At 36.5% G+C, this 72,089-nt stretch overlaps 1 protein-coding gene across 2 annotated transcripts; it reads right to left on the bottom strand.

Annotated features, from left to right (window-relative positions):
* Positions 1–32,942: 32,942 nt before the first annotated feature.
* On the bottom strand, positions 32,943–48,640 carry Mmadhc (metabolism of cobalamin associated D). Of its 2 annotated transcripts, XM_042683496.1 has the most exons (8): positions 48,551–48,640; positions 48,255–48,311; positions 45,933–46,077; positions 42,718–42,935; positions 40,813–40,918; positions 39,855–39,985; positions 34,673–34,759; positions 32,943–33,690 (listed from the first exon to the last, which is right to left on the bottom strand). In XM_042683496.1, the coding sequence occupies exons 2-8, from the start codon at positions 48,261–48,263 to the stop codon at positions 33,496–33,498; spliced, it is 891 nt and encodes a 296-aa protein (XP_042539430.1). In that variant the 5' UTR covers positions 48,264–48,311; positions 48,551–48,640; the 3' UTR covers positions 32,943–33,495. The 2 variants fall into 2 exon arrangements, with proteins under 2 accessions (XP_042539430.1, XP_042539429.1); XM_042683495.1 differs by lacking the exon at positions 48,551–48,640 and having other exon boundaries at positions 48,255–48,383.
* Positions 48,641–72,089: the final 23,449 nt, after the last annotated feature.

Genomic DNA, 72,089 nt, shown 5'->3' on the forward strand with positions numbered 1-72,089 from the left:
CTCCACGTGCTGATTAACAGTCAGGACAATTCTTCTCTCTCCAGAAATTCGACTTCATACCTTGGCAGCCTGGTCTCTTTATTGGATTATGGGAATCATCTCTATTGGCTGACAGAGACCTGACTCTAAGAGAGAAGTCCATTTAATATCCAAGTGATACCATGTGGGAGTTAGAAATGACTACATAATACAATGGAAGTTAGCGAGGGCTCAGTCATGGGGCTTCCCTCAAACTAGCAAAGAGGCTATAAAATGAAGTCTAGGTGTGTGCCAGGAAAAGGAGGAAATGATTTCATGCTCTGAAATCATCCATAATAGCAAGCGGAACTCTCAACTTGTTGCTTAACAAAGATTTGGCTTATATCGGGGCAACTGTTCACAACCCTATTCTCATAAGCAGTTATCTTTGCCTTTGATAAACTCTTCAGATAGAAAAATGGAAGATAAGGGTTAAAAAAGTGAAAAGCTATTTCAAGAGAAAGTTCACTAGTGAGGAATCTGATTATCATGGTTCTGAGAAGGCTTATGAATTATTAGTAGGTTTAATATGTCAGAGCTCCCTTTTGCTCTCTCTGATCAGAGACAATCAATAAAGACTGAAAAAGTCATTGATGCAGAAAAACTTTTATTTGACACAATACTTAATAACAAATAAAAAACTGTTAAATAGAACAACTTATGAGTTAATTTGAACTTAGTAGACATGAGAGGGAGAAATTGTTCAGATGTTAGGTTTTAAACAACCACATGTTTCTAGGCTTTGCAATTGGATTTGAATAGGTCAAATTAATTTCAGTATGAACAGAGAAAGTAATTGCACTTGGGCAAAGTAGTCCCAAACAGTAGTAGCCTTAACTACTCCAAGTTTATTGAACGATTGAAATAACAACTGCTGATAATGCATAGTCATGAGCTATAATTGCAACAACAACAATCCTGACAAACAGTAGGCCATCATTAAAAGTATGGGGATAAAAGAGAGTATTATCTCATTTTCATATCAAAACTACTGGAATACATGGGAAATACGTTTCCCAACATTAAGAAAAACAATGCTATGTAACATTGTACAGCTAAGAATAAGTTAATAAGCTAGGAGAGAAAAATACAACTATATGAAAGCATGCTGCTGCAAAATATCAAATTATTTTAGTCATAAGAATAAATGTTCACTAAATGTTTATCAAATAAATACACCAATTAATCAGAATCCTATATCATACAGAGCATAGATTTATTCACCTATTGAGGGTGAGTTAGGATCAGATAGATGACATTTAATATACTTAGAATACAGGAATAAGTACTTTATACTAGCATAGTAAACCTAAGGAACATGTTTTTTCTTTAAAAAGCAGAATATGGCCCAGTACGTATGGCTCATGCTTATAATCCTAGCTACTCAAAGGAGGCTGAGAGCTTAGGATCTTAGCTCAAAGCCAGCCAGAGAGCTCATGAGACTCTTATCTCCAAATAACTACTAAAAAAGCCAAAAATGGTGCTAGGCACTGGCGGCTCACACCTGTAATGCTAGCTACTCAGGAGGCTGAGATCTGAGGATCCTGGGCACCAAAGTCTGTGAGACTCTTATCTCCAATAAATCACCAGAAAACCAGAAGTGGTACTGTGGCTCAAGTGTTAGAGAACTAACCTTGAGCTGAAGAGCTGAGGGACAGTGCCCAGGCCCAGAATTCAAGCCCCACGACCAACAAGTGGAACTATGACTTAAGTGGTAGAGAGGTAGCTTTGAGGAAAAAAAAAGATCAGGGACAGTACCCAGACATTGAGTTAAAGCCTGAGGATTAGCACACTTGTGTGCATGCGTGTGTGTGCGCGCAAACACACACAGATTCAGAATATGAGGAAATTAGTAGTACTGAGAGTATAGACAAATAAATCTATATACAACATATTATTAAAGGTAGGAAAGAAATGTTTGATAGTTATCTTTTGAGATTGTGGCTAAAAAACACATAGAGAAAGTCTTCAAACGATATCTTCCTACAATTTGTTTTTACAGAAACAAGCAGATAGAATAAATCCATTCAAGAAGATAAGCATGTGTTCTTCTCCCCAGTACCCCACGTCTTAGCCGTCCTCCTCAGAGGTGCTGTAGTGGATGACAGGCTATGTAGACAGCTGTCTATGATAATAGAGGAGTGAGACCGTCTAGCACAGCTCTAGGAATAGCCAACATGGAGTTTCTTCAGCTTGAAGGGCTGAGGTATTAATTAATGTCCAGTTAGGCTGTAAACATCCTAGCTATTGTGGGCTCCTATGTCTGCCTGGACTAGAGGGTTGAGGGGACAAAGAAACCAGAGATGGAGAGAAAAGAGGAGCAGGGAGCAACTAGAGCCATCTGTACTATAAAGTGAGAACTTCAGGGCAACGTGATCCCAATTCCTACAAGCAGAATATAGCATGCTAGGCACAGGACACTCTCACCCAGTGCTGAAGCATCACAGCCAGAGGAAGTCTGCTTGATATCCTGGCAAAGTCAGAGTTTGATCCTAGAATAAAGGAATCACCCAGGCCTACATGCACAGCTCTGGTGACATCCTTTGAAATCTGGTTTCCGTTCTGAGATCTCCTCTTTGATCTTTCAGTTGAAAAGTCGGGTCCTATGAAACACAAATCTCGGTGCTGGATATCTTGCTGCTAATCCAGTTCCTCTTCTGGACAGCTTGTTTCAGGACAAAGGCATCAGAAATGACTACCAGCAGGCTGACCCTCAGCCTTCCTGGCATAAGTGATGCTGTATCACTTGGGAATAAGTATTGCCTGCGTGTTGTGTCTTATGGAAAAATAAGAACAAGCCTTTCCTCTCCTGGCTCTAGGGTTTCTTTTTGTTTGTTCTTTGCCTTTCTCTCTAGATACCCGTCTCTTTTCCTTTCTCCCCCTTGTACCCTCCCTCTCTGTATTGCTCTTCCATCCAACATATTTTTCAACCTACAAAATATAGCAACATATTTATTACTCCTGGGTAACTCCACAGACAATCAAGAAAATGCATTTCAGCTTGATGAAGTGTCATGCACAATGAATGTATAGCAAAATAAATTACTCTGTAAATGAAGAAAAACATTTCACTAATGCAGAGCCCAGGAATATCTGAAGGTAACAATTTGCCTCAATTAGCAATTATTTTGGGGGGAAAAGCCCTCCATGAATCGGAACCTGCTATTTATAAATGGCTTCAGATTTGTAGAGGGCAATTATTCAGCCAGTAAATTTGTTAGAATGGAGGGCAGGTTGCCATTGCTGAAGGCTTGTTCATCCTTTACTACAGATAGTCTGTGCCCCTGTACCTGGTCTATGCCCTCTGGATTCTCACTATCCAGTTGCCTAATTTTGGTTTGCACTCAGCACACTGTTCTGGGACTGCCATTTCATGTATGTGCACATCTGACTAGACATAAAGCATCTTGAGAGTAGGAAAAACCTTAGCTATTTGAGCTCTTCGTCCTTGGAACCTGACACAGGTCCCTCACACAGTAGATTATTAGCACACGATTGTTGAATGACCAAATAACTGATACTGACTGAAAATTTTTGATTGATTTTTGGCAAGATCTAAATGTATGACTTCAAACCTTCTTTGATCTAAGGGATGCGGGCCAGGAGAACTTCCTACAAGCTGAGCTGTTATAATAGGCTGTTTCCTGATGGACTCTAAGACACCCTCACATAGGGTGTCTCAAAGTTACAATTCTTTACCATGTATTCATAAGCCATTGTTTTATGATTGGTTACCTCCTAGTCTTTGCTTTACACTTCCTTAATGATATCTCCTTTGGTTACCTATTTTTGCACTGTTCTATCCCAGAACAGGACTCCTGATTTCTCTTACTCTGTCTTCCATGTCTCTAGGTCTAATCGCTTTCTAAAACAACCTGTAATTCATTCATTCTGTTTAATATTTATTATTGATCTTCCTTTCTTGAATATAGGCTGCTCTATGCTCTTGGCACACAGCAGGCACTAGATGAATGTCTACTACTTTGTAGTACTGGCCAGGAGATATAAACTGCAGCCTAAGCAATTTTTTTTTTAAGTCTATGTCCTCTGGAAAGCAGAATTCCATTGAAATGTGGGAGTCAAGTGGAGGCCTTTAGGGGATCCACTTCTTACGAATCCACCTTTCTCTGTTTTATATATTAAAGTTTTATAGGGTATTTCTTTTGAGAAATCAATGTTTGAAACTCACTGGTGTACATTGCAAATATATCTTTCTGTATTTGAATAAGAAGTTACCTCACAGAATCTTATTATTGCCCAAGCCAGAATCTCATGTAAAAATAGAATGAGTTCTTAATTAATGTTTATCAAAGTCCACAACATATTTTCCAAGCTTTTCCTACTCCATTGGGTGGATCTAAGAAGCTGCCTATGGAAAGTGCAAGATCTCAGGCCTCACCTCAGGCCTATTGAGCCTAAATCTACATATTAATAAGATCCTCAATTGATTCTAAGCCATCTCTGTGGACTGTTTTTTTACCAGTGTCATTTGTCACTTTTTCTAGTGTGCTGGAAACAAATGGGAAGTAAGACTTCAACTATGCTGCCTACCTAAATGTAGAGTTAGTAACATGTAGAACTACTGAGAGAACAGCGAAGAAGAGGACATGAGCATTTGTGGACATCAAAACTTAAGATAATTAGACTTGAACCGCTGCCTGCATACCCAGGACTGGATTATGTAGCTGACGAACAGAGTGAGAACACAAGTAATTGAAATATACTATATTCCCTGAACTTGATTTCAGCCAATACTTTCAAGCTCTTCCTGTAATAAATCTTCTCCCATTGCTGCTAGCAAGAGGTAAAATGAATAGAATTAAGTTTCAGCTCCTTTCTCTGCAAGCTTGCCAAGTGGAAGGACTAACAAGGGATGGCATATCTCAAAAAAATGGGCTATAGAGAAAAGAAGAAAAAGAAGTAGAGGGACTGTACAATCCCAAAATACTAGTATCAAACTATGACTTCTAAGAACGTAAGGGCTCATAAATGGTCTATTAATTGGAAAGCACATACACCTCAAAAGTCAAACTTTGTTAATTGAATCTGGAAAAAAATTCAGTAAACAGCTAAACTTTTACCCACAGTATATTTTTAAGCTATATGAAATCAAACAGAAAATGCTTTAATCTTTCTTTCTTTCTTTTTTTTTGTTGGTCGTGGAGCCTGAACTCTGGGGCCTGGGTGCTGTCCCTCAGCTCTTCAGCTCAAGGCTAGCACTCTACCACTGGAGCCACAATACTACTTCAGGCTTTTTTTGCTTATGTGGTGCTGAGGAATCGAACCCAGGGCCTCATGCATGCAATGCAAGCACTCTACCACTGAGCCACCTTCCCAGTCCATCTTTAATCTTTCTTGAGCAAGTTTAAGACATCTTTGAATATTTCAGCCCCATTTTATCTTCCTGATAACTTGGGGCTGAGGTTCTTGCTGAATAATTTGTCATCTTCTGATGTGACTTTGATCATATCATTTAGCAGCACTGTAGGAGGATACTTATGTGGTTTAGCTTGGAGACTTTTCATTAAGAGATGCATAAAAAAGTCAACAACATTATCCACATCATTAGTTTATGCAACAAAAAGTGATTAAATACAGCTAGCTTTCAAATGCATGTAATGTAGATCTAGCTGAAAGTATAAATTTTTTTTGACTTGGTTAACTCCAGTATTTATTGTTAGTCCCCAAATCTGAACTCACTGACAAGACCTTAGCATCTGCTTCTGTCCTTCCCCTTTCCTCTTCTCTCCCTCCCTTCTCTATCTCAAATTCTCATCTTTCCTTTTTTTTTAATTGTGAGAATACCGTACAGAGAAGTTACAATTACATGGGCAAGATAACGAGTACCTTTCAATTTTTATTACATTTATGTTCTGCTTGGATTGAATTACCTTAAATAAGAGAAAATCATTACCTCACTGATAACCATCATCACAGAAATCATTATTGGATTATGACAATTTTGCAAAATAGTTTGACAACTGTTATAATTTACTTCACGGTTATTATTATACTTCTAATTGATATACCCCCATTTCCATCTCCAGCAAAGAGAAATTACAGCATAAATTTTTGACTGCTGGAGGTGATAGTTGGCACATGACAGAAGGAAAGATGAACTTTTTTATTTAAGAAATACATACATTTTTGTCCTACCAAAAGATTTAGTGGGTCAAACAGAAGTACCTTCTCTGCTTTTGGAAACCAGCAGAAATTTTAAGGATTTTCAGCTTATTTTCACTGTTTGGTCTTCTTTGAGTGGAAGTTGCAGGATGGGAGAAGGCAAAGGAATATGGGTTTGGAAACTCCATCTTGGAAACACCTTTTGAGTCAAAACTTATTATTAAAGATTTTTGGAAGCCCATCAAATTTCAGATCCCTTATCATCATCGAAGGCTTCTTAGAACATTTACAAACTGGTCAATAAAAATTGCCATTAGCCAAGTGCTGGTGGCTCATGCCTGTAATCCTAGCTACTCAGGAGTCTGAGATCTGAGGATTGAGGTTCAGAGCCAGCCCAGGCAACAAAGTCCATGGGACTCTTATCTCCAATAAACCACCAGAAAACCAGAAGTGGTGCTGTGGCTCAAGTGGTTGAGTGCTAGCCTTGAGCTGAAAAACTGAGGGACAGCGCCCAGGCCCAGAGTTCAAGCCCCAAGACCAACAACAACAAAAAAAGGCCATTAATTATGCCTCTTCTTTAGAAGGCTGGGTATAGATTTGAGTATGTATGATTAATTTTGCCTTGCAGTTACACTGAATTTTAATGACTAATCTTTATCTGTCTTTACTCTCATTAATCTCATAACATGATCCAAGCCATTTGACCTTGTTACTCATTCCTTTCCCATCAAAACACTTCTTCATTTTCATAACAACAGATTACTCCATTGTTCCATTTCTCTGACCAACTTCTCTTGTTTTCTCTCACTTCTTCCTTTCCCTCTCCTCTTTGTCCTTCTCCTATTCTTCATTCTTCTCCTCTCTCTTTCCTCTCTCCTTTTTAGTGTCTCATGCTTCTTCATATATGACAGTGGGATTGATGTCCTAAGAATTCATTATGCCATCAATCTTGTCAGCCTAGACTGTCTTTTTACATAGAGAAAATGCTTTATTCCTAAGCAGTCTTTTTCACTGCATCACTTCAACAACCAATGATAGCATGGAACCTTCTGAATGATCATCTTCATTTCAAATCTCTGCTGGGCAGTAGTCTTGTATGTATAACTTTGTTCTCAATAGCTCTGCTTTTATTCTGAAAGCCACATTCTCTGCTGACTACTCAGCAATGGATTCCTTTGCTATCCCCAAAGTACCATCATCCCTTTTTTTTAGAAAGCAGAAAGTGAGACATAACCCTGTACCTCCCTCACTATAGTCAACTCTCCCCATAGTTCTCATGTCCTCTGTAAAATTCATCTCAAATCTCTACAGATACATTGCTATTATCTAGCCCAAGTTAGTTTCTTTCACCAGAACTACTTTGGTTGAACTCCTCCAAATCATTCTCCACAGTATAGCCAAAAGTATACATATATTTGGTGCTGGTCCAGGGGCTTGAATTTAGGGCCTGTCTTTGAGCTCCTTTTGCTCAGGAATAGCTCTACCACTTGAGCCACAATGCCACTTTCCTGTCCAGGGATGGCTTTGAACTACGATTCTCAGAATTCAGCCTCATGACTAGGATTTCAGGCATGACCCACCAGAGTCTGGCCAAGATGATTAATTTTTAAAATGCAAATCTAATGATGACTTTCTCTGTTTAATAGCTTCAAGTATCCTTAACCCTACCTGAGGAGTTTATATGAACTCACTCATCTCTCATGGCTTATCACAATACCTCATTCTTTCTCCTGATTTACCTCTGGATTCTGTTACACTGGCCTTGAATTTTAGTTCATTACTACTTCCTATAACTGCTTTTTCTCCAGTAGTTTTTCTTTCTGGAATTCTATTATGTCCTTTGATGCTCTCCTATAAAATTTCACAAGATTTTATATTGACTTGACCTCTTCTGTTTCCATGTTTTATCCACAACAATGGTTCCAATAATTTATCTGGGCAGACACTACTCAAATCTGCCCATTTTTAAAGCTGAGACAAACATTTTCAATAGGTATTCCAATCTAAATGTCTAAAATGACTTTATAATGTCCATAAACTCTTCTTACTCCTAATTTGTCCTCCTGCTCTCTACTATACCATTATATTTTAAGTACTTTAACACCTTTTTTTCAAACATATCATTCAGTGTGTTTGAGCATATTCACAGAATCGTGATCTAATTTTATTTTATATTTATTGCCCCAAACCAATCTCTAAATCCATCAGCAGTCATTTCCTACTGCTCAATCCTCCAAATAGTTTCCTCTCTGGAAATTATTAATTGACTTTCTGCCTTTATGAATTTGCTGATTATAGACATTAAATAAATTTGTATAATATTTGGCCTTTTATGTCTGACTTTTTTTTTCCTCTCGGTTGTGAGGCTTGAACTCTGGGCTTGGGCACTGACCCTGAGCCCTTCAGCTCAACACCACTTCTGGTTTTCTGGTAGTTAATTGGAGATCAGAGTCTCATGGACTTTCCTGCCTGAGCTGGCTTTGAACCATGATCCTCAGATCCCAGCCTCCTGAGTAGCTAGGATTAAGGTGTGAGCCACCGGTGCCTGGCTTATGTCTGACTTCTTTCACAGTATTTTTTTCAGAGTTTATTCTCATTGTAGTATATGCAAACACATCATTCTTTTTAAAGCTGGCTAACATCTGTTCCATAAATATACAGTATTCTTCTCTACTCATTCATCAGTTTATGGGTATTTGTATTGTTTTCTCGTAGGAGTATTTGAGAATGAGGCTGCCTGAAAATATTCTGGTGCAGGTTTTTGTGTGAATATGTTTTCAATTCTTGTGAATATCCCTAAGAGTGAAATTGCTAGGTCTGGTAACTCTGTGTTTGACTTTGTGAGGATAAAAAGCTTTTCTCAATGAAAGAACATGCATCCTTTGACATTACTATCCCCATGGGAATTTCAGTTTCTATGTAAAACAATAAAGGAATAGTAAATTAGTTGTCCCTTCTCATTTATTCAATGGCTCTTTGATCTACCTCCCACTCTTTATCTAAACTGTAGCTTCACTACTTTTCTTCTGTGAGACTGAAAATTATTCAAAACTTCTTTCCTACCATATGAATTCTGCTATATTTATAACAGCCAAATTAAATTTTGATTTTTTAGCTCATGAGGTTAAATATCCCTCAACGAACTTCTCAGTACCATCCAAATTAAGCCAAACTTCTTGAACTGGAAACTTTTATAGTATAGCTATCATCTACTATTTTTGTCTTAACTCCAACTACTTTAGTGTAAGATTTGACATATTTGAAATATATCCTAAATAATCACAATTATATCCCAACAAAGAAGCATTTGCACATTACTATTACTTTCCTAGTATATCCAAGTATATCTATTTATACTAGAATATAACAGCATGCAAGTTCTAGAAAAATGAACACTGTAGTTGCTTAATAACTAGTGAATTTATGAATGATAACTATTTTTCATATCCCTTTGCCATATTCTCATTGAATTAACTCAATATCACTATTCATCAATAACCCTCTTGAAAGATAGGGCTCTTGTCCTCAACATCATTACATCTTCATCAGGGAACACTATGCCATACTTCTAATATTATACATAGTTTTCAACAAAAACTCATTGAATGAATGGACGGATGAATCAAAACTAAACTGTAGGGGCTGGGAAGGTGGCTCAGTGGTAGAGTGCTTGCCTTGAATGCAGGAGGCCTTGGGTTCGAATCCTCAGCTGCCACATAAGCGGCAGAGCGCTAGCCTTGAGCTGAAGAGCTGAAGGATAGTGCCCATGCCCAGAGTTCAGACCCCCAGACCGACCAAAAACAAAAAACACCAAAACTAAACTATACTTTTTCTGGGCCACGCTCTAAACTTCCACATTGCTTTGCCTTTGATAGCAGCTTCCATCCCTAGAATGAGCTTCTCCCTACCCCCCCGACTCTTTCTCTCTCCAAAAAGACCCATTTAAAATAATACTTCTGAGGGAAGGGATGGTAGGGGAAAAACAAAAGAGGGGGTGACAATGCTCAATAGGAAACGTACTCATTACCTTACTCACAGACCTATAACGCCTCTATACACTATCTTTACAATGAAAAATATATAAAAATAAAATAAAATAACGCTTCCTCTGGTATCCTTATTTCCTATTACCTAGTAAGTTACAGTCTCATTGGCAACTCTTGTAGCACTTAATTAGTACCTGTATCACATCTTGAACTCCTCTTATCAAACACACCAAGATTTAGCTCTCCCTTAATTATAAATTATGTAATAGGAGGGATTATGTATTATTACTCTTAACAGAAAGCTTAACACATAGACAAATGCCTCAGTGTTGAGTCAGAAGTATATATAACTATTTCATTGGTGTTTTGAACTTAAAAGAAACAGTTGTACTCCTATTTTGCTCCCTCCTTAATTTTTCCCATTTAGCCACAATCTGTGATTCCACTATTTTCCTTATACATCCAGCTACCTTATCAGCAAGTATTATTATGTATAACTTCAGGGTAGGTATTCAATACAGCCATTGTTTTTATGACCTTCTCTACCACCCTTGTGTAAGATGCATTTTTTTCTCATCTTAATTACTATAGTAACCTTTGAATGGGTTTTGTTCTTGTATTTTTACAAAATTAAATTTATTTACTTACATTATTATAGATATACTAAATTTCTGCATTTAAAACTATGTAGATTTATGGCTTCCTAGCACACTTAGGTTAATCCAAACTCCTCTGTATGGTGGGTCTCTTCTTATAATTTTTTTTATTATCTTTAAGTAGCTGAACAAAGAGTCTCAACTCAACTTGTCAGTTTATGAGTAGACTGCATCTGGATCAATGTCCCCATTTCATGGTTTTCTTATCTCTAGAATCTCATCTCCTTCTACTTTCTTCTCCTCACTATCTGCTAGTGACCTTGGCCTGGAGGACTATCTGAGAATTATATTTTACTTCATATTTGGTTACCAAAAACTGACGACCTTTGGACAAATCTCTTTACTTGTGAAGTTCATTTATCTCCAAAAAAAGGGAGGAGAAAAGTCTTGAATATTCCCCTTAATATTTCTTCTGAGTGGTTGAAGTTAGTAGTTTCTATAGCATGAATAGCTTATTTGTGGGAATCACTTTAAAAAACTTCCAGACAATGAAACAAAGTGAACACGTTGTTAATGCTATTTTCTAATATTTATTATGTTTAAACAAATACATCTTCTGAGACCAAGAAGATGAAAGTGGATACATCATAAGTATGTATCTGGCTGAATTACTCTGCCTGCTTTTTAATAAAAGAATTTCACAGCCCCTAAAGTGACTGCTGCTTGTTCATGCATGTCATATTGATTTATTTTTTTCATATATTACTTTACTAGAAAATTTTTATATTTTCTTTCAGTGGAAGTTGTATTAGTTTCTTGTTGCTGCCTTAACAAATTATGACAAACCTAAAGAGTTAAAACCTATAATAACTGTTTAACAGTTCTAGAGATCCAAAATGTGTGCTGTTGGGCTAACATTGGCAGTCTGGCAGGGGTGGTTCCTCACAGGCAATAGTAAACAGTGTCTTTTCTGCCTCTTTTAGGTTCTAAAGGCTGACTGCATTCCTTGGCTATGGCACTTTTAGCACTTCATAGGCAGCAATGGAATGCTGAGTCTTTCTGATTCTGTATCATCTGACACAAACTCTTCTGCCTCCCTTTTCCATGATTGAAACCCCATGATTTTGAGTCCACTTGGATAACCACTTTTGTTTAAGTCAATTGTTTACAACACCAATACCTTCAGCAATCATAAATCTTCCTAATTATGTAACATACAGCATTCACAATTGCTGGGCATTAAGATATGCATACCATGGTGGGGCCATTATTCTGCCTATCATAGGAAGGGAGAAAGATATTCCATTAACATCACTTAGAGTTCTTATGCTTTTCTTTCTCCCACACCTTTTCTCCAAAGTAAATGAAGTGATTTTGTCTTCTTGTTGGAACAGATGACAAATATAAGTAAGTTTATATTCTTTCAGAAATGAATAAACTGCTGGACATAGGTAATTTATGCCTTTAATACTAGCTACTCAGGAGGCTGAGATCTGAGGACCACCATTTGAAGCCAGTCCATACAGTTAAGTCTGTGAGAATCATGTCTCCAATTAACTACTCAAGAAAAAGTTGGTAGTAGAGCTGTGGCTGAAGTGGTAGAGCAGCAGTCTTGAGTGAAAGTGCCCAGTTCCTGACTTCAAGCACCAACACTGGTACAAAAAGAAAATAAAAAAGATAAAAAGAAAGATATAAGGTGAGGTAACACAACTTCTCCTCAAACATCTATGAAATTTCCAGGATTGAAATCTATGTTTTCACTCAACAGAGTGCTCTTTCCAGTAGAGTACCCCAAAAGACTACTACTATTCAGGACTAAACTACTAAAATCTGATTTTTATGCTTGACATGCAAATCTTAGTTTCATCTGTTGTTGTCCATTTTTAATGGAAATATTCATTTATTCATGCAAATAGATTTAAAAATCAGTTTTTGTTGATGAATTACTGGATCAATAAAAAAAACCCTGAAAATTTCCCTAGTCTTTGGACATACTTGGTTAATTAAGATGATTTGAGAAATCATAAAATACTATATCCTCGATAATTCAGAACGCCTGACTTTTTGAGGCAATAGAAAACAAAAATACTTGAAAACATTACATAATACTGCAAAATTATGTGAGATTAATTGCTAAATGAAATAAATCAGTCAAATGATGGTAATATAGTTCAGGACAGAAGGATCAATACAGTGGCGTGTTTAGAGATTATGATTTAAGAAATGAGTCTTTCTTTGCATGAAACTGAAGAGCTTCTGCATGGCAAGGGTAAATGGGGAAAGATTTTTACTAACTATGCATCAGAAAAGGGCCTCATATCTAAAATATACTTAGAGCTCAAGAAAATTCCTCAAAGAAACAACAATGCAATTAATAAATGGGGAAAACATTTTAAAGAGAGACTTCTCTGAAGAAGGAATAAGAATAGCCAATAGATACATGAAGAGAGGTGCAATGTCTCTGGCCATAAAAGAAATAAAAATCAAAACAACATTGAGATTCCACCTCACTCCAGTTAGAAAGGCCATTATCAAGAAAAATAACAATAACAGATGCTAGCAGGGATGTGGCCAAAAGGGAATGCTACTACATTGTTGGTGGAAATGTAAACTCGTTCAATCACCCTGGAAAGCAGAATAAAGGTTCCTCAAAAACTAAACATAGAGCTTCCCTATGATCTAGCAATCACAACTCTGGGCATTTATCCAAATGGTCACAAGCCAGGTTGCACTAAAGCCACCAGCACACCATGTTCATTGCAGCATTGTTTACCATAGCTAAGATATGGAATCAATCAGATGCCCTTCCTGAATGGATCAAGAAAATGTGGTATATATAACAATGGCATTCTATGCTTCTATCAAAAAGAATGACATTGCCCCATTTGTAAGGAAATGGAAATACTTGGAAAATAATTATATTAAGTGAAATAAACCAGATACAAAGAAACAGGCTACATGTTTTTCTCATTTGTAAAAATTAGAAAGTGCCTATAAATCTACACCTAAACCCAATGGATAGTCAAAGACAAAAAAAGTACATTTGGACATGACTAATCATATAGCACTCTAAACATTCACACAGTGAAACTAAAGGAGGATATTCTTGAGAGCTTGTTTGGAGGTTCTAGCAGGGGAGCACAGTTACTCGTATACCTTTGACCGAAGACCGGTCCTCCTCCTCCGGTCCTCGGGGATGGTCGTCCTCTTCCACCGAGCACGCAGCTTCAGGAGGGATGCACATGGAGCAGTGGAGGAGGAAGGGGACATCCGCCTAGCCAGCCAGATCAGCCGAATCAACCCTGGTGATCAATGGGGTGACAGATGTTGCAGCCAGATCGCCCTCACATCCAAGAAGGATATTCTTAAGAGGGGATCACAAGGGCTCAATAGCTATGTGAATATGACCATATAAAATGATGCTTATCAAAAGAAACTCCAAGAAATGGAAACAAGAGGTTTTTATTTGAATTTTATTATGAAAGCGACATACAGAGGTTTGTAATTACATAAGTAAGGTAATGAGTGTATTTCCTTTTGAACAGTTTTACTCTCTCCCTTGTTTTCTCTCACTCCCCTCCCCTGCCACAACTTCTCTCTCCCTGCAAGTTATAAAGTTCATTTCCAACATAGTGGCTAGTGAGTATTACTGTTGAATTGGTTCACCCTTTGTCCCACCAATTCTGTGATTCCCTTCCCTTCCCCAACTCAGATACTCTTATATACAAGACAAAATGTACAGAAATCAGAAACAATGACAATACAAAAGAAAAAAGAAAGAAGGAAAAAAGAAATAACTGCAAACAGTACAATTAAAAAACCCTCTTGTTACCATTGAACAAAAGGCTTTTTATTGTACTGCTTGTGGTTATTTTTTCCCTTTGTTTTGTTTTCCTTTTGTCACTGAAAATGTAGATAGGAAGCAGATGGAAGATCCTTACATGCTGTGTTAATTAGTATGAATGTCACCATTTTGAATAGTGATTTCAAAACCAAATTTATGGAAAGTATAAAGGGAACACTATATAGGACTTTGGCATACTAGGAAAGGCTTTAACACTCCCACTAGTAAAAATAAATATCATTATTATTAAATATTGTTCTATTATTTTATTCACTTGTACTTTATAAATCTATAATAGAGTATTAGTGGCTGTGCCCCAAGGTATATCATGTGGGATTGGGTTTTGACGACCACCACCATCATCTCCAGTGCCTTCTGAGGCTTTAAGGTAAATGCCTTCTCAGTACACTTAAACAGTAGAGTTTTCTGATGAGTGAGATTGGGGAGATTTTAAAAGCAGAGGTGAAGCAAAACCTCGGGTCATGGAGATCCAGATTGTCTCTCAAAGCACTTCTCAGACCTCTGCAGCAGCTTTCTTTTTCACCATTTTCATCTGTGGTCAGTCCAAGTGTTCTTCAGAATTCCCTGAAATTCTAGCTTTCCATCAGCATTTCTACTTCATACTGAAGTGACTGACATTTCTCTGATCCTCTGTCATTTGGGCCAGACAGCTCTTCTAAGTTTCTCCTGTGTTCAAGGAAGTGGAAGTCTGTTTCCTCTAGTACATGTAGCATCTCTTATCTTGACAGTATCAGATGATACATATAAGTACCAAATAATCTACTACTGCATGAGAAAGGCTTTAGGAACTTCTATTTCTATTTATGCTTTAATCTCTCCCATTTAAAATGCTTTTGCTATTTAACATTTATGAGATGTTTATCTTATCATGCATACATAGCGTAGTGAAAGTAATTATACACAACTTATAAATAAATCAGTATGCCTGTAAAGAGGTGTGTGCTATGTATTTTCTGTACCAGAAAGGAAGAGTTTTTAAAGGTTGGAAAGTACATGTAATACAAGGAGAGAAATGGCCTTGGGAGTGAGGACAATCTGAAAAGCAGAGAGCAGTTTGGAAGCTATTATAGAAGTGGTCCAAGGGAAAATTTATGAGGGTTCACAGCAAGGCAGTGGTAGGGGCAAATCTGATTTAAGTGATACTTAGGATGTAAAATTAACAGAGAGCAGCACTGCACTGACAGATCACCTCTGAGGAGGGAAAGAGAAGGGCACTTCAAAGATGACTTCTGGGTTTGCAGCTCAGGCTCCATTCACAGAGCAAAGACATCTGGGTGTTTTCTTCCCTCCCTCCCTCCCTTCCTCCCATGCTCCCCTTCCTCAACAATTTAAGAAAGCATATATACACAAAACCAAGTAGGATTCATCTCAGGAGTTTGAAGATACAGACTACTAAAACTCATTTCCAAATCTACCTTACAAAAGTTTTAAAGGAATCCTGATTGTTGTGGAGACAGCTTATTGTGTTTGTTATTATACGACAGAGCTATTACTAGGAAGCAGTACCCACATGAGCCGTGTGATTGTTCTAGCTAAAGGGGTATGGGGGTGGTGATGGTGATGTGTGCCACCAGGGAGACTGACCATCTTGAGTGGTCTGAGGGCTTTCTTCATCTGGTTCATCTTTCTCCATCAGTGGGATGTGACCACGAGCAAAAACCTGGGAGATAATGTAGCCATAAGGTGGAAGGACTCTGAGTCTTGAATTACTTTGTGGGGATAGCCTTCTGTCTTAGTGCTATATGATTTCCATTCTGCTAGATACCAAAATGGACACCAGGTTAATTTGTTACGATAGATTAAGCTATTTTAAATAGAACAAAGATTATGATAGAAGCATGGACTAAGCTGAAAGCATACAATAATTGTTGCTCATGTGTGCTCACAAAAAGTAAGTTAGGCAGAGGATTTTTAATCTGAAGTCCATGGACCCAAATAATTCATGTAAATTTGGTTGGGATAATTAAATCTTTTTTTTTTTCGGTAACATTCCACTGAAATTTGGTGTTTCTTTTCCTTTTGAATATAGGTAACAAATCAATTGCTATTGACTTTGACTTGTCACAAATAGAAAATACTGAATTCTTCTTATCACAATATAGCTAGTCTAGATATAAGATCATTTGTCCTTTAAACTAATTCATACATTTCTATTTATTTTTTGTTGGTGTTGGGGATTGAATTTAGGGATTTGCACATGCTAGTCAAGTGCTATACAATTGAGCTACATCTCCAATCTAGACTTTAATCTCATCTAATGTTTAAGTCTAACAATAGTGCTCTTTTTAAAAGCTAGAGTTTAAAGGCTTCTTGAACTTGTAGTTTCTCAAAGTAGTCAAACTTTAATCCCTCTGCCATATGAGGGCTTGTACTATCAAGTCTTTCTATTTATAGGAACCTAAAAAAATCATTTGTCCAAATCATCTTAAATCATGATTCAATCATGATTTTTTTCTTCCAATAAAATAAGCTAAATATCATTTTCTAAAGTGAGAAGCTTGACCATTGTGCTTTTTCTGAGGAAGAATAGTATGAAAAATTGGCATTTTTACAGAAAAAAATGAGTTTGTATTTGTAGTTAAACACTTAAAAGCCTTGCGATCTTAAAGAATATAAATATTATTTTTCTATGTTTTAGATTCCTTCTCAAGAACTGAAAATACTGAAACTTTCCTCATACTGTTTTCGTGAATATTAAATGACAGGTAAATTTCAACAGATAGTATGAGCATAAAAAACTGCTAATTTTGAAGCTCCTACTGACATGTTATCATCATCAATATGAACAAATAGTTTGATCTTTGTAAAGACTTAGGAAAACCATACAAAAAACCATTTTGTACTAGGGTAGATCTTAAAAACTACACAAATAGCTCTGCCACTGTAAATATTGATGCTTTTAAAATTCTTTTTCTCACAACATATATATGGATAGCTGAAAACTTTTGGAGTAGAATTCTGTTCAATCCAGTGTTTGTGTGTTGGATTTTAAGGTAACAGCTTGATCTACCAAAGGAAGCTATTCAAAATGTCAATAAAACCATCTGACAATTATTTGTGGCATGTCATGGCCGCTTAAATCTAAAGCAATGAATTCCATGATTACCTAACTTGCCACCCTATCTATGTATGAACAGTCAGTGGAAATCCCCCTTTTATTTGTTTTGGATGTAGTGAATTATTTGTGATGCTTTTATTTTTTTCCCCTCTCCAGACTTGTGGTTTGATTAAATACTAAGGTGTTCTGTCAAACACATCTGTAAATGTTTGTACTATATTTTGGGTAAAGTGTATTTTTGGTAGCTTATCTGTTTGGAATCTTATAAAAGTTGCACAAATCCAGAGATTAGATAATATTAGCAATTAAAAATTGATTGACTTTTTCCATAAGAATAAAGATAAATACCATGTGCATGTGGTCTCTGGTAATCCTTCTCACAAAGTTGTATTATTAGAGACAAAAAGTAGCTTGCTTAGGATCAGCAAACTTGCAAATGGCAAAGCTGATATCCAGACTCAATTCTTTTTATCAAATATTCAAAGTCTGTTTTTTAAACCATGATATCAAACAACTCTGATTTCCTGATGTCTAAATATTTGAACTCATCATAATATTTCAAACAATGTTGCAATGTTGAGATTTCTGAATCTTAAAACATTTGGTAAACGTTGGTACCCAGGGCCCTGCAGGCTTACAAGGCAAGTACTCTGCCACACTGTAGACCTTTTTGCTTTATTCTTGCAGATAAGGTATCATGCTTTTTGCCCAGGGCTAACCTTTTGAGATCCTCTTTCCTCCATCTCCTGCATGACTAGGATTATAAGCATGTACTTCTATGCCTGATTTGTTTCTTCTTGCTTTTTAGTGGTACTGGGGTTTAGACCCAGAGCCTGGAATTTGCTAGCAAGCACTCTACTGCCAGTCCATCCGCCAGTCCTTTTCTGTGCTCATTATTATTTTTATTTTTTGAGATAGGGTCTTAGGTCCTTCCCAAGCAAGTGCCTGGACTGCAATGTGCCTATTTTAGGCTTCTAATTGTAGGTGGGAAAACATGTGTATCCTGCCACACCCAGCTTTTTCTGTTTAGATGGAGTCTCAGACTTTTTTTGCTTGGGCTGGTCTCAAACTGAAAAATCCTACTAATCTTACAGGTAGTTAGGATTCCAAATGTGAGCCACAGGCACCCAGCTGGCTCCCAATTTGTTTTTGGAGATAGGGTCTTACTACATTTTTTTTCCAGAGCTAGATTTAAACTATAATCCTCCTATCTCTGTCCCTGAGAAGCTGGGACCTCAGGTTGCAACTTAGCTCCAGGGAAGCCACAATGCCTCTCTAATTTTGGAACTTCAAAAACAATCATGAAAATACTATAAGCCGCCTGATTTTTTTTACAACCAAACAGAAGTTAATGTAGTACATGAGATATTATAATGTACCAGGAAGCAAAAGATAAGCAGAACATAACTACTGAGAAGCTCGATGACAAAGTCTGTCAACACTTTCTCCAAGAAGTCTGAAAATGCATTGCTTTGATTACTCTTTCCCTACCAAACCTTTTCCTGGTCCGTGGAAAATCAACAGGTGAAATTTGAATCTCACATTCAGTAATGGAATGTTTTAAATATTCAAGTTAACTGAAAAAGGTATACAGGGTATTCAGCTCCACATGTTCAAACATGACTATTTTCTGAATTGTAGCTTTCCAACTCTAACTACATGCTTCATCGTTTCATTTAGTTTGATTTTAGTTGCAATCCAAATACATTGAAGAAGGCTTTATGCCATAAACTAGCATTTGTTAATATCAGGAGGGGTATTACCTTAAATCCTGAGCCCAAATGCTTAAGTTCCAGTTCTGTCTCAGCTACTCCTTGTCTGTGTGACCTTAGACATCATCGGACTTCTTCTGCTGCATGTTCTCATATAAATGTGTTACATGCAAAGCAGTAGCAAGTACTGGGTACTTTAGTATTATGGAAATATTGCTTATTTTTATTATTATTGAATAGTTCATGGGGAAAGCCACACTTTCTTGTTTGTATTACTGAAAGTAAGGAGTATGTGGAAAGCAAGCATGGGGAGTCATCAGTCAGCAAGTCCTTTCATTTCTTCTTCTGCAATGCATTATTTCATACTCAGAGCCACCAGCCTCATTTAGGCCTATTATTTTGAATGTATCCCATTATAAAAGGAGGTTTCTTGCCACTTATTTTTCATATACAGTATATGTCTATCTTTTAAGCAGTCTGATGCAATACTTCTACTTAAAACCTTTTTGTTTCACTACATAAGGCAATTCCTCATTTAGCCCCAAACTCCCTTTATCCCAGTCTCAATCTAACTGTCTGTCCTCATTTCCCACTCCCTTGCCACTCTAAGCCAATCACTTCACCTCCTTCTTTATGCTCTTTACATAAGATTCCTAGGCCTACTTGTCCCTCAAGTGTCTACTCCAATTTCCCTTCAAGAGCCTCTACACAATCCATAAACTAGAGCGTGGAGATGAAGGACATTAGAATAAATATTAAACTTTCCTAATTCAGAGTGAACATATGATTATACTGGTGGAGGGTAGAGTTAAGGAAAAAACAAAAGAAAGGTACAAAGTTTGAGAAACACTCTGACATATAAAAATATAAAGTTATATACATATTTCCATATTCATACACTGCCTTCTTCCATTTCTGCTTCTATGTCAAAATACCACAAATTGGAAAAATTATACATAGTGAAACTTTCTTATAGTCTTGGTGGCTGAAGAGTCTAAGGGCATTAGCAGATCTAGTGTCTGGAAAGGACTCACTATGCTTCCAAATAGTGCCCTGTTGCTGCTTCCTCCCCGGAGGACAGCTGTGTTGTATTCTGATGTGGAAAAAGGATGGAAGAGATGGGAGGCTATTCTCTGGAGGCTCTTATTTTAGAAACATTAATTCCACTCATAAGGGCTTGGCTCTAATGAAGTCATTAATTTTTCAAAAGCTCTGCTTCCTAACACTATCACCTTGGGGTTTAAGTCCTAACATATTAATATTAGAAGTACATATACTCAAACTAGAACACATAGTGATAACATACAATGACAAAGACATGGGTAATATCTAGTTTAACAAAATAGATTGGATAATGAACACCAGCATGCTTAAAATAATTGTTCAAGATCAAATTGATAGGCCCAACATGTTAATTGTGTGTTCTGCTATAATGTAATCATTGTATTCCTTGAAATCTTATACCATAAAAATAGTTTTAACAGGGCGTTGGGAAGGCAGCTCATTGGTAGAGTGCTTGCCTTGCATGCGTAAGGCCCTGGGTTCAATTCCTCAGCACCACAGTGTAGAAAAAGCTGAAAGTGTTGCTATGGCTCAAGTGGTAGAGCACTAGCCTTGAGCTGAAGAGCTGAGGGACAGTGCCTAGGCCCAGAGTTCAAGCCCCACAACTGACAAAAAAAAAAAATTACTTTTGCTATTACAATTCAGAAGACACTCTTAAACCCACATTCTGTTTTAAATACTATGTAGTCACACAAAAATTTAACTGGTTCTGTTTTTCATGTATCTTTTTCTATTTCTCACATATACATTTTAATAATTCTGTAAACATATTACAACATTTCTAAAAACTAAAAATTTCCCTTCATTTAACTTTTGCTTTCATACTTCACGTTCTTTATAAAATGGAACAAGAATCACTAAGTGGTTGATTAACAACTAGAAATTAATTTAAATTTGAGTCTATATTAGTTCTTTTGACCACACATACATAGTGCTAAATAAGATTTCTCACTGCCTTGCTGGTGATGAAGAAAGTGACCACCACCTAATAGTTCTTGAGTATTAGAATCTAGGAGTCCTTCTCCACTTATTTCTTCTGTGCTTCAGAACACTATGCTAAACAGTGATTCATCACACTGTGACAAACAGAACTCCCAGTTTTAAAAATGAAATGAATAATCATATGTAACTATTGAGCCATCTAAGACAGTGCATGGCAAGTTCAGTTCTTACTTGAAAGACATATAATTAGTTTTGTAGCACAAATAATGGCATCTAATAATAATAGTGATAGCACTGAGAGTAAAAAGCCAAGAAATGATGACATTAGCACTGCACCTGCCTTATAGGAGAAAATGATCAAGATGCATTGTACTCATAAACTGACATGTTGAATTGAAACCCCTTTGTACAACTCCTTAAAACTAGTATTATTTAAACCAATCGATATTTCTAAGTAGAACAGTGTAAAATTTAAGCATGCAGAATAGACAGAGCAGGATATTCTTTACAAAACTGAAGTCTCCATTTTTTTTCCCCAGCAAAACTGTTTGAGAAATTTCTAAGTAATTATATAGTGACACCTATTGGTTAAACATACCATTGCAGATTATGCTTTTAAACGAATAGTATTAAAATGTTAGCAATCTCAAATTTAGAGGTTCTTTTCCAAGGTGATCATTTAAATTAGGCTACATACCTCATATATATGTCTATTTTGGTGTTATTTTTGTTCACAAGGTGTACATGTTTATATACACGTGTCCATACATACATACACACGTATATGCATATGCATACATACATTTATATACACATATAAATAATCCATATATGTGTATAAATAAACATATATGTGTACATATACTTGAAATTCCAGGAGCTAAAATCAATCCTCAAATTGCAACAAATCCTTCTGCTGGATGGACAAACTTCTCTGTATCTACAACTCTAGGGATCTACTATCTGAAATGATATTGATATCTGTATGTTATTCATGGGATTCATATCAGCAATTTTCAGTGTTCCTTAAAAGACAATGTCAGAAATGTGACTATAACACTAAGCTTCTTCAGAATATTTGTCTGTGAAAAGAAACAAATTTAAAATGGAAAACAGGATTAATGAAAAAAGAGTATAGGAACTCTGGTAAGCTCTGAATCATATTTTGATTCTTTGTCGCTTTACTCTCTCACCTCTAAATTTGCTAGGAGGAGGAAACTGGTATGTAAATTGCTCTAAACAAAATTTCTATATTTCTCAGGATTTTGAAATAATCTTTGCCACTTGGAGACACAATTGACTTGAGTCAATGTAGAGGTGGGTTTATCTGCAGAATAGTACACTGTGGGTTGATCTGCATTTGAGTCTAAGGACACTACAAATAGAGAGCAATCTAAAACCCAAGTGCTCATCCATCTGAGATTAAATGCCTCTTCCAGGTCACTAATTCATGTTCCAGTATCCCAGGAGAGTTCATTTATTTCCCCTGAGTGACCACTTGACTCTGAGAAGGTATTTTAACTCACTCTAGTTTAATATAGGACAAATCTTATTAGTGTAACTTAGTTATTGCCCTGCAATAGTTTCCCTTTCTCTTTCCCAGCTTGTTTGCTTGGTGCCAAAACTGTTTCCCCTTTGACCCTAACAGTCATTTAACTAAGTTTCAATGGAGGGAAGAACTCTTATAATTGACAGTTAAGATTGTGTGACACCAAGGTTGAGTCTGAAACATTTAAAGTAACTTGAAACAAGGGTAAATAAATTCACATACTCTGTATGCAAGTATTTCTATGTCCTATAAATCAAATAGAAATGTGGAAAGTAAAGTTCTCATAAAATGTTGATTCTAATGCTGAACAAATATCTATTAAAACTTATTTAAAACTAGTAAAACAGTCACAGTTTTCAAAGAAATGAGAGAGGAACTAGCAATGAAGAGAAAACATAAACTAAGAGCAAATCTCTGCAATTACTGATGCTGAGCCATCAGGGCATTGCTTAAATCTGTATGAACTTTTCTTTTTCTTTTTTTTTTTTCAGGTCTAGTACAGAAAGCCAGTAAGTACTCTTCAGTTTTAGTTAACTCAGTTTACTCAAATTTCTCAAACTTCCTAAAATGTATGCTCAATATATGAGTTAATGATGACATTTCCATATTCAAACCCTAGGGGAAAAAAGAGTGCATATAAGTTTAATTACTCAAGCAATCAGCACCCATATTCAGAAAAGACAAATACATTATTACTATTCTGGAGTACCCTTTGTCTGTCTTTCCAGTTAATTCTTGTGTTAGTAAGCTTTTTTGTTGCTCTGACAGAAAACCTGAGATAGTCAATTGAAAAGGAAGAAAGGTTTATTTCAGCTCAGTTTCAGATGTTTAAGTTCAGGTTGGGGCCTATGATAGCACAGTGTACCATGGCAGAAGGAAGCACTGGAGAGAATCTCTTCATTTCACCATCATTAGATAGCAGGGAGGAAGAGGAAGCAGTAGATTTCCAATATCTTTATGAGGACACACTTACAAGAACTTAATTTTCTTCAGCTAGGCCCCACCTATGAAAGGTTCTATCACCTTCCAAATGCCCACAGGCTTTTGGAACCAAGGTTTTAATATACAGGCTGGTCTTTGGGGGACATTACAGATCTGCATAGTATCCCTACCTTATTCCCCTCACAGTAATGAGTTCTGATTTTTAGCAACATAGTTTGGTTTTGCACTTAGGATAATGAAATTATATGCATATCTATGTACTTGGTTCTAGCTCTTTCAACATGACAGATGTGTACTTTTTATTGCAAATATTTACAAAACACTTAGCATATCCTGTTTACGTGATGACTCTACAATGGATGCACCCATTCTAGTGTTCATGAGCATAAGCAGCTTGTAACTTTAGCTATTATTGCTGGGTAAACATATGAATGCATTTCTGTTGCATCTAGTCTCAGAGTGCAAAGGATGGTCCTATGATATGCTAAGCCTTGGACGTACCAGTATTCCAAAGGGTTTTTTTTCCCTTTTACTATTTCACACTCCTACCTCAACAGCATAAGTTGTTCTGTATCTCTGCCACCTTCTGGTGTTTTCTTTTCCATTTCAGCTATTCTAGGAAATGCAGATATGATATTGTACTTAGTTGCATTCCTGATGGCTTGGCCATTTGTATATCTTTATAAATATGTTCCCTTTTTCATTTACTGATTTTAGAACTTCTTTATGTATCATTGATGTGAATCTTTCATTGGTATGTATATTGCTGGATTGTTGGATGTGTACATATATTCAGCTTTTAGTGTATTTTTCCTTCATGATTTTTTGATTAATTAGAAGTTCATTTCAATACAACCAAACTCAGAAAAATTTTTCCTTGTATGGTTGTTTTAAAAAAAAACTATCCACTCCAAGGCCACTGACAATCCTAACAAAATAAGAAGCTTTATTATATACTCTTTCACATATCAACATGCAATTCACATGGAAGTGACTTTTGTTTGTTGTTAAAAGTGGAAGTAAAATTATTTTTCCATGTATGTATATCTAATGACTTTTTTCACTTTTGTTGCTAAATAGTTCTAAAGTTTTAAATGATTATTGTAACTTTCAGTAACAAGTGGAAGTAAATATTCTCAAAACTTTAAATATTCAGGATAGAGGCTAGGGATGTAGCTCAGTATCAAAGCATTTGTCTAGCATGCACAAGGCCCTGGAGTTGATTCCTAGCACTTTAAGAAAACAAAAATTCCAGGACCAGATGGATTTACAGTGGAATTCTACAAGGCCTTCAAAGCAGAGCTCACACCAATACTCCTCCAACTCTTCAATGAAATTGAAAGAGAAAGTTCACTACCAAACTCATTCTATGAAGCCATCATAACCCTCATCCCCAAACCAGGCGGGGACTCATCAAAGAAAGAGAACTATAAACCCATTTCTTTGATGAACATTTGATGCAAAACTTCTCAACAAAATTTTGGCCAATTGATTTCAACAATTCATCCAAAAAAATCACACACCACGATCAAACAGGATTCATTTCAGGGATGCAAAGCCGGTTCAATATATGCAAATCAATTAATATAATTCCTCACATCAACAAGAGCAAGGATAAGAACCACATGATACAGAAAAGGCATTTGACAAGATCCAACACTCCTTTATGAAGGTTCTGAAAAAACTAGGAATCCAGGGAACATTCCTCAATACAATAAAAGCTGTATATGACAAACCTACAGCCAGAATTATACTTAATGGTGAAAAACTAAAGCCATTTCCTCTTAAATCAGGAACGAGACAAGGATGTCCACTCTCTCCACTTCTCTTCAATCTAGTATTAGAATGCCTAGCTACAGCAATAAGACAAGATGCAAACATAAAAGGGATCCAAATAGGGAAAGATGAAGTAAAACTCTCCCTCTTTGCAGATGACATGATTTTGTATTTAAAGAACTCCACGGACTCCACTCCCAAATTACTCAAGCTGATTCAAAACTTTGGCAAAGTAGCAGGGTATAGAATTAACCCTCAAGGGCTAGGAAGGTGGCTCAGTGGTAGAGTGCTTGCCTTGCAGGCCGGAGGCCCTGGGTTCGATTCCTCAGCACCACATAAGCAAAAAGAAAAAAGCCAGAAGTGGCGCTGTGGCTTGAGTGGTAGAGTGCTAGCCTTGAGCTGAAGAGCTGAGGGACAGCGCCCAGGCCCAGAGTTCAAGCCCCACGACCGGACACCCCCCCCCCCCAAAAAAAAAAGAATTAACCCTCAAAAATCAATCGCTTTTCTGTATGCCAACAATGAGTAAAGCGTGGCTGAAATCAGGAAAGCAACTCCATTTGTAATAGTCCCTCAAAAAATAAAATACCTAGGAATTAACTTAACCAAAGAAGTGAAGGAACTTTATGATGAAAACTTTAAAAACTTGGGGCTGGGAAGGTGGCTCAGTGGTAGAACGCTTGCCTTGCATGCTCGAGGCCCTGGGTTCGATTCCTCAGCACCACATAAGCAAAAAGAAAAAAAAGCTGGAAGTGGCGCTGTGGCTCAAGTGGTAGAGCGCTAGCCTTGAGCTGAAGAGCTGAGGGACAGCGCCCAGGCCCAGAGTTCAGGCCCCACGACCGGACCCCCCCCCCCCAAAAAAAAACCCGAAAAAGGAAATCAAAACAGATCTTAGAAAGTGGCAAAACCTCCCATGCTCTTGGATTGGAAGGATCAACATTATGAAAATGGCAATACTTCCCAAGGCTATCTACAAATTCAATGTGATACCTACCAATATTCCAACCTCATTCTTCAAGAAAATAGAAGAGGTAATCCAAAAATTCATATGGAACAATGAAAGACCCTGAATAGCAAAAACGATCCTTAACAGAAAGAACAGTGCTGGAGGAATACCAATACCACATTTTAAACTCTACTACAAAGCCATAGTAATCAAAATAGCTTCGCACTGGCACAAAAACAGACCCCAGGACCAATGGAATAGAATTGAAAACCCAGAAATGAACCTACATATAGCCACCTAATCTTCAATAAGGGAGATTAAAAAAAAAAGAATGGAAGAAAGATAACCTCTTCAGTAAATGGTGCTGGCAAAACTGGTTAATCACTTGTAGAAAACGAAAACTAGATCCTTATATATCACCCTGCACCAGAATCAACTCCAAATGGATCAAAGACCTTGGAGTCAAAGCAGACACTCTGAAAACATTATAGGATGGAATAGGAGAAACCCTAGGTCTCCTTGGCACAGGCCAACATTTTCTTAATAGAGACCAGAAACATAGGAAATCAAAGAAAGGTTGGACAAATGGGATTGCATGAAATTGCAGAACTTCTGCCTGGCAAAGGACATAGCTAACAAGATCAAGAAAGCCCACAGATTGGGAGAAGATTTTCAATAGCCATTGGGTCTCATATCTAAAATATACCTGGAACTAAAAAAATTAAATCCCCCAAAAACAAATCCTAAAGAAACAACTGCCCAGTAAGTAAGTGGGCTAAAGACTTAAAGAGAAGCTTCTCTGAAGAGGAAAGAAGGATGGCCAATAGACACATGAAGAAATGCTCAACTTCTCTAGCCATAAAAGAAATGCAAACCAAAACAACATTGAGATACCACCTCACCCCAGCTAGAATGGCTATAATCAAGAACTCTAATAACAGATGCTGGAGGGGATGTAGACAGAAGGGAATCCTACTGCATTGTTGGTGGGAATGTAAACTTGTTCATCCACTTTGGAAAGTAGTATGGAAGTTCTTCAGAAGACTCCACATAGAGCTCCTCTATGACCCAGCAATCCCACTTTTCGGCATTTACCCAAATGATCACAAACAAGACCATACTAAAGCTACCAGCACGACTATGTTTATTGCAGCATTATTTACCATAGCTAAGATATGGAACCAACCCAGATGCCCCTCAGTAGATGAATGGATCAAGACAATGTGGTATATATACACAATGGAATTCTATGCCTCCATCAGAAAGAATGACATTGCCCCATTTGTTAGGAAATGGAAAGACTTGGAAAAAATTATATTAAATGAAGTAAGCCAGGCTCAAAGAAACATAGGTCCCATGGTTTTCTTTATTTGCAATAACTAGTATATGTCTGAGACAAGCAGAAATGGTCACGTAAGTCGATGTTAGGTGAAATGAACCCCAAGATAAATATTCAAATGTTTTTCCTTTCTTATGATTGTTTCTAACATATTTATAAGATGATTTCTTTGTTGCTTTGTTTGTCCCTCTCCCATGGTATAACCCCTGATTTCGTTGTATTTGATGTTGGTATAATTTGTGGAGGGGAAGGGCAAAAGCAAACTGTTTAAATAGGGATACAGGTGGATCCATTGCAACAATGAGATGTACAAGTTGTTATGTCAAAAACGAACTTCACAACTTTGGGAGGGTGGAAATGGGAAGGGATGGGAAGGGGAAACAAAGGAGGCGGCAACAATGCTTGATAAGAAATGTACTCATTATCTTGCCTATGTAATTGTAACCCCTATGTACGGTATTTTCACAATAAAAAATTTAAAAAAATCTATCTTTTGGATAATTGAAACTTACATGTATTTGAAGTTTATCATACTGTGATTAGTACTGAGGAGGCGGGGAAAGAACAGAGGTTAAGTTAGAATTGGCACTGTTTTCTCACACTTGCAACCCTAGCTACTTGTGCCCTGGAACTAGGGACTGCAGTGCAATGCTAGCTCAGGCAAAAAGTTCAGAGACACCATCACACCCAGTAAGTTGTTTTGCGGGTCATCTCAACCAGAGGGAAGCAAAAATAGGAAAATGACCGGGAAAACTTGGGCAAAGAATAACCAGAGCAAAAAAGCAATGGATGCATGGCTCAAGCAGTGGAACACTTGTCTGGCAAGCATGAAGTCCGAGTTCAAAACCTCAATTTCCCACCCTCCCCCCCCCAAAAAAGAATGGAGGTTATTTTAGTATGCTTTGTTATACTTCAGAAAAGAATTGAGATCTGACTTTTAGGAATGGAAGGCAAAATTTAAAAACAAAACAACAAAATGAGATGTGTATTATGTAATCAAGTGAAGCAGAGGTTCCATTTAGATGGTGGAACCTAAAGGGATCCTTGAGCTGATTTTAGATCCCACTATGTAAGTCAGTTTGTTTTGTTTACAGTACTGAGGTTTGAATTCCAGGCCTTTCAGGTGCCCTACTAGTTGAAATACACCTGTGCCTTCAGCCCTTTTACTTTACTTTTCAGATAGGATCTTTAAACTTCAGCCTGTACTGTCTCTGACCACAATCTTACCTATGGTTTCTGTGTAGCTAGGAAATGTATACCACCCATGCTCAGCTTACTGATTGAGAAGTGGTCTTACCTTTTGCCCAGGCTGGCCTTGTAATCTTTCTCTTCATCTCTTCTTATGCAACTGGGATTATGGGCATGATCCACTATGTCTAGTCTGAGGTCTTTTTGGGGGGGAGGGGAAGGGCATAACTGGAATTTCAACTCAGGGCCTCCTGCTTGCTGGGCTAGTGGGTATCACTGAGTCACACCTTCAGCCTTATTGTTCAGTGGTTATTTTTAGGATAGTCTTGCTTCCTCTGCTTTGGAACAAAAGAGCCAATCATAAGAAGAAATGAGTAGAAATCAAGGGCAGAATTTAGCTTAAATGTAAGGATTTGGTTGATGTTACAAGTGACGGGAGCCCAAGAAAGAAATGGAGGCTTTAAACTTGAAGCCTGAGCAGTTGTTTGAAGTACGGCATTCTATAATTGAATTTTCAGATCTATATCTCAATAAAATTTCGTAGAAAATTAGAGCATGCAGAGTTCAATGGAATGAATTTCTAAATTTCTTTATCCATAAAATATAGCAGCTAGGATTAGTTAACCCTAAAGTTCCTTCAGCTTGAATTGTATACAATTAAAATTCTGGTATTTTAAGTTCCATACTTAATATACTTCTTGATAATCATGAAGTACAAATACAGGATGGAAATTTATATAAACAATGCAGTAACAGCAGAAAAGGTCAAAAGCTATGTACATATGACCATATAAAATTATGTTAAGTGAAATGAACCCCAAGATAGGGACTTTGTTACTGCTATTTTTAATGTACTATGTGATTTTTTTTTTGTTTCTTTTTTATGTTCTTCCCCCATGGTATAACTCCTGTTGTCACTATATTTGATTCCAGTGCCCTGCATCTTGTATATACATTTTCTTCTAATTTAGGGAGGGGAAGGGAAATAACAAAATGCTGAAATAAGGATACAGGTTGACCCATTATAACAATGGATGTACAAGACACTATGTGGGAAAATGAGCCTTACAAGTTGGAGGAGTTGGGGAGGTGAAAGGGAAGGGACAGTAGGGAAAAACAAAGGAGGGACTAACTGCTTGATAGGAAATGTACTTATTACCTTACTCATGCAACTGTAACCCCTCTTTACAGTATCTTTACAATAAAAAATGAAAAAAATTAAGAAATATATTCTTAAAATACTGAAGTAAAAAACCTAAGTTATGATAACCATGTCTGATTTATTTTAGAAAAAAATTAAAATTTGAGACGCCTTACTCAAAGCAAACAATCCAAAAAAATCCTTTGTTCTGTTTGGGTCATGAATAACCTTTCCATCAAGCTACATATTAAGCAGAGTTTAAAATTAAGTTGTGATTAAAATCATCCATTAGATGCCGGTGGGTCACATCTATAATCCTGGCTAAAGAGGCTGAGATCTGATTATCAAGGTTTAAGTCAGATCATGAATACAAATCCATGGAGAAAACTATCTACTGGTTGCCTCTGATATTCCAGCCACAAGCTGGAACTGGTAGTGTGGCTCAAGTGGTAGAGCACCAGCCTTGAACTTTCAAAAAACCAAATGGAAGTGTGAGGTGAGGTCCTGATTTCAAACCCAAGTACTGGTATAAAAGTAAGGGGGAAAATGCCATCTCTCTGTTTTTTGTTTTTTTTGGTCTGGTCACAGGCCAAACTCTGAACTCTGGGCCTGGGCGCTGTCCCTCAGCTCTTCACCTCAAGGCTAGCACTCTACCACTTGAGCCACAGCGCCACTTCCAGCTTTTTTTTTTCTGCGTATGTGGTGCTGAGGAATGGAACTCAGGGCCTCATGCATGCAAGGCAAGCGATCTACCACTGAGCCACCTTCCCAGCCCTATTTTTTTTAAGTAAGCATTTCTTGCAAACCAAAACACTGAGATTCCATCTCACTGCAGTCAGAATGAATGGTTGTCAAAGATATTAACAATAAATGCTAGTCAGGATGTGGGGAAGAAGGGATTCTAATACATTGTTGGTGGGAATGTAAACTAGTACAGCCACTATGGCAATCAGTATGGAGATTCTTCCAAAAACTAGAAATACAACTACTTTATGATCCAGAAACAACATTTGTGGGCATTAATCCCAAGATATCATGAGACAGGATACAATACACCCATGTTCATTGTAGCACTATTCACAATATCCAAGTTATAGAAATGGCCCAGATGCTCTACAATGGATAAATGGATTAAGAAACTATTATATACGGGATATATATGGAATCAAATTTTATTCAGCCACCAGGAAGAATAGAATTTTGCTATTTGCAGGGACATGGATGGACCAGAAAAATATCATACTAAGCACACTAGACCCAATTGACCAATGATACATGTTTTTCTCATATATGGATTGCAGACACAAAACACAACCCCCAGGTGAACATACACACAGGGACATAAGCATATACCTGATTAAGCAGACCAAGTTACAGTATATGGTGTTAACCTTCTGAGCAATTTTCAAACAGTTAAAAGTAATGAGTATCAGAAAGGTGAACTGTTTTGAATGGGGGAATAGTGGGAAGAGCAGCTGAATGGAAAATGGAAAAATGGATGAATAGTCATAATACTAAATGTACATATTTGAAAAAGACAGTGGGAAACTTCTTGATGTGACCAGTGGGGGAACCGGTAGAGGGAGGAGGATGGAAGAGGTGATTCTGATCAAGATGCTCATGTTGAATTGTAATCCCTTGTACAACCACCATTTGTAGATTAAAAATAGGCATTTTATTAAACAAAGAAAAAAATCCATTGAACAAAGTCACTGGTAGTTGTTTTTATCCTGAGATTTCTTACTGCAAAAGACTCACTAGTGAAAGATGAATCTTAGCTTACAATACTATGAAAACAAGTAGAGCTGAGCACCATTAGCCTATGCCTTAGTTGCTTGGAAGGTTGAGAATGTGAGGATCAGGTTCTAGGCCAGCCCAAACAGAAGAATACACCAGACTCCCATCTCCACAAAAGTTGGGTGTGGTGGTGCAACAGTCATGCTAGGACAACAGAAAGGCTTAAGTAAGGCTTCCTACCTGAGCAAGAAGATACACCCCATCTTAAAAATAAGCAAAGCAGGGCTGGGAAGGTGGGTCAGTGGTAGTTTGCCTTGCATGCATGAGGCCCTGGGTTCAATTCCTCAGTACCACATAAGCAGAAAAAGCCGGAGGTTTTTTTTTTTAGTCAGTTATGGGGCTTGAACTTGGCCTGGGTGCTGTCCCTCAATTCTTCAGCTTAAGACAAGCGCTCTACTACTTGAGCCACAGTGCTACTTCCAAGCTGGAGCTTTATGAGCTGTGGCTCAAGTGGTAGAGCGCTAACCTTGAGCTGAAGAGCTGAGGGACAGCGCTCAGGCCCAGAGTTCAGGATCCATGACCAGCATTAAAAAAAAAAAAAAAAAAAAAAATTAAAGCTAGCCAGGCATGGTGGCTCATGCCTGTAATCCTAGCTATCTCAGGAGGCTGAGATCTGAGGATCACAGTTCAGGAAAGCCGGTCAGACTCTTATCTCCAATAAACCACTAGAAAACTGGAAGTGGCACTATGAGCTCAAATCCCTGAGGTCAAACCTCCATACTAAAAAAACAAAGAAAAGAAGACAAAAACTAAATTAACAAAAGGCACTTCTGAGACATTATGTAGCTGGTAGCTGAGAGTTAGTTTTAACTGAAAATAGAATTATATTTGCCTGTCTCAATTAAGGGCTAACGAATAAATTTTTTGTGTGTTTAAGAATGAGATTCATAGGCTTTTATACATAGTGATGTACTATTTCTATCTATTCTCTTTTCCTGCCCACATATTAATTCAAAGAAAGATTCAAGTTGGTACCAAAATGTTTAACAGATAATTAAGACAAATTCCCCAAAGTCTACAGTAAATTTATAGTTCTCAACTGCGTTTGTTAAAAGCTTGAAAATTATATCTCTGCTAAAAAAACCCTTAAGAACTATATTCTTAAAATACTGCAGTGAAAAACACAAGTTATAACCACATGTATGATTTATTTTTGGGAAAAATAATTAAAACTAAGGTTTTTGCAATAATGTAGAGAATTAACAATGAGACATCATATGCTGATTACATGTTAATTCCACATTCTTCAGAATGTGGGTATATTTAACATGTATTCACTGACATGAATGATTAACACTTGAGATTTTAAAATCTCAACTCACTTGCAAATGTTGTAAATCCTTAAATGTTGAAATAAATACCTAAAAATAAGTGTATTTGAAACATAGAAGTCTGACTGTGTTTATATAGCTCAATTCATTGCACACAAACAGTACTGCTAACATAATGACACTACTGCTAGTTTCCACTTAATTTCTTCATAATATGGCTGTCTGGTGTTGCATTAGTGAAGATACTTCCTACAACCACGTGGGTTCCCCAGAGGCTATGACGGATCACTTTACAGCAGCCAAGATCATCAACAGAGAATCCTAAGTGTCGGTAGCGTTCATCAGTTTCAAAAAGAGTATTGTTTGTATATGGTCCAAAAAACTAGACAAAAATAAATATTTATATTAGAAAGCATAGTAATAATGTTCATAAAGTACAACATATATATTTTTAGTATTCCAGATATTTACCAAATTAAATAAATAAAAGATTGCATGCAATTATTAATCTGTCCTAACATCACTTCTTCAATACCTGTATACTCTCGGTATGTATAGTAAATTATCTAGCAAGTTTCCTTTTTATCTAAAAGTAAATCCAAAACATTACACAGTCTGTAAAAGCAAGTAATTTAGATAATCATCGATGATGATTCAAATTTATCATTTTCAAAACATAAACAACTAAAGCCCAGAGCAAAAGCTTTCTATTCCTAGTCTATCCATATTGTAGTTGACTTTGCGACGTAGTAGTGTATATTTTAATCTTAAAATCTGAAATATGAGCCAAGAGTTGGTGGTTCATTTAATCTTAGTTACTCATGAGAAAGATCCATAGGATCATGATTTTAAGCCTTTCAAGGCAGAAATATCTATTGAGATTTTGTCTCTAAAATAACCAGGAAAAAGCACAGCTAGCGTCATGGCTTAAGTGGTAGAATGCCAGGTAAGTAAGCACGTTAAGTAAACACTACTATCAGAAAAAAGAAGATTTAAGTTTTTACTGTATTACTACTTATAACTCAAAGACACTAAGGATATAATTATGTTATTTTCCTCCAAGTATGTTATATTAAATGTTAACTTATAAATGTTAATTTCTAAGTAAACATACTAATTCAATGAAGTCAAAACTGTATCTTGTCAGGTAAAAATTATATCCATTATTTTTAGTAGAAAAGGTAAGTGTTAGAAAAAAGGCAATGTGACAGATGTCCTTGAGAAACTGTGAAAGCAACTGACTCAGTATTCCTTGGGATAAAATTATGAGATTTATTTCTTAAGTTTTAAGCTTTTATGAATGAATAAATAAATCATTTTGATTTTCTTACAATCTGACTTTCAAAATGCATTTAAATACTCACTGCCAAACCAGATGATGGATCAATAAAGTCAGCCCAGTAGCCTTCAGCTCGAAGAGCATAGCAAATTTCTTTAGCACCATTAATGAACTGCATTTAAAAAAGATATAAATAATATTTAATAGAATATCATTATAAACTATTTTATATTTTTAAGTTATCTTTTGCTTTAGACAGTAAGATTCATATAAAATAAAGAAATTATAAACTACCTTGTAAAGTCATAAAATTTTTACCATTTCAAAAAAATAAGTTAATGGTTTAATTTTTAAGTCCAAATTCTGTATTTTTCTCCCACATTTCCTACTTTATGAAATATGAAATCTCTCCTGTATTAACTCTTAAATTTGTCATAAGTGATAAAGTATAGCTGCTATGTTGTATCATTATGAATATTAAGTAACAAAGGAAAACAATATAATGAAGAGATCTGAACCTAAGAAAGTTGCTTAATGTAGAGGTGGGAGAGAAGGGATGGTAGGGGGAAAACAAAGGAGGCGGCAAAAATGCTCAATAGGAAATGTACTCATTACCTTGCTCATGTAACTGTAACCCCTCTGTACAGCATTTTTACAATAAAAAAATGTACAAAAAAAAAACAAAAACAAAAAAATCCTGTGTACTCTCATCCAAGTACTAACCAGGCCTGATCCTGCTTAGCTTCTGAGATCAAATGAGATCTGGGATGTTCAGGGGGGATATGCCCGTAACAATGCTTGACAAAAAATATACTCACTGCCTTACTCATGTAACAGTAACCCCTCTGTAGAGCATCTTTACAATAAAATACAATTAAAAAACAAACTGTGTCCTTCAAAACACACAGCCAATGGCACATCTGTAATTCACTAAACTGGGAATGGAGCTCAGCAGCATGGTACTAGTCTAACTATGGTCCTGGGTTAGCTAACACCAGCATAGGAGAGAATAACTGAACCAGATACACAGGGTAGCAGGGTAGAGGGGTACTATCTTAATTTCTACGAGGTTTGCATTAGCTGTTTCAGCAGTGTAAGTTGTGTAAAGACAGTAACAATATTAAGTCTAGGTTACAAGGCTGGAAAAAAATGATCACATGAATGTTTAAAAACAAGGGCACAGTTCCGCTTAAGTAACAAGTACTGAACTTACTATTTAAAACAACAAAATCATCCTAGTGAAAACATAAAACTGATTAAAAAATTTAAGGCAATAATTTTAGGCCCTGAAAAATAGACAAGAACAATTTTTTGAGAAGCAAGGGAACAAATGAATGAATTAATATCCACATTTGCTCTAGCTTTTTCTCTTGGTACATTTTTTTGTCAAAGTAAAGACAAAGAAGTAACCCAAGCATAGTGTGTGAGGAATACCAAAGCATTTGGAATTTCTGAGAGAATACTGGAAGAAAGGGAAAGGTTAAAAAGCCTACATAAAGCATTCACCTTAATTCCTTAGTAAAAGGTTACAAGGAAGAAGCAAGATGCTGAAAGGCTTAGCCCAGCAGGCAAAGGTGTGAGAACTGAAGGGGAATATGAAGTACTAGGAAAAACAGATTTCTGGCTCATTCTTCAGCTGAGACATCTAACGTTCAGTATTTAGGAATGCATATATTCTAATTAATGTATATTATCTTTCTATGTAGGTACACTATATTTGAGAAATTATAGAATTAGAACATATAAACATATGTAATAATATTAACAGAATCTATATTGTACATAATATATTGTATATAACATATACTTATGCTCATTCTATTTTTATCTTCTTTAGTGGTTTTTTCTTTTTCTGGTATCAGAGTTTGAACTCAGGGCACTGTATACTTGCTCAGCTGGCCGCTTGCTTGTGCAGCAAGTGCTATATACCACTTGAGTCATATCTCCAGACTGGCATTTTGCTTGCTACTTTTGCAGATGGAGTTTTATCAACTTTGCCTACACTGGCTTTGAACCATGATCCTCCGTATCTCATACTTCTAAATAGCTAGGATAGCTCTTCAGCCCTCTAAACAGCAAAGGACTTTTGGTTGGATCATGGAATACTCATTCTATTTTAGATTAGGTTAGATTTTTAAACTGTTTTATCTGAAGTTATCTCCCTACCTTATACCCCACTTTAACATACTGCAATCATACTTACTATATATAGAAATAGGAAGTCTAAGTTATGAGTACATTTCTAACTAAGAGCTGGGTGTTAGTCACAGGATCCCAACTGATTGCACCATAAGGTAAGCTCAAAGCTGTAACCATAGATCTTACTATTTCTATATATAAATACTACCTTCTCTGTTTACATGGCAGGGTGGAACTCTATAAACTTATTAAAGCTCTGCAGGCTAACTCATCCCTAAAGCATTCTTTGCTCAAAAAAAATCGTTAAATTTGTCTGAAGTTTTTCTTTTTACAAAACTAAATTTATTGTAGTTGTTGCAAATTAAACGCTGTCCCTCTTAAGAGATTTTTGCTATGGATATGAGTACTTAATGATAACTTATTTTCTCCCAATACCTACTTTAAACATGAAGATATTAAACATTAAACTAAAACTATTCTCTAGGTTAATGCCCATATTTACTACCTCACTTATTGCTATACTTTATTAATCCAAGTATTAATACTTTATTAATCCAATTATAGTAACAAATAATACATATCAATTAAGAACATATGTACCATACCCAAAATTACAAGGCCAAGTGCAGAAAACTCATTTACAAAGCTGAATTAAAAGAATACCAAGTTACTCAAGAGCCAGTTTCTCCTTTAAATTTCTGTTCAACAACAGCAATACTGACATCTGCTGGAAAAAGTTATTTTAAGTTTAAATCCTAATACTTAAAATAGGTGCTTGGAAAAGAATTTAGAATCATCAACACACTTCCATGGAAATATTTTTTTCTTTCATAGAACCTGTTAACTCTGTCATTTTTTAATCTCAAGATAAAACATGATGTCATTTCAGAGCCCTACAATTTGCTACAGAAAACTGACTGTGAACCATACTAGAGACAGAATCAAACCATCAAAAATTAGTACTACGCAATGCAGATGTGAGAGCTTTACAGCAGCTCAATACCAGTGGTGAAAAGTATATATTTACCAAACATTATTTTTATTGTAAGTAAAAATGTTTATTGTTATTAAATTGCAATTGCACCTTCTGATCTCACTTAAAATGAGGAAAAATATAATATGCCTCAATAAATTCCTTGCTAAAGAGTGTATGACTAACATGCTTATGAATGTTAAATACATGAAATTTCTTAGCCCTGTGAAGTTCTTAAGTGCCAAATCATTCTCATAGAATAATGAATAGGTAAATTAAAAAATATTATTATAAACAGAACCTTTAAACCAAAGAAAATACGTAATAAAAATACATGATAACAGAATAAAATACATAGTAATTCCTAATATTCTACAAGGAAATCATTAAAGGAGAATTTCAACTCAGGTTATTTGCTAAAGTGCCTGCCCATGTGAGTTATTAATAATCTGTCACATGAGCAGAGGAATACTACTTTCTATTTTATAAAGAAATTAATATAATCTAGTCTCAATTCTAAAGAGAAATCATTACATGATTTTAAATCACTAGGCTTTAAATTATCATTAAACATTCTCCAGATTGATAAAGAGAATGCTAAAATTTAGGGTAAACAAGGGTAACAGCATATAACTTAGGATAATCTTTATGGTAGGCAAATGATACTTTTAGTAATTCTCTGAATAAAATCATATGTAACAATGATATTCATTGCTGTATTGCAGGTAATAGCAAAGGGTTGATCTTCAACCTCTAACTCACAAAGTAAATTTTAAAATAAATTGTATGGAAAGGTGTCAAAATGAATGTTTATGTTAAAAACAAAGGACAAAATTATTCTTTTCTTCTAGCAATAGTTGGTAATGGGGAACAAACTAGGGCATTATGCCTGTACTACCACTTGAACCACATCATGTACCCAGGATATTTTGCTTGTTTATTTTTCAGTAGAGTTTGGCCTGGTGCTTATTAGCCTTGAATCATCTGTCTCCTGTGTGGCTGAGATTACAGGTGTGTGCCACTATGTCCAGCCTCAGGACTATATATTACTACTAGACTGTTTACTGTTACAACTTCTTTCTTTTATTGTGAAAATACTGTACAAGAGGGGTTACAATTACATGGGCAAGATAATGAGTACATTTCTTATCAAGCATTGTAGCCTCCTCCTTTGTTTCCCCTTCCCATCCCATCCTCCGCCCCCCGCAAAGTTGTAAAGTTCGTTTTTGACATAACGACTTGTACATCTCATTGTTGCAATGGGTCCACCTGTATCCCTATTTAAATGATTTGTTTTTTCCCTTCCCCTCTACAAATTATAACAACATCAAATACAGTGAAAGCAGGGGCTATACCGTGGGGGAGGGACATACAAAGCAACAAAGAAATAATCTTATAAATGTGTTAGAAACAATCACATGAAAGAAAAAAAACATTTGAATACATATCTTAGGGTTCATTTCCCTAACATCACCTTATCTGACCTTTTCTGCTTGACTCAGACATATACTAGTAATTTCAAATAAGGGAAACCATGGGACCTATGTTTCTTTGGGCCTGGCCAACTTATTTCTTAGAGTTGGTTGGGCTAATGTTTGAAAGATTCCTAATATGCTGTAAAGTTGCAGAGAAGAGATAAAAGGTCAAGGGAAGAAGGAATGAGGGAAAGAAAGAAAAGAAAAAGAGAAAAAGGAGGTGAGGGAAGGAAGGCATGATACAGTTGAGAAAAATCCAGGAAATTAATGAACAGAATTTAAGTTCTTCAAGGATACTGAAAACAAACAAATGTAGCATATTAAACTGTCAACTCAGAAAAGATGTAAGTTGTATAGTACTGAAATACTTCACAGAATTAAGGCTGGAAAGACATTCATCATTTTTTTTATTTATTTGCCAGTCTGGGGCTTGAGCTCAGGGCCTGTGCACTGTCCCCGAGCTTCTTTTGCTCAAGGCTAGCACTCTACCTCTTGAGCCGCAGCACCACTTCTGGCTTTTTCTGTATTTGTTGTACGGAGGAATCAAATCCAGGGTTTCATGCATGCTAGGCAAGCACTCTACCACTAAGCCACCTTCCCAGCCCGACATTCATCATTTTAATAGTTTAATAGTATGTAAATAGAATCATAAAACTAAGTAAGCAAATTGGAAGAATAACCTTTTCTAGCAGCATTTCTCTTTCAACTTCTACCTCTTCACTCCAAACAGTCATATCATTCTTAGTTTTCTGAGTTACAGTTAGAATCATTAGTTTGCTATTGGTCACTTCCGGAAACAGTGATTCAAAATCTGAAAATAAGAATAAAAATCTCAAAAAGAAAATAATTTGATTTTTAGAAAGATACAAAATTCATGAAAATAGGTTCTTCAGAAAAAAATTATGATTAAGTTAAACTACTGCAGTACTAGGCTATTTTTATAAATTCACTTTGTATTTGAAAGGAGTGAAACAAACTTAGTTTTGTTCACTTCTAGTTCTGGATGAGCTGAAATAATACTGCTATCAATTCTAAAGAGTAAGGCAGTATTATTGCTGTTAATATAATTTAGAAATAAATTTGTTCTGATTTTTCTTTGTACTATATTTATGAGCTCATGGTATTATAAATACAGGATAAGAAATTATGCAAGTTTTAGGGAAAAGGTCATTAGGGTTCTACTATTCTTTTTTTTTTTTTGGTAGGTCGTGGGGCTTGAACTCTGGGCCTGGACGCTGTCCCTCAGCTCTTCAGCTCAAGGCGAGCACTCTACCACTTGAGCTACAGCACCACTTCTGGTTTTCTGGTGGTTTATTGGAGATAGGAGTCTCATGGTCTCTCCTGCCTGGGCTGGCTTTGAACTGCGATCCTCAGATCTCAGCTTCCTGAGTAGCTAGGATTACAGGCGTGAGCCACCAGCCCGGCGGGTTCTACTATTCTTATCTAATTGGAACATGAGATCAAAGATTGGATACATATGAAAGCTTTTATCTTTGAAATACAATCATTAATGGCCAAAGCACTAAACTAAGTATTAATGTACAGAACACTATGATTACTATTATAGAATAACCAATTCAACATATTAAAAATTAATATAATCTAACACATGTCTAATGTCTCATACAGAAAGTATACCTCTTCGCAGCAATTCTGGACATGTTTGGATTGCACACTCAACTCTGGCACTTTCAAAATAAGTTTCTGCACTGTTAATTTCTTGTTCAATAGGTGTGTCATTACCCTATAGGGAAGAAGGACAAAAGTAAACAAAATCTAGAATCCAAATAAAATGTTAAGAATTTACCTTAGTACACTTTAGAAAAATAATTCTCATTGAGGTACTGTTTTCTTATATGCTTACAAAGTTTTGATGAATATTAGGAGATAGCCCTAAAGAAATCTTAAACAAAACAGAACGCACAACATATCAACATCCTGAACAGAAATCTGCTAAGAAACTAGTTTAAATACTATAATTATGCCTTATAGTTGGTACCTCTTCTGCTATTTTGCCATATTATCCAATTGTTTTATGCTGTAATCTATAAAATCGGAATAATAACATTAACTTCCAAAATAACAAATCAATAATGTAACTTTTATAGGAAAGGCTTATTAGGGAACTTTGACTATAGTAAGCACTATAAAATTTAAAAAAAAATAAAAATTTGGTCTTCATTCTCAGTGTATCAAAAGTAGTAGAAAAAATAATAAAAGAAATAAATGCAACTCAATATGAAAAATGCTAAAGAAGATTCTGGTCACATATATAAGGAAGAAATTTGCTTTACAAGAAAATCAGGAAAAGGTTGAAAGGGTATTATCTGAGGTGTATATTAATGTGTGTTTAATAAGTAAAGGATAAAATAGAAGCAAAAAATTCAGAAGGGAAAATAGTCCAGCAAATGATATAATAGTGGAAAGGCTTATGCTGGCAATTATTATTCAATTTTTCATATAAAAAAGCTCAGGAAAGGTCCTAACATTTTGGCAGAGACCAACCCTTGAACCCACATTATTCTCATTCCATAATTATCATGCCACACACAGTACCTAAAAAAAAGGAGGTAAAATAAAAGACCACTTGATCCCATGGTTTCCCTTATTTGCAATAACTAGTATATGTCTGAGACAAGTAGAAAAGGTCAGATAAATTGATGTCAGGCTAAATGAACCCCAAGATAAGGACTCAAGTGGTCTCAAGTGGTTTTTCTTTCTTGCTATTGTTTCTAACATATTTACAAGGTGATTTTTTTGTTGTCTTGTATGTTACTACCCCCCCACCCCCGGCATGGTATAACCCCTGTTTTCACTGTATTTGATGTTGGTATAATTTGGGGAGGGAAGGGAAGAAACAAATTGTTTAAATAGGGATACAGGTGGACCCATTGCAACATGAGATGTACAAGTTGTTATGTCGAAAAACAAACTTTACAACTTTGTGGGGGGGATGGGAAGGGGAAACAAAGCAGGAGGCAACAATGCTTGATAAGAAATGTACTCATTACCTTGCTCATGTAATTGTAACCCCTCTGTACAATATTCTCACAATAAAAAAACATATTAAAAAAAAAAGACCACTTGAACTCTGGCAGATAATTAAAAGGATGATAATAATTTTGAAGCAATTCAGAAACAGGCAACATGATCTTGACTCTATTTGTGAGACTACAGTAATATAAATATATATTTCTATATAAATATAAATTCTTTAATAACTAGTTGTTTGAAATATAAATTATTTCTGTGTTGCAGGATATTAAGTTTGCTTTTAAAGTAGAAATTATAATTTGTCTATGGGCTTAATTCCAGACAACTTTATATTTCCGTAGGCATTTAAAAACTTAAGAAAATTTTAAGGTCTCTAAAATTGTGTAGATGATAGCAAACTAAAAGAAAAGCCCAAGAGATATTTTACTTAAAAAAAAAAAAAACACAATTTCTGAGGGCTTGGGAGAGTGTACTTTCCTGCCTGGGCTAGCTTCAAACTGGGATCCTTAGATAATGTAAAATTAATAAAGACACATATTAACAATTTACCTGAAATTCATTCACATATTGTGCCATCACAAACTCATGTCTTTCGGTGGATAATGGCTCTGCTAGAACATCGGGCAAAGTTTTATGAACCTGGCTTTTCTTCTGTAATGTAGTCCCATTGAGGTGGCAATCAAAACCTATGTTTCCTGGAAGCTGGAATCTTTGATCTTGAGGTCCAAATGGTCCCATAGTTTCATCAGGCCATACTGTTCTAGAGCCTGAAGAGAAACAACTAAATGAATCATTTTCTTCTCAACAGTACGTTGGCAGACTGAACAAATAAAGCTCTTACAATTTTTTTAACCTAACATGTGTATCTGTGAAATCTATTTTCTTATATGAGAATAAGCTTTATGTTGTTTTCAAAACTAGTTGCTTTAAATCAATCAGTTGTTGGCTCAAGGGAAGTCCAATACTAGGGGTATCAATAAAATAGTGGTTAATATATGAGGTATTTGATAGTCACTAGAAAAATTACAGTAAAACCTTATGTGCTGATACTGAGTCTAGGAAATAGGGCATTATGAGAAAAAGTGAAGCCAAAGAATAGCATGAATACCATAATCATTTTACATTCTTTTTGTTTTTCCAAGTATGGGGATTTTGAATTCAGGTCCTTATGACTGCTTTGCTTGCTTGCCTGGCTGGCACTCTACATTTGAGCCATGTCTCAGCTCAGTTTTTTTGTGGTTAATTAGAGATGAGACTTACAGACTTTTTGCACAGGCTGACTTTAAACCACAACCCTCTGGATTTCAGCCTCCAAAGTAGCTAGGATTATGTGCATGAGCCACACGGGCACACCACACAGTGCCTACATTTTTAAATTTGTTGTCTTTTGTTTTCAGATTGGATCTTGCTTTGAAGTTCAGACTGGTTTGAAACTTGTTATGTAGCCCAAACTAGCCTTAAACTCAAAATCCTCCTGCCTCAGCCTTCCAAATTCTGGGATTATAGGTGTATACCACTGTATCCAACTTACATCCTTATATTCACATATTCCTGGTTTAAAAAGAAAGATCTAAAAAGAAAGACACCAGACTTAAAAGTAGTTACCCAGTTCCCCTCAGCAAAGGGCATTCAGCTATTCAGTTCTTCAAAGGCTGGTGGATTTATTTGGGGGATCTTGTGTCTCCCCAATGTCTGTATCCAGTCTCTTGATGGGAGCCTCTGATTTCCATGTAGTACTCAGTTTACTTATGGCATAGTTAGTTTCTTAAATGAATTTGTTTGAGCAGGCAGAAAGAAGCTCTGCCTCATAGGCATGGGAACTTTGTGATCCTCCTTCCCAGACTAGTTCAGTGGGAGGGTAATCTGCTTTGAGTCTCACACAGGAGGAAGGTGGCTATTTTCTACAGCTTGGAGTCCCTGAGAGGGAGCTGGAGGTGTGGGGGAGGGGTTGGCCTGTCTGGAATCATGGCTTTTCCCTGAGGTGCTAGTTCCTAAGATACTCTTATGGCCCAGACTGGAGCTGCTCGTAGATTTTATGCAGTATCCAGTTTTGAAATTTTTTTTTAGCTCCTGAAGCAAGGATACTCACTAAACATGTATAACTTGGGGGGAGGGGAAGTTGGGGAGGAGGAAAAGAGGGAGAAAAATGAGGGAAGGGGTAACAATTAGCTAGATAAGAAATGTAATCAATACCTTATTTATGTAACAGTAACCCCCCTAACACCTCACCTTGACAATAAAAATTTTAAGAAAACTAATAAAAACTCCTTCAGAGGTCTACCTGAAAGGAACTAATTGGAACTACAAAAACAAAATAAAAAAAAAAGCTAGGAGAAAAAAATTGGGTATTACATGCAATGAGTCTATGTTTACCACCTACATGAATTAAATGGACGATAAATATAAAAGAGAAAAAAATCCACATTACTTATTTACAAAAAAATAAAATTAAAACATCTTGTTATAAAAAAATCTAAAGATTCAGAAAATAAGGTAGAAAATTAGTTTTATTATTCAGAGTGTAATACTTGGAGTGGTTTAGAGAATGGAAGTGTCATTACTTGGTCATGAAATAATGATTTAATACCCTACCAGAATGGAATGACTAAAAATGGCAACAGCTGCCTCACTGGGAGCTCACTGAGCACCACCATAGTCCTCCTTAACATACAATATAAATATTCTCTTCATAGTAATATGCACCACTTACCAATCATGCAACTCTTTGCTGGTCAACTCTGACAAGGTCTCAAACATGAACACACTACCTCAATGCCTTTCAAGATTCAGTAACAACTACAATGAAAAGCAAGATTTTATATTTTGAGGAAGGTCTCGGATGATACTGATAAAGACCAAGTTGGGTAACAAAGCTTTAGTCACAATGATTGGCTGGAATCTTATAAATCTGTTAGTATTTGAACAATATGTTTTAAAGGCCACTTGGAACTAATAGTTTCAGGTATTTATAGTGAATATGAGACATTTTTATATGCTTACCACGGATCCAGTGGGATTTCTCTTTTGTGAAAGCCCTGTTCCTGTTTGTGTCTTGGTTTGCTAGCAATTGTCTCTTTCTTACTGATGTATAAAATTTATATACTCAAAATAATCACATATTCTTTGTCCAGTACAGAGGCTTGAACTCAGAGCCAGGGTGCTGTCCTTTAGCGATTTCACTCAAGGGTGGTACTCTTCTACTTCAGCTACACCTCTACTTCTGGCTTTTTGTTGGTTAATTATAGGTAAGAGTCTCATGGGCTTTTCTGCCAGGGATGCACTAGAATCTAGATCTTCAGATCTCAGATTCTCAAGTAGCTAGGATTACGGATGTGAGTCACCAGATCCTTATACATTCACTTGGCTCTGTAAATATTCTGAGTGACAAATTTTTCATTTCGGTATATAGTTAAGTCTTCCCGTGATGAAATTTGGTAGGAAGAAGGCTGGGCGCTGTTGGCTCACGCTTGTATTTCTAACAGGCTGAGATCTGAGGATGATGGCTCAAATCCAGACTGAGCAGGAAATTCTGCAAGACTTACCTACAATTAACCCCCAGAAAACTGGAAGTGGCACTGTGGCTCAAAGTGGTAAAGTGGTAGCCTTAAGCAAAAGAGCTCAGAGAGAGTGCCCAGGCCCTGAGTTAAAGTCTTACAACTGACCAAAAAGAAAAAAAAAGGGGGGGAGAAAAATAAAAAATGCTGTTATAAAAAAATTGAGAAAATTATTTTGAAATAAGTAAAGCAATGATATCTTTTACTTACATATATCAGGAGGTGAAGTGGCCACATGAGATTCATCAGAACCTGAAGATCCTGCAGTTGAAAAGGCTTTTGGATTAACAACTCTTCTAACTAGAGAGCAAAAGCCTGGGAGATAGGAAACCAGTCTGGCTCTGTTACAGAGCACCTGAGAATGACAGAAAGATTAAGATTATGTATTTTGGGAAATGTTATGGTTTCTGACAAATCTTTACACTGTGGTGTACCTTTTAAGATAGACATTTGTTCAACCTACACTGAACATTGATAAGCATTATGAATAATAAAAAAATGTAAATGTCTTCAGAATCAAAACAGTCACTTATGTTGAGACATGACAATGGAGACAATGAGAAAGGGAAGTCTTCAAGTATATTTGCCTAAGAGGAGTTGCTATAAAAGACTCTGCCAAACCCCCAAGCTGGCAATAAGGTCACTGAAATCCTGCAAAAATACTTTTATGAGAATGGCTAACCAGCAACTGTTTATTCAGCCCTAGAACAATAGTACTCTTGGTATTGATCCTTGTGGCTAAGGATAACTGGATCAGAGTCACTTGTGTAACCTTCCTCATCTTGCCTTTAAAAACCCTTGCCCTTCCTTTGCCTTTCCAGGTATGCCTAAAGTACTCTCCTTTGCTCCCACAATGTGCCATCCTTTGTGTAACACTTTCTTATTCTGAATAAATTCTTGTGTGGAAGACTCTACCATTCATTTGTTGTTGTCAATTCAAATACTAAACCAAACTAGTAGCAGCTTAATCTGGGTAAGAGTTTATATCTTTTCCAATAAAGGCCAGGATTCCAAAACACCACACAAGAAGAAGAATCTGTAAGTAGAGCACAGCTACTAAGATTCTGTATCCTTAAAACACACTACTTACAAAGGTTGTTGCTTGAAAATCTGCTTATTTTCAAATCCATTTTTCTTTTAAAATTAAACATGCTTATAATCTCCCATATTTTTATACTATTATTATTTGGAATGCTCACATTCCTTCATCCTAACACATTATTTTGTAGTGTGTCTGACACAACATGGTGTCATCCCATCTATGAAAATTCACTCAACGATTGTAACTTGAGAGCTACAATATATTATAAATATATTCCCCAAACTGAAAAGTTTGCCTAGTCTCTAAAGCACGGGCATTTTTTACTCTTAGTATGTACGTTAACTAAATTGTTGAGACCCATGTATCTGCTTATCCTGATATTACATGCACTGCAAATTCTGGGAAAAAAAATTAACAGAAGAAATGAGCTAATTTATTCACTTGAATCAAAACAATGCCAGTCCACAAATCAGTACTCTATTTCAACTGAGTTACCTCTTTTGACAATACCACATGCTTCTTTTACAACACTGTCTTTCTGTGTAGAATACAGCTAGGTAAAAATTCACCTCACAATTTGGCCCATACTAGTCGTCTATTCTTATGACTTGTCTGCATCTCACATATTCATACTCTTACCAATTACAGTAATAGCACTTTGTAACTCGTTGCCACATCAGTCTTCCTGCATGAAATTCCAACTGAATCTATATCATGCTAAAAGCAAGCAAACAAAAACCCTCAAAAAACAACAACAAAAACCCCAAAGTCTAAATTGCTGAGCTTGGTATTCAAGGCTTTCCATTCTTGGTTCTCCCTTCACAACCCAACCTCACAATTTTTTTTTTTTCCCCATCTTACTAGGGTCATTTTTAAAAGGGACGGGGAGGGGACTTCTTTAAATCCACTTTCCTGTCCTCCCCACCCACCCGCGATCATCTAAAATCCCCACTCCTCTTTCGAAACTCAGGTGGAGTAACCCCAAACTCCCACTCTCTTTTTTTCCTTATGACTCCAAACCTTCATGGTCCCTTCGGCCCTTCCGCACACGGATCACAACCTGCACGGAAGCTTTTGGGAACGTGCACCGCCAACAACCACCAATTAAGTGACACCGTGCAGGTCTTTCCCATAGGTGTCTGTATCTCCCTTTCCCGTACGAGCTCCGTGGGGCAGGACGTGTCACCACGCGGGGGTGCACTCGGGGTACACTCGGGGGGTGCGTGTCAGCGGGGACTGTCGGGTTCGGAGGGGCACTTTCGACACCGAAACTACCAAGTCTTTCACCAAGAGAGACGGGGGAGGGGGGGGGGGAGGAGGGGAAGCGCTGGAAACTGCCTGCAAACACTCACGTTCAAGAGCAAGCTCTGCACACACACACGGGTTTGAACGGGACGTGTGCACAGCGCAGCCCCGTCCGGGCGCCAACGCCCCCGGCCCCGGCCCCCGGCCCCCGCCCCAACGGCCCGCCCCGGGACCGCCGTACTCACATGGGCCATTTCCGGCGGCGAAGACCGAGCCGAAACCACCCCTGCGGCAAAGGCTTCCTGCGAAAGGACGGAGCACCACCGGCGGTGAGGGACTCGGGCTCGGCCGACGGCGGGGACGCGCCCCGGGTCCGCGTCCGTCGTCCCCGCCCACTCCCCCGCCCTTCCACCCTCCTCCCCCGCCGCCCGCCACAGCCGGGTCCTCGCGACCCCGGGGTCAAAGCGGATGTTTTCACAGCTTCCGGGAAGACAGCGTGGGAGGCCTCGCGACGGGAGCTTCGTAGGGATCCAGGCCTTACCGTGAGCTACGATCCGACCACAGGCCAATTCCGAGAGGCTTCCGCAGGCGGAAACCATCCGTACCGACCACCACCGCCGCGGCCTCCGGCTGCCCCGCGACTTCACTCTTCCCACCGCCAAAATGGCGGCGCCGAAAGCCCGCGGGCTGCGCCAGGGTTGGACGCTGCCAGGCAGAACCAGCTGCTCCAGAGCGCGTCGATGCGCAGGATCGCGGAACCCGCGCTGCGCACGCGCCTCACGTACGCACACCGGTGAGAGCCGCCGCACCAGGCCGGTGCCCACGTCCTGGGGGGCCGAAGATGGTGTGGGGCCCCTCGTAAGCCTTTCCGATTGCCTCCCGGACAGCGTCTTCTGCTCCTTGTGTGATTGCTGTTCATTTCTCAGGAGTCTCTGGTTTCCAGCACAAGGCACTTAACTCCCTGGACAGTGCCGAACTCAGTAGGCTCCGTAAACAATCGGATGACCTGTTTGTAAATACCGTATTATTTAAAGTTAATGCATTTAAAAAGATAGACACAAGTTATTTATACTAAACCAGATTTCCTTAGTTTTTGGCTTTCATGTCCTTTTCGGCTTCCAGGGTTTGCATCATATGAGTCCACATCATAGGTAGTCACCGTATCACCTCCAGCTCCTCTAGACTGTGACAATTATTCAGGCCTACTTGGCTTTTCATAATTTGGATCTTTTAAAGACGTACTCTTCAGGTGTTTTGTTGAATTTCCCTCCATCAGTTTTCATAATGCATCACCAGGCCATTTTTTTTTTTTTTTTTTGTGGGTGGGGTGGTATTTGACCTCAAGGGCAAGTACTGTGAACTTGACTTACCGCTGTTGATATTGACTCAGTGTTTGCCACGTTTCTACACCGTGAATTGTTCTTTCACTACATGGTGTTACTATGTGCAGCCCAAGCTGAAAGAGTTAAAAAATTACACTCCCAAGTTTTTAAAGGGCAAGCATCTTCATAAGTTGGGGTTCTGCATAAGAAATTTGTTCACCTCAATTTGTTTTCAGTTCTTTCTGTTTGTATGTGGTTGTGGGTGTTAGGTTTACATTTCCATTCTTTATCTTTTTAATTAAGTTTTTCATTGTGAAAATACTGTACAAAGGGGTTACAGTTACATGAGCAAGGTAATGAGTACATTTCTTATCCAGCATTGTTGCCTCCTCATTCGGTTTCCCCCTAATCCAATACTGTATTTTGTTTTTCAAATTGTTTCGGTCATTGAGAATTTTTAATTGGAATTCTGCCTTTTTGATACATGTTCACAGTTTTTTTTCTTTTGTATCTCTTATTTTACTTAAGTGTTTCTTTAATATCTGACACTACAAGATACTTCAAGATAACGTTTATTCCCTGCCCTAGGTCCAGGTTCAGAATTAGCCACTTTCCCAAAGAGCCATTAGTTTTTAAAAACATATGTGTGTATTCATCTACATATATATATACATACGTGTATATATAATCTTTTAAGTTTGTACAAGTTGTATAAACTCATTAAGTATGGGCTCTTCTCTATAATCAGAGTAAGAAACGTGGCTTCTTTCATCATCCATCCAGTTACTCAACTCTTCAGTTCACTTTACACATATAGTGAGTTCGGAACTGGTAACCCATGTTAACTATACATGTATAGTGGGTACCAGTTATGTCTGTGGGAAACAATTATAGCAGCTAGAGTACAGTGCTTACACAAACTTCGAACTTAATCAGGTCAATGATCTCACCTCCTTCAATGAGATTATTTTATATTTTTATTATACAGTTGAGAGGGTTGCTGTCATTTTACTGCAGCCTATGTTCTACCCTGATACACTTTGAGCTACTAACAACAAAAATCTTCACACTGTCATGTGTATCTCATTAGAGTGTCATTTGGAACACTTTGCTACTCCAGTTAAAATCCCTTTTGTTTCATCTGTCAGTCTTTGTCACCTCCCCAAACACCTGACAATCACTGATCTATTGGCTGTGTTTTCGATATTCTATAATGTCATAAAATGGAATTAATATGTAGCAATGCTAGACTGACTTTTTTCATTTACCATCCTTGTTTTTATGTGGTTTTGAAAAGCTTATTCTTGTCTTTCTTATTCCTGAATAGTATTCTAATGTATGGATATTTCATTGTTTATCTTTACCTATTAAAGAAGTTTTGGTTTCGTATACTTTTTGGTGACTGAGAATAAAGCTGCTTTAATTTGTATGAAAGTTTTCTTTGGCCGTTCCAAATTAGTTGGATAATACCTTGGAGCATAATTACTGGCAATTGGATTTTTATAAGATGTAGAAGTAGCTCTGTTAGATATTTTGAGCATTTTTCCCTGACAAACATATAAACCGTTAATGAATCCTCTTTTGTGTTGGTAACATGGAGTACACATCATTTTACCTTTGGGCAATTAGTACCATTAGTGATGTCCAAATGGGGACTTTGCAAATCATATACTATTTGAAATCTCTTCCAGCATGAATACTGAATCTGGAATATACAAGAATATCTTTGAATGTTTTAGCTAAAAATAGGCAGAAATGAGATTCTTTGACTCTTAGGACGTATCATCTAGCATTTTAAAAATTCTCATTCTCAGGAAATTGCCTGTCCCAAACACCTTTTCTTTATATTTAGTTTTTCTTTTCTTCTCTATGGCAAGAATCATTTGGTTACTATTAAGATACAAAAACAAAAATTTCTTATTTCAATTTGACTTTTTTTTTTTTGGTCGGTCATGGGTCTTGAACTCTGGGCCTGGGTACTGTCCCTGAGCTCTTCAGCTCAAGGTAAATGGTATACCACTTGAGCCACAGTGCCACTTCCGGTTTTCTGGTGGTTAATTGGAGCTAAGAGTCTCATGGACTTTCCTGCCTGGGCTGGCTTTGAACTGCAATCTTCAGATCTCAGCCTCCTGAGTAGCTAGGATTACAGGCATGAGCCACTGGTGCCTGGCTCAAATTGTCATTCTTAAACTGCTTTTTGGTGCTGAAAATGTATGTCTCTAAAGTTGCATACATTTTTATTTATGCCAGTATATCTGACTTATATCATCCATACTTAAGCTGAGATTTGAAATCAAAGAAGTACTGCATTAGATAAAATGAAGACAGCCAAGGAAGAGGAAAGAAACTTTTCTTCTGAGACTTACGTTCCCTAGTGTAAGTCTTGAGTTCAAATAAGATTAAAGTATGTGGAAATGCTCTGAAAAAGTTGGTGGTTTTAGGCTTTTACATTGCAAACATTAGTAACGTGAAAGGAACTTTTAGATTTTAGAAGTGAAGTCTAGATTCAAGTTAAGTAACTGGATGAAAGATGAAGGGAGCCAAGGAGCTAAGAACCCATACTTAGTGAGTTTGTACAACTTGTACAAACTTAAAAGATTATGTATACAAAAGATTATTTGATAATTAAAAGATTTTTTCAATTTGTCTAATAAAAGACACCAGTTTGAAGACCTAAGTCACCTCTACTTACGCTTTTTTAGAAAGTTAGTATGCCATAATACCATAGTTGTATAGATATTAGGCTTATTTCACATAGATTGGCTTTGATTCTTAAACTGGTATTTCTAGGTGGATCATGTTGGACAAATCTCTTAGTCTTTTTATGCTTTAGTGCTGTACTTTTCTCACTTCTACAGTGAACATAATAGTATCTACCAGAGTACTTGTGAAGATTAAATAAGTTAATACAAAGCCAACCTTATGTCTAAATACTCTCTCACATATACACAAACAAACATGTGCGCACACACATGCACACACAGTGTAGGGTGGTACACAGAAAACTTCAGAGAAGAAACTAAAAAAACTGAGTTTTGAAATAATTCACTACTCTCTATTTTCTTGTAGCCCAAAATTCCTAGTTGAGTCATAAGTATAAGCTTTTTCAGAATGTGAACCATGTGTTATTATTTTTGCTTTTGATAGAAAAATCATCTGTTAGAGCCAAGTAAGAGAAAGAGGTCAGTGATAACAATATGGCAGGTGGTTGGCCATGAGAACTAATGTATTGGAGGTGATGCTTGAACAGTGTTTTGAAATATGAGGTGTTTGCCAAATGCTAAGAGGAGATGTAGCGGGTTGGGGAAGTTTTAGACAATGAAAACAGCATAAATAGAGCTATAGAATCTAAAACTGTGGGTGTTTGGGAGAGTCAGAACTACATTGAGGATTGAGATGAAGATTGTAGAGCAGACTGCAAAGTGATACAGAAGTAATGAGAAGCAAATGAGTAGATTTAAGCAGTCATGGCATTATTATATTTGTGTCTTTGAAATTATCTTCTGGATACAGTATAGAGAATAGATTAGAAAGTAGGAGAATACAATTGGGTCAAATGGGTTGGCAAACGTAACTAGAGTAAGAAGAAAAGAGGTTGAAGTCAAGGATGAAGAAAGTGAGCAGTGGATATAGCATAGCCATATACTGATTAGATGAGAAAAAGTGGACAGGTTGAAGACGATTCCTACATTTTTTGGATCAAGGTACTTTCTAAATAGTTACTATCACTTAGATTGAGAATTCACAATATTAATATTTTTGGATATATTCTATATGGAAGGCATTTAGATAAGTATTTTCCCATGACCTTTTTAATTCCTCATAATAATACAGAAAATGGAGACATTAATATCATGTTATAAGTGGAGAATGTAAAACATAAAAAGGTTAAGTATACTACTGAGCTTCAGGGCTATATTTAAATCTAGGTCTACTTGGTTTAAAAATGGTGCTTTGCCACCTTCCCTAGGACAACTGCTTAATTAAGAGAATATGTTTATAAAGAAAGATAATGAGTTTGATGTGGATACATTAAATGCTTTATGGAAATTCATGTGGAATTTTCCAATTGTTGAAAGCAGACCTATTGCTCAGGAAGGTCATTAACACATGGATAACAGGAAAGCCATAGGAACCTCTTGAGAGGCTTTAAGGAGTAGGTAAAAGGTTTGTGAAATGAAGATCCTGAAATGGCCGTGAATGTGTGTGTCTCTAAGTAGATGCATTTTCTCCTTTGGCGGAAGGGTGCCTAGTTTCTTCAGATCCTCCAATGAGTCTAGTTCCATGAAAAGATCAAGGGCCATTAGTGGAGAGTATCAAAGAAAAGGGCGAAAGTTAACACTGTAGAAAATAAAGGGGTTACAGAAGAAGTTCTATAACAGAGTGATAGAAAGTGAGGGGAGGGAGAAATTCTAGATTCAAGAAGGTAACTGTACAATATTATTAGATAGAACACAGAAGTTTAATGAGGACTAAAAAGTCTTTACTCTTTGATAGGGCAATATTATCTTGGCTGAAGGAGTTTTACTATAGTAATTGGGCATAGAATTTTGGTTACTGTGATATTCAAAAGGTGAAGCATCAATTTTTGAGGACAGTGATTTTGTCCATTTTTTTCCCTGTTCCAGGGACTTCATTGCATTCCTACCACAGTGATCAATACATGTGTGTTGAAAGTTGAACAGATGAAGATCTGGTAGCAGCTGTCATTAATAACAGTTTGTGTTGCTCTATTTCTTTTTTTTTTTTTTTTAATTTTATTTTATTTTATTTGAGAGCATACTGTACAGAGGGGTTACAATTACATGGGCAGGATAATGCATACATTTCTTACCAAGCATTGCAGCCTCCTCCTTTGTTTACCCTTCACCTCCCTTCCCAGCCTCCCCCCTTCCCCCCACCCAATCCTTCCCCCCCCCCCCCCCACACCGACATTGTAAAGCTCGTTTTTGACATGACATTTTGTACTTCTCATTGTGTTGCTCTATTTCTTCTTCTTCTTCTGCTTCTGCTTCTTCTGCTTTTTAAAAAAAGTATTGTAGGGCTGGGAAGGTGCTCAGTGGTAGAGTACTTGCCTTGCATGCATGAGGCCCTGGGTCTGATTCCTCAGTACCACATAAGCAGAAAAAGCCAGAAGTGGCACTGTGACTCTAGTAGTAGAGGCTAGCCTCGAGCTGAAGAGCTGAGGGACAGCACTCAGGGCCAGAGTTCAGACCCCACGACTGACAAAATAAATAAATAAATAATTGTAAAGCTGATATATAGAGGAGTTACAGTTGCATGATTTGAGTACTTTCCTTTTGAACAGTGTCACCCACTTCCTCATTCTCTCCCAGGTTTTTTCCCTCCCATCTCCCCTTCCCCTCAAGTTGTATAGTTCATTTCCAACATAGTGTCTAGTGAGTATCACTGCTAAATTAGTTCACCCTTTGTCCCACTGCGTCTGTGCTTCTCCTTTCCCGGAATCAGAAAGGCTTGTATAAAAAGACAAAGGGTACAGAAATCAAATACAGTGACAAAAGGGAATAAACCAAGGGAAAAATGAAAGAAAAAAAAAAGAACTGCAAACACGACAATAAAAACCTCTTGTTTCCATTTCTTGGAGTTCATTTAGAAAAGCATCATTTTATGTGGTCATATTCACATAGTTATTGAATTCTTGTGATCCTCTCCTAAGAATAACCTCCTTTTGTGTGAATTTTTAGGGTGCTGTTTAATTAATCATGTTAAGAGTAATTATTTGTTTTTTTTTCTACTGTCCATTGGACTTACGTCTAGTCTTCATACCTACTACCATATATCTTTCCAACAGCTCTGTCTAGTAAATAGTTTCTACATTTCATAAAGAAACTCAGCTAGATTTAGATATTTAGTAAACAGCCCAATATCATAGAACTATATATAATGATGGAAGTGAGTTTCAAATTTAAATGTATGGTTCTAAAATCTTCTTTCCTTTTATAATAAAGCTAAGAAGAGATGAATAAATTCATGTTGATTGTTATTCCATTTCTATTTTCTTTCTTCCTTTCATTCTATTTTTTTTTGTCTTGTCCTTAATCTGCAGGGGCAAAGCGGAGACGTCATAGAGCTATAAAGGTTGATCAAATTCCCAGACTATTAGATTATTCAGAGGCTAATATGTACCCTAGGGTTTTCTTTCTCATCTTATACTCACAGCAGCCGGCACTAATGTCTTCTTATAAACACACAAGCTCCTTTTTATTCTTAAGAACACTAGTTCTCAACAAGAAAGGACTCATGCTTAGGCAAACTAGGGAATACATACTCAGTCATTATTAAGTGTTCAAAATGCAAAGACTATTGTACCTTGCTCTTTCTATAAAGACAATTGTATTATAAAACCAGTAGAGATAAGAGGAAATATTTTCTGCTCAACTAAGCATATCTAAAGCATATTAGAAAATTGGAGACAATATTCTGTGTTATTTTAAGGAAAGGTTTTATGTTTACAATAAGATAACAATAAGATAAAAGATGGGTAAGGATAAGAATAATAAAGGGTATGGGTAAAAAATTAGGGACAATTTTGTTCTTTGACTTGATCACAAAACTCGGTTTTTGAGAACAATTTTAAGTTGCCTGAATGGATGCTTCAATAGCTTTTTAGTATTTAATAGATTCAGACAAGCATGTACTCTGGCCATTTCTAGAAAACAAGGTTCATCCTGGAAGCCAGCCCCTTGTATGTTCTAATCATTCATTGCTAGGTGGCAGCACATGACTGTTAAAAAGAACTGCTAGAGTGACTGTTATACTTCAGTACCCAATGGAAGAGTAACCTTTCATTTAATGTTTCAGTTTTTAGTTTGGATGCAACTTATAAAGTATAACTTTGTTTTAATTTGTATATCAGGTATTAACTATCTGCTTTTCTCAGTGTCTCTTTTCTCATCAGCAAAATGAGAACAATAATATAATCTCTTTCAGGGATATTTTGAGATAATCCAACTGAACACAGCAAGTGGCTTCTTAACAAGTAAAAAGTAAGTATAACTCAATATCCTTTTCATTACCATCATTATTGAACTCCTTTGCATTCCATTCTTATTGAGAGTTACAATAAGGAGCTTGGATTCCCATTTACATGTATATATTCATAGGAGATGCTGGGTACTGTCTATGTAGCTCCAGGAAATGGTTTGGTATGGCTTTAGATAGGACTCCCATAGACATTCATCTGTTTTTTCTCCTAGTTAATCTCAAGTATCTAGAGTAGAGAGTCGGAGTGAGGATACTTAAGCTAAGTCTCTTTAACTACTCAGTAAAAAAAGGATTGATCAGATACATTGTTTTATAAACTCAGAGAATTCAGTCTGTGACCTGACTCCATAAAACAGAGGAAATTCTGTTAAAATTAAAAAAATATTAAATAGTTGTACAAAGAGGTTACAATTATGTATGTTAGGTTGTAAGTGCAATATTTTGAGATCATTATCAGCCATTTTTTCCTGTTCCCATTTCCACCCTCAAGTTACATAGTTCAGTTTTTACATAATATATTGAATTTGATGGCTGCATTTGCTCACCCTCCCTCCTTCCATTCATGAAGAAGTGGAAATTCTTAGGATTAAGCTAAGAATCTAAAGCTACTTAGGAGCTTATTAGAAATGCAGAATCTCTTAACCCATCCGGAAACTACTATTCCAGAATCTGTTTTAACAAGTTCCCTAGTGCCTCATACATACACAGTGAAGTTTCAGAAGCACTGTAGAATCTTGGATGAGATTAAGTAGGAAGTAAGAAGAAAAGAGGTAATATCAATGGGGCTAAAGAAATATACATCAACTCCAGATGTACATAGAACCGGAATCTCTGAGAGTGAGGTTTAGGAGTCTGCATCTTAAACTCTCAGGGAATTTTTATGAGCATTTATGGACCAAAAGTAGGAGATAAAATTTGTGTTAAAGGAAAAGTGCAATATGTGTTATGAACACCAGCTGTCACTGCTTTAGGGTTTTAATAGTTAACAGGAAAGAAGGGTATTGCAAGAACATTTTCTAAATGTGAAGTGCAAATATCTAGACAAAATTAATTCTAAATGAACAATTTTAGATTATCATAAGATTTTACTAAAGATCTGAAGCAAATAAGTGGGCTATAAAGAGAAGTGGCTAGATATTAAAAGATTTGGAGTACATGAAGATAAGCCTATGCAGGAAGAATAATGTCTCACTACTAGGGGGAATTATGTTACACTCTGGCTTTAAACCCAAATTGAACTATGTATGATTTCAAAGATCATACCAACTTTTTCTTTATTTGAGATACCATAACTATTTTGAGGATTGGATTCATCTTCTAGCTTTTCTGTATAAGTCTATGTGGACCATAGTATTAATTCCTTACCATCTGTGACCCTTGAAATGGGCATAGAAATTCTGTGAAAACTGTCATGTCAAGGATCTACATAGTATGGTAAGTTTGAAATGCTTTATTACATATAATAAATAAATGCAAATTGGTTAAATGCTTTTAATATTGGAGCTTTGCATTTATATTTATATAATGTTTGAGTCTACACAAAAACATTTCCCTCTATAAAATGACTCTTGAGCTGGGTACCCATGGTTCATGCCTGTAATCCTAACTACACAGGAAGCTGAGATCTGAGGATCACGGTTGGAAACCAGCCCGGGCAGGAAAGCCTGTGAGCCTCATATCTCCAATTAACCACCAAAAAAGTCAAAAGTGGCACTGCAACTCAAATGGCATAGTACTAGCAATGAGCATAAAAGCTCAAGGACAGTTCAGGCCCTGAGTTCAGGCCCTAGGTCTGGTAGAAAGAAAAAGACTCTTACTCTTTGCTAGAAAACTACCTTTCCCAGCTAGCTTTTTTGTTTTACTCTAATTAGGATTGCTCGATAAAATAGTTGTCATCCAGTTAAACTTGAGTTTTAGATAAATGATAGTTTATCTATAAGTATGTCCCAAATATTTCATAACCACCTGGCAAATATAACTCCCAGAATCAACTAAGAATACCACCCTATGTTCATGGGTTATTTTGGTATGTCTGTGTATGTGTGTGTGTGTGTGAGAGAGAGAGAGAGAGAGAGAGAGAGAGAGAGAGAGAGAGAGAGAGAGAGAGAAAGAGAGAGAGAGAGAGAGAGAGAGAGAGAGGAAGAGAGAGAGAGAGTCCCGAGGCTTGAACTCAGGGCCTGAGCACTGTCCTTGAGCTCTTTTGCTAAAGACTAGTGTTTTCACACTTGAGTCACAGCTCCATTGCCTGCTTTTGGCGATTAATTGGAGATATGAGTCTCACAAATTTTCCTGCCTGGGCTGGCTTTGAACTGCGATCATTAAATATCAGCCTCCTGAGTAGCTAGGATTACAGGTGTGAGCCACTTGTGCTTGGCTATATTCATGTTTCATGAATCAACTTCATTTAATTGCTCACATCTTTTGTTCTGCCTGATATGGAGAAATACTTTGAAAGAAATCATTGCTATCGTAAAGCTTATGTCTTCAAAAGTTTTTGTAATTTCTTTATAGAAATAGCTCAAACTTTAAAGATTACTTAGAAAAGCCTCTTAAACTATTGCCTTAGGGGATTTTTAAAATTTCTGTTTTATTCTTTTATTTATTCTGTTTTTTTTTTTGTTTATCCTTTCTTAGTTTTATTCTGTGGTTGATGTGTGGTTTTGATGTGTGCTAAGTAGAAACAGTTTACTGAGTATAATCTACCAAATGTGAGTTTAGTTACAATAAAATAAATCACACTTTCACCACTATATCCTGAGCCATACCAGGAATCTTGATGTAGCATGGACAAGTGTAATAGGAAGCACTAGACAACGCCTGAAGAAAAAAAAAGTCATATTTCTGCTCACATAATTCTAACCACTAGGTGTCGACAGAAGATTGGAAGTTGGAGTGGTTATGCTGAATAGCAAGGGAAGACATAGGAGATAGGTTTTGTTTCCAGTTGTCAACAGAGTCCTGTAGGGTGGAATATTGTTTCAGCATATCTTATGAATCTTCAGTAGAGTCAGAAACCACTGAAGATTCACTTTGGGGGATTTTCTTCTCTTTTCTCTTTTCCTTTTTTTTTCCCCCATTGTAGGAATGATTACTTCATGCTTCCTCAAGGGACTTAGTTTCATCAGACACCCAAACTTGATACCTGTGTTCAAATTTAGATCTGCAGATGATGAGGTTGTTTAATTGGCAGTTGGAGCCAACAGGGCAGTAAGACATTGAGCTGAGGTGATTTAAGCCAAGCATGAGGGTAAGGGTATATTCCTGGCCTATGCACTCCTGTCACTAAGAACATTTGCTAATTTGCTGACAAATTGCAATGGGAATATCCCCCAGACACACTGACGTCCTGGTGACTGCAGAGCAGGCATTTCACAAGGCCACAGGAGTAACAGTGATCATGCTATTTACTCTTGGGTATGAAATTTCTGTTTTCTATACGGTTTGTTGGTAGTTACTGGGTACAGTGCAGTGTTTATTTAATTGATTAAAGAAGATCTTTCCTTTTAAAAATCATAATCTCAGATCAGATAAAGTCTTGTAATTAAGCTTTTTGCTGATATTTCTTGAGTTGTAATGAAATTATATGCATCTCAAATGATCTTTGACACATTTTTTTCTATTGTTATGAGCATTCTCTGTATTCCCTTTTGTATTCCTACCTTCTTTCCCATAAAAGTATAGCAAAATGATTTCGTTAGAATTTGCAAATGAAAGTTGTCAGTTCTGTTTTCTCACAATAATGCTGGATGCAAATTAATTCTTATGCTGCATATATCCTTTTAGCCCCCTTTATTTGTTTGCTTTTCTCTTTGATTGTCTTCTAGTATTGCCTGCATTCCATCGCCAGACTGTGTGCTTATTCCCATTTTGGTCTTCCTCACTTTTTGACCACCAGCTGGTATATCCTTTATCCCTCCTTTATTTATATAAATGTGGCTATTTCAAAATTTAGCTCCAAGTCTTTTTTTTTCTATGATTCTATCTCTGGATAATTCTCACAAACCTTATGTTGTCTGGAATTTATATGCAGTTATCCCTTGGTATCCTGAGAGATTGTTTCACAGTTCTTAGATGCTTAAGTCCCCTAAATAAAACAATGTAGTACTATAATCTATTTATATATCGGCTCCTTATAAATCAGCTCTAGGTTACTTATATAATCTAGCACAATATAAATGTTGAGTAAATATAATGTTCATACTATATTATTTAGGGAATGACACAATAAATGTATTGTTACACATTTAGTATAGATACAATCTTTTCTGGAATAGTATGCATCTATAATTGAATCTATAGGTGAGGAACCTATGAATAAGAAGGATCAAATGTAATAGTATGTATTTAATTCATAATTATAACCTAGTCTTTGTTCTGCTTCACTATATTACATACATATACAACTAACTACATTGTGACCTTTTTCCTGATAGTGTTTACCTCAATGACAGCAAAGATAGCCATCTTTTGTTCATTTGTATGATACCAGAGGCTCGAATTTAGTAGCTGTTCAAAAAATGTTTGTCCAGACAGTTGAACAGTTGATTTAAACTAGCTTATTCTTTCAAAGTCCAGGTATTTGATAATATTACAACAAGATATATACTGTAAAAATGCTGGTAGTCATCATGAAGCTCAAGCTTTAGCACTGCCTTGACACTTTCCCTAGCTCAGTAAAATCCTTATTTCTCCTCCTATTCCTGACTTTTCCTCCAGATTCTGAATTACTAAAACGTCTGAGTATGTCTGAGTATCTGTATTACCCAAATTCCTCTGGATGAGTTGAATATAGTAATAATATTTATCCAATAAGGCTTGTGCAAATTCAATGACTTCTATATATAAAGTATGTCAAACTATTTTTGGCCTATAATACATTGCCTATTGGTGTTTCTAATTATTATTATTGGAATCATTGTTAAATTGTTCTTTGTTTCCTATAAATAGAACCTGTTCTACTGACTACATTCTATACTCTTCAAGATCAGGGATCTTCTTTTAATATGTGTAGAATCTATGATGATGTTCATTTTTATTCCTAGTATAAGCAATTTCTGTCTTTTTTTCCCTATTCAGTTTGACTAGAGATTTATCATTTCTGTGAGTTTTTTTTCTTACAGTGTTTGTTTTGGTTTTGCTGATTTTCAACTCTTACTTTATTCTCAATACCACTGGTACCTGCTCTTTACTTCCTTCCTTCCCTGTACTTGATTTGGGTTTAAATTTCCATTCTTTTTTGAATTTTCTTAAGATGGTAACTCAGATAATTTATTTAATGCACTTTAAAAATATAAGCATTTTCTATAATTTCTTCTCTAATCTCCTCTTCAGATGAATTTCATACATTTTGAGTGTCATGTCTTCATTTATTTAAAATATTTTCAATTTTCTCTTCTCATTTTTTTCCTTTACAAGTACATTTAATTTCTAAATATTGGATATTTTCCCAAATATTTGTCTGCTGATTTCTAGTTTAACTGTTTAGTAGAAAGAGAAGAGACTTTACAATCTCATTTCTCCTAAGTTTGTTAAGACCCATTTTTATGATACTGAATTTCACAAATGCTTAGTATGTCCTTGGGATAAGCTTGCATTTGTTTTGCTGGGCATAGTGCTTTATAAATCACACTTAGGTAAAGTTAGTTTATAATGTTTTCAAGATTCCTATATGTGTAAAAATTTCTGACTCTTTATTCTACTAGTTATTGAGACATAAATGTCAAAAAGCATAGTAGTTCCCCATTCTCTGTAGCTGCAAAGGATATGTGCAAAGACCCATACTAAGTGCTTAAAACTACAGATAATCTCAAAGCCATGCTATGTTTATATATGCTCTTATTTTTACTATTATAAATACCTTTTTATTTCTTTTTTTTTTTGCCAGTCCTGGGACTTGAACTCAGAGCCTGGGAACTTTCCCTGAACTTCTTTTGCTGCAGGCGAGTACTCTACCACTTGAGCCACAGCTCCACTTCTGTTTTTTTCTGTGTATGTGGTACTGAGGAATCGAACCCAGGGCTTCATGCATGCTAGGCAGGTACTCAACCACTAAGCCACATTCTCAGCCCTATAAATATCTTTTTAAAACTCAGTATACATTTTCATTTTCATTGTCAGGTTATATATATATATATATATATCTTTATATATGTGTGTGTATATATCTTTATATATGTATGTATATAAACATGTAAATCTGTATATATGCACGTATGTATACACACATATATGCACACACCATGAAAACACAACCATAAAGGAAATAAAATTATGTTATTTGCAAGAAGATGGATATAACTGGAGACCATCATGTTGATGTTCTTTTGGAAGGTGGAAGGTAATGGCTACTTTCACATTTGTACTTTATATATGTTGTTGGTTGACTACACCTTTTTGTTTTTATTTTTGTTCACTTCTTAGGGGTTTATATTACCTTTTCAACTTAACACTGTCTACTTTCAAACAAAATTATACCAGAGTATGTAGTATATAAACTACACATAACACTTTTATTTCCTTATCATTTGGGCTATTGTTGCTCTGTATTTGATTTTCACATATTTTTCAAGTCTCCAACACCATTGCTCTCATTATTTTGTTTAAATAGTCACTTACATTTAAACATTAAAAATATTATTGAACTTTATGTACTAATTCATTTGATTTCAAATAACCATTTAATGTAGGAGTATACTTTTAAACTGAATATCTTTCTGAAACTTTTAACTTGATGCTGTATGTATTTGTTGTAATTTTTGGGGGGGTCCGGTCATGGGGCCTGAACTCTGGGCCTGGGTGCTGTCCCTCAGCTCTTCAGCTCAAGGTTAGTGCTCTACCACTTGAGCCACAACGCCACTTCCGGCTTTTTTCTTTTTGCTTATGTGGTGCTGAGGAATCAAACCCAGTGCCTCATGCATGCAAGGCAAGCACTCTACCTCTGAGCTACCTTCCCAGCCCCTATTTGTTGTAATTTTATAATGTAGGTGGTGCATGAAGCTACCTTCCCAGCCTCTATTTGTTGTAATTTTATAATGTAGGTGGTGCATGAACTATTCCTGGCCCTCTATGAGCTCCAGAAAGTTTTCCAATACTTTTTCTTGTGGTTCTTTCTTCAATAGAGGACACTTATTGTTATGTATGCACATTTAGAACTCATCCATAGTCTCAGGAGCTCTAGAACTCCTTCTCTGTATAGTTTCTCCCTCTGTAATACTACACCCCACAAATTCATCCTTTCTTGTTTTCCTTTAATTCAAATCCCTCCTTCTTCATCTCAGAAGGGCACCTGACAGTTGTTGCTTGGAAATTGCCTCCAGGAAGCAAACTGATGAATGTTGAGTTTGTATCACCTATTTTCTTTCTGTCAAAGACTACGGTTCTTCTGTCTGAAAACCATGGTTTTTTACATTGTGTTGGATGTTCCAGTTGTTTTTAATGTGCTAAATCTACACTTCTTAATTCCATTTTGATTCAAAACCGAATTTTATGTGGAAATGTTGGTGGTATTGGTAGATGATTCTTACCTGATTTTAATTTTTATTCTGGTCCTAATTTTTGCATTAAGGGCCTTAACCCTCCCACTTGGCCTTTCTCTCAAGGAGGGCACTCTATCACTTGAGCTGCTTCTCAGTTCTGGCTTTTTGCCAATTAGTTGCTTTGGCTTTGAATCATAGATCCTCAGATCTCAGTCTCCGGTTTAGAGAGGATTATAAGTGTCAGCCATGAGAGCCTGTCTGATGCTACTTTCTGCTATCTTATACCCTCCGTCTTTAGAAGAGTAGTCTATGATTTAAAAAAGGCCAACAAATTAACAAATCAGTGCTGTATGAATATTCTAGCAATTGGCAGGTAATGATAAATAAAAAGAATCACACAAATATCTTTGGAATTAAGAAGGTATATGAACTATGCATCAGCTATAATGGAACAGTATCACAAAATTCAGTCCATTTCTGCTAGAGTCTCTTAAAAGTCTTAGAATTTAACAGATTGCAGTAACTGAAATGCAGTCAGGTCATTAAATTTCTTTCTAGCAGACAATTAGCAGGAAGTGCCAAAGAATAATTCATATGCTAAAAGTTTGAATGGTTTTGTAGTAGTAAGTGACAGTCAACTTAAATCTTCTGACTTCAAATTATAAGATTATATGTTTAAGTTTCTAGTAGATAAACATATTATTTATTGCCTTTCATCTCATTTATGTTTAAAGACAGTTTCTTCTAGAATTTTGCATTGATATGTAACTTTAGATTTGACACAAATCCCTAGAGATATATATCACAAAATTTAGTGTCTAAATCTTCTTTCAAAAGAAAATAACATTATGAGACTAGTAGTATCATTCAGAAATGATGTAAATGTACATACATGAATATATCTAGGTTCTGACTGTATAAAGGATTATAATTTTAATACTTTCTATTACTCTTTTAAGATATTTCAATTTTCAAATAAAATTACTTTATATTATTATACTCTTAGTTGTTTTTTTCCAGGAAATGCAATGTAAATTTACTGCTTTTCCAAAGTTTGCAGTGTTTTCCCAATGTTACAGATGTAATATATTGATAGAAATTTTTTCTGTTTTGTGACAGTTTAAACTATCTTTAAAAAGTGACTTTAATCCCCATAGTATATCTAAGTCTTAAATAATTAAAACATAATCTTGTAGAAAAATATCTCAGGATGAATTGCAGAAAATCTTTTGTATTGGCCAATTGCAAGTTTTAACCATGATTTTTAATAAATTTTTATTTGGCATGAATTTTTAAATACCAATTATAGTGAATCTGTTCCTCTACATCAAAGAATAGGTTAAAGCCAAGTGATCCAATTGCAGGTTTATTTTAAATATGAATGAGTAAGGAAAGCTTTTGAGGTCCTTAAGATGCTATTGTTCCTTTTACATAATATCATGAAGGTAATCAATCTTCTTTGATTAGGCTTAGGCATGTCTTCTCTTTCTATCAAATTCCTAGAGACTTTTCATTTGCTAGGGAAAAAATGAGAATGCTATTGGGCAGTGGGAGATTTTGAAAGGATTGGAAAGGAGAAATGGAAATGACTCAGCTGGGTGTTACACTTGAGTTCCATTGTGTAGGCCCTACTTAAATAGTCTTTTTTGTGTATTTTTTTTTTATTATAAAGATACTGTACAGAGTGGTTACAGTTACATGAGTAAGGTAATGAGTACATTTCCTATCGAGCTTTGTCAATTCCTCCATTTTCCCCCTACCATCTCTTCCTTTCCCACCGTCCCAACTCCTCCCCGAAGTTGTATAGTTTGTTTTCAACAATGTCTTGTACATCTCATAGTTACAATGGGTCAACCAATATCCTTATTTCAACATTTTGTTATTTCCCTTCCCTCCCCAAATTAGAAAAATGTATATACATAGATGCAGGGCACTGAAATCAAATACAGTGAAAACAGGGCTTATACCATGGGGGAAGAACCTACAAAAGAAACAACAACAAAAAAAATCACATGGTACATTATAAATACATTAAGAACAACAGCAAGAAAGATAAAATCACTTGTGTTTTTATCTTGGGAAACTTACATAGTCTTATCACAAGCTGGTCCCAGGTTTAGAGTTAGATTCTAGGCTGGCAGATAGGCAAAGGTGAAGACATTCTAATATGCTTAATTAAAACAAACATGATTAGAAAGAGCAATGAAATTTTCCATGGCATTTTCACTGATTTGTCTCTGTCTGCATACTTTAATTGACTACCCAGGGATACTACAATCAGATAATATAATTGGAGACAGAGGGTATGTAAAGGAGATAAACCACATGGCCATGACTTATGGATTTATGGGAGAACCCTGCATATCTTCCATAAATGATTTGCTCTTTTTAATTATATTCAATACATATGTTTTACTATATATTATTATAATTATATTGAGAAAATACAAAAACTAAATTAGTAAAGGTAGATGGATAATATTTTAATATATATGTTGATTTTTTTCTACTTTCAAACTACTTTGAAGTAAACTTCTACATAAAATTAGAGTCAAATGTTTTCATATATTGACATGTAATTCATTTTCAGATAAATATTTAACTAACTGATTAGATTATAATGTTTTATTTAACACATAAACTGCTCTTTAGACTATAGAAATACAGAGGGCGAATGAGAATTGAGAATCAGCGAAGAGACATGTTTAACTGGAAAATATGCATTGTGTTTGAGTTACCAGCACAGAGGAGGAAATTTAAGTTTTTTTCTGCTTTTTGAGCTAATCATACTTAGCTGACTTATGTTGACTTCTTAAGTTGGCTATATGAAAATACAATTAGTCTATTAATCAGTGTTGATATTTTATGACAGTATAAGTACTCATGGATGAGTACATATACTCATTTTGCAGCCAATATTTTATTCTCTTGAAGTTGATATTTTTTGCTCTGCTTTATTTTTAAATTTTGAGACAAGAACTCATTACGTTGCCTAGGTTGGCAATAAATTTGTATTTTTCAGCTTGCACATTAGGTATTTTAGTAATGCTGTACTTCTAGACCCATTCTCCTAGCCCTTTTGTTTGTATTTTTGTATTTTGAGAAACTGTTTCCCTGACTTTGCCAAGTTGGCCTTGAACGCGTAGTCCCCCAAGTGACTGCGATTATAAGCTTATCCTAACATGTCTGGTTCAGGTTCATCTTATATTTTTTAATTTTTAAAATTTAAAATTTTAATTTTATTGTCAAGGTGTTGTACAGAGGGATTACAGTTATATAAGTAAGGTATAAAGTACATTTCTTGTCGAATTTGGTATCCCCTCCCTCATTATTCTCCTGCTTCCCCTCCCCACTCCCCATGTTGTACAGATCAATTCCAACATAGTGTCTTGTGAGCATCACTGTTGCATTGGTTCCTCTTTGTCCTTTGCCTCACCAATTTTTTGTTTCCCTTTCCTTCCCTAATTCAGACAATACCCAGGGTACCAAAATCAAATATAGCAACAACAGGGAATAAGCTATAGGGGGCAAAAACACAAAAGAAAAAAGAAATCATCACAACAACAAAGAAAAACCTCTTGTGTCCATGTCTTGGAGTTCATTTCGCTTAGCATCATCCTATATGGTCATATGTACATAGCTATTGAGCTATTCTGCTCATCTGCTAAGATTGTCCTAGATGTATACTAATTATTACAAATAAGGGAAACCATAGGTCCTATGTTTCTTTGGGTTAGAATGGCTATAATGAAGAAATCTAGTAACAACAGATGCTGCAGGAGATGTGGCCAAAAGGGAACACTACTGCACTATTGGTAGGAGTGCAAACTTGTTCAACCAATCTAGAAAGCAGTATGGAGTTTCCTCAAAAGACTATACTTAGAACTCCCTTATGACTCAACAATTCCATTTCTGAGCACTTACCCAAATGATCACAAACAAGGCCATACTAAAGCTACCAGCACAACTATGTTTATCCCAGCAATATTCATCATAGCCAAGATATGGAACCAACCCAGATGCCCCTCAGTAGATGAATGGATCAAGAAAATGTGCTATATAGTTCAATATATATACACACATATATGTTCAATATATATATATCATGAGCATCTTATTCCTATGTAACATCCCTGTTTCCTAAATTTCACATCTTTCTTTTTAGTTTACTCTTCTGTGTTGCAGGAGCACATTGTATAGTAATTTCTTGAGAAGTGTTTTGTGCCTCTTAAAATGTTCTTTTACCTTCACATAGGCTTACGGTTTTTTTTTTTTTTACTATACATATATTCATACTTGAAAACAGTCTACCCTAAAATGTTTGAAGTCATACTTATATTTTTCTCTGATTTCAGTATTGGAAATAGACAGATTTCCATCATTGTGCTTCTTGAAACTTTGTATGAAATTTCCTTTGTCTCCCTTTTCCAGTAGTGTCTCCCATATGCTCAAAGCTGAAGGCAAAACAGCTTAGGAGCATCATGCCCTAAGGGCAAGAACAGATTAGCGCAAAGGCAGGAACAGCAGAGACTGGTAGGAGACAGGGATGGTGAGTGCATTTTATGAAACTGAGACTATGCAGCTTAATTTATTTTACCCCTAATATCTAACAGGCATCTACATCACACGCTCATTCACTCCCATTTCCTGTGTATTTATGTACATGTATAGGCAAATGCCTATGCATATCCAAGAACTTTGTTGATTCTGTTTGATTTGTGAGAGAAGTACAAGTGCACATTTTTAGACTGTGCAAGAAATGACAGCCAACACTCCTGTTTTCAGTTGGCACTGAACATTTACATAATGCTAAAACATCTGGTCATTTCTATCAATCCAGTCATGAACTTGGTCCAGTTGATTGCGTGGTGTTTTGTACAGAAAACAGCTGGCTGGACCACTGGAGCTTTGATTATGGCTGAATTGGCTGAGTGTTTGGTATTGTGTAGACTGATGTTATGACTAGCTAAAGATGAAACAGAGCCAATCATAGGGAAGACCAGTAACAGACGTGTGAAATGAAACTTTTGTATGCATTTTCACTGAAAAGATTATTATTTCTTCCCCAAATGGGTTCTCAGAAATATGTAGACTAGCCAAGTTTATCTCTGGGGTCTCTCCTTCCTGTTCCAGCTCTCTGTAAACAGGTATCCCCTGCCTATGGGAACAATATACTCAGGGTGCTCATTGCCATTCACTCCATAGGTTCCTTCTTGGGTCTTAACTCCTTGGGCAGAACCTCCCATCTTTGTATCTCTTTTTCTTTTTTCTCCTTTCACATTTCCCCTCAAATCACAAATCTAATGCTCATGTAGGTGTCTGTGGGTAACCCTGGATGAATATTTACCTATTTATATTTACATATGTGGATATGGTCTCAAGTGAGGATTATTAGCTCAGGCACACTTGGCAAATTTATATCTTGTGCCTGGTGGAAGCATGTTTGTACAAACACTTGAGGAATGTCCTGGGAAAAGAAGGAGTCAGATGGGATAAACCCTCAGCATTAAGCCTTAGCCTTCAGTGGGTGGATTGGGTCACCATGTGCCACAGTTTCAGCTCCCTAAAGCTCTCTCCTAGCCATTCCAACACACATGAGCTCAGTGGAAAGCAGAGGGATGATAACCAAAGCTATATTGAATCTTGGAGGGGAGGGTTCTGTAATTCTGAGGACATAGAAATAGTACTCGTGACTCTCTCCTGAGCAAAGATAGGATTAAGATGTACTTTTCTATGACACAATTCTTTACACTTGGTTTCTGGAGGGCTTTATGAACTCAGTAGGTGACTAGCAGTACAGTAGTTTGGGTGAACCCAGTCAAGGTTCTCGTCAGAACTGGGAAGGATGGGATTCTACAGATCATGTCTGAGATGTCCTTTGAAGACCCGGTATCATTGGAAGAGAGTTTACAGGTGAAGTGGGGATATTTAAAGACTCAAGGGTTTATCAACAAAGTGGATGTACATGCTAGGAATTTTAAGTTATTCCTTTAATCTTTCTCTCCTTCATTCCCTTCCTCCCTCCCGCTCTCCTTTCTTTCTTTCCTTCCTTTCCTTCTTTTCTTTTTCTTTTTTAAAATTGGTCATGAACTCAGAGCCTGGGTACTAACTCTTTTGCTCAAGGGTAACACTCTATCACTTTGAGCCACAGTGCCACTTCTGGTTTTCTGGTGCTTAATTGGAGATAAGAGTCTCATTGAGTTTCTTGTCCAGGCTGGCTATGAACCTTAATCCTCACATCTCAGTCTCTTCAGTAGCTAGGATTATGGGTGTGAGTTACCAGCACCTAGCTTTTTGTTTCTTTTTTTTTGTTGTTGTTGTATGTTTTTTATTGTAAAAATGCTGTACAGAGGGGTTACAGTTACATGAGCCAAGTAATGAGTACGTTTCCTATTGAGCATTGTTGCCTCCTCCTTTGTTTTCCCCCTACCATCCCTTCCCTCCCACCTTGTTTCTTTTTTGAGACAAACCTTGCTATGGTTCTCCTGCCTCCTCCCAAGTGCTGAGGTTACCACTGCTCCATTATACTTGGTAAATTCGAATTGTAGCTGTTGTATATTTACATTTTACCAGAGCCTTTAAATGTTTTCAGTCAAGTAAATAGAATTGATAGTAGCAATTTCAGATTGTTAAATTGGTAAAAGAAAAATACCTTTTAGTCAACTCTTTACATACTCTTCAAATAATACTTTATGAATTCACTTTCTACCCTTTTGGATTTGTTAGCTTAAGAAATGAGGACTTTTAGGGGCTGGGAAGGTGGCTCAGTGGTAGAGCGCTTGCCTTGCATGCTCGAGGCCCTGGGTTCGATTCCTCAGCACCACATAGGAAGAAAGAAAAAAGCCGGAAGTGGCGCTGTGGCTCAAGTGGTAGAGCACTAGCCTTAAGCTGAAGAGCTGAGGGACAGCGCCCAGGCCCAGAGTTCAGACCCCACGACCGGACCCAAAAAAAAAAAAAAAAAAGAAATGAGGACTTTTAATATTGTTAAACTATTGTCAGCTGCTTTGGAGGAAGAGAAGCACATGAAGTCTGAATATATAAGTGGATTTTTCTACTTTACTTTTGAGAATTTAAATTGGATTTTTATTTTTTTATTGTAAAAATACTATACAGAGGGGTTACAATTAGATGAGTAATGTAATGAGTACATTTCCTATTGAGCATTGTTACCTCCTCCCTTTTTTTTTTTTTTTTTTTTTTGGTCAGTCGTGGGGCTTGAACTCTGGGCCTGGGCGCTGTCCCTCAGCTCTTCAGCTCAAGGCGAGCGCTCTACCACTTGAGCTACAGCGCCACTTCCGGTTTTCTGGTGGTTTATTGGAGATAGGAGTCTCATGGTCTCTCCTGCCCGGGTTGGCTTTGAACCGCGATCCTCAGATCTCAGCCTCCTGAGTAGCTAGGATTACAGGCGTGAGCCACCAGCTCCCGGCCCTCCTCCCTTTTTTTGAGACGCAGTATTACTGTGGAGCTCATGCTGGACTCAGACTTGGTATGGCACCGAGGCTGTGGTCCTCTTGCTTTAGTCTCCTGAGGGATGGTGATTATTTAAGTAGATCTTTATCTCATAACTAGCATCATTGCAAGAGAATTATTTTAGTTTATGCAAACAAGATAAAATTGGTAGAGTATAGTCTTGTTGCTTGGACTTACTGTGTTAACTAAAAATTTGCTCAGTGCTTCCTGTGTACTCTGTACTTTATTGGGTCCCAGGTAAATTTTGATGAAATAATCAGATTTGAAATACAGATATATATCTCAATACATCTCAATGTTCAGTGTGTGTGTGTGTGTGTGTGTGTGTGTGTGTGTGTGTGTGTGTGTGTGTGTGTTGTGTGTGTGTGTTTGTGCCTGTGTAGTATTACTGGTGTCCAGAGCTTTATATGGCTGAAGACAGATTTCAGAAATGCAAATATTAAATATATAGGTTTCATCTGTTGAGAAAAATTCCAACTTTTATTTAAAACACCAACCAAAATTGCATTCAGCTGCTTGGAGAAATATAAAGACAAAGATCTTGTTTATATGCTACCTAGAGTTCAACCATCAGATGGTTTTAGTTAAGATGTAGTTTCTTTTCATATTTCTGTTTCCATAAGACAATTTTTGTTAATCAAAGATTACCCAACTGCCCAGTATTTTCTTCTTTTTCATATTTGTGTAGTAATTTTACAATATAGTGCTTTTGCAAAACCTTTTTCTTTTTCTTTTTAACAATCTTTGTTGAAATATTACTTCTTTGCAACTTTTCTGAAATTTGGAAAATTGTGTTTCAAAATTGCAG

Source organism: Dipodomys spectabilis, unplaced genomic scaffold (assembly GCF_019054845.1).
Source record: "Dipodomys spectabilis isolate Male_0828 unplaced genomic scaffold, ASM1905484v1 ptg000081l, whole genome shotgun sequence".
NCBI lineage: Eukaryota > Metazoa > Chordata > Mammalia > Rodentia > Heteromyidae > Dipodomys > Dipodomys spectabilis.

Bases quoted from the DNA above. Each gene is read 5' to 3' on its own strand.
- Mmadhc (XM_042683496.1), bottom strand. The intron at 42,936-45,932 runs GTAAGTAAAAGA...GTTTCTCTTCAG, and splicing joins CACTTCACCTCCTGATATAT to GCTCTAGAACAGTATGGCCT. The intron at 39,986-40,812 runs GTATACTTTCTG...TCTTATTTTCAG, and splicing joins TCCAGAATTGCTGCGAAGAG to ATTTTGAATCACTGTTTCCG.